The following is a 71,848-nucleotide window of genomic DNA, read 5'->3' on the forward strand; positions in this document are numbered from 1 at the left end:
TCACGGTCTAGCCCTAAGAGATGGAGACCAAGTCAAAACTAAAAAGACAGGTTGATCCAGCTATGCCCCTCAGGGGTGTGAAAAATCCGCACCATTGTATGATGTTGTTAAGCCAGCGTAGCCAGGCCTGGGGGGAAGCATAGTTCAGTGGTTTGAGCATTAGCCTAGTAAACGCCTGGTTGTAAGCTCCAGCCTTGAGGCAGCTATTCCGGGATCTGAGGCAACTAGATTTAAAAACAGGGTGGTGCTTAGCCATGCCTAAAGGGCAGGGGACTAGACTTGAAAACTTCCTCAGGTCCATTCCAGCTCTGTGAGATGTTTACCTCCTTAAGGTCTGTCTACCCAGGCACTGCTCCTCAGTGAGGCAGTAATGGGAGAATGCCTCTGGATACAGTAGTGGGTGAAGCATTCACTGGAAAAATCAGAAGTCAGCCTCTGTGTCCAACTTTAGACCCAGCCACATGAAAGGGTCAGGCTTTCTGTTCTGTCTCACACATTAATACTGAGAGGATTCCTCTTGAGCCCTAAGTTATCACAGCCATTGTGTGTAGTACAGTACATAGGTCAAGACAATTCCTAGGAAAACCAAGGAAAGTTGGTCCAAGTTATCAGAAGTTCACTATCAAACTCATGTACAAGGTACCAGGGGTTAGGTTGGTAAAACTACAGCACTCAAGGTGTGATTTTTTTCACATCCCTAAGAAGATGTGGGGCCTGGGACATCCCCCTCCATTCTGACAGTGCGGGCAGAATCGCGGGTGATAAACCCCCCGCTGACCCCGCACCAGCAGTCCGTCCGGATCCCCACGGGGCCTCAGACGAGGGCAAAGAGGAGACGGCAGGAAGCCCGCTGACTGGCAAAGGACCGCTCCGCTCCTCAGCAAACCGACCCCACCCACCTCCGGCAGGGGGCCTAGAGCGCAGTGCAGTGTAAGTGGGGAGAGACTGGGGAGAAGCTAATCCCTGGTAGGTTAGGAGCTGGCTTGTTTGTTGAGGGCAAGGGTGAGATACGGAGAGGAAGGTTGGATTAAATAATGATTATATTTATTAACAAAAACAGTAACTTATAAACGAACAGCACAATATTTGAACTTGTAACGATATATATATATTAAACTTATCTACTTCTAATTATACTTTAAACACTTACAATAAACAGCAACAAGGGTTCCATGAGGGAAGTCTGTATGAGACTCTCCTTGTAAAACACAAGGACACAAAAATCTAATAAGTTTTTCCTCCGGGTTATAGGGGATAAATTAGTTTGTCACCCCTATGTACCCTGAGTGACTAATAGTGCCACTCTATTGGACACCTTGAGGTCCACCCTACAAGGGTCCTTCCCAACTGATTTTTTCAGTGGGGATTGGAGAGAAGGGAGGAAGGGGAAAAAAGGGAGAAAAGGGGTTATAGAAAAAGAACACAATGATAAACAGTTAATTAGTAAAACTTCTAGTTATGGGCTTGTTAACCAGGTGTGCAGCTTTAAGCCAATGGTTATAGCCCCAAGTAATAATAGTTCCCAGTTAGAGTTACTGGCTTGGTAAGTATCCCCACACAGCCCAAATTAAGCTAGAAAGTTAGTGTTTAGGGCGTAGGGGGTTTTACGTGTCTGATCCGGTGGTCTAATCCGATAAGATGGTCACGTCCGGTGGAGAAAGGCTGAGGCGTTGGCAGCGAGCGCGGTGGTGCTGCGAAGGTGGCAGACCTTAAGCCTCAATTGGAGTGGACGCAGTACCCCACCCTAGGGATGGGGCCAGTTCGACCCACTCCAAATCCGCTCTCAATCTGTTTGTTGGCGGCGAGATCGGAGGTGCCGCAGTGATTTTTGGCAGGCTCTGGGTGATAAGGGGTGAGGGCGCAGTACCCCACCCTAAGGGTGAGGCCAGTTCGTCCCTCACCCAATTTACCTCAGAGCGGAGACTGCCTTAGCTCTTTTAGTATGTGTGATTTCAGCTATGCCTCAGCAGAGCGGACTCTGCTGGGCGGGTGTAGAATTGCAGCTGAGGACCTTCAGGGAACAGGAGCTCTTCACAAAGTCAGGAGCACTTCGCAAAGTCTTCTTTCAGCGCCGGCTGCCGGTGGATAGTGGAACCCCCGAGCGCTGCGGGGCACTGCCTTATATTCCCTGTTTTTATGAATTATTCGTGAGGTCATTTGCATATAAGCGTTCTGAGGGGCCTGTTTTCAACCAGGTCCCTTTCCAGGAGCTACCTCATCTCCGTCCAATGAGGAGCCTGGATTTTGAAATTCATGATTTGAAATGTTTGTGAGTTCAGGTTACCGGTAAAACCAACCGACACAGAGTGACCGTTACGGGGGCTGCTAACTGGCAGCCTATGTACCTTTTAGGGTCTACCTGCCCCTGTAATAATATTAATGGCCCAAGGCTTGTTTCCCCTGGCCCACGGGGACGATTATGCCCAAGGGATGAAAAATCCCTGACACATTCCAGGCCTCCACCTCTTCCTGCCCTGGCTCTGCCCCATCCTCCACTATTCCAGCCCTTCCTTAGCCCACTCCACAAAGAGACACAGCCCAGGGATTAATGTGGGGCCTTGGTCAGCGCCCCCTTACTCACCAGTGGCAATGACAGTGCAGTGATTCAGTGCTTCCTCCGGATCCCAGCCGCTCATCCTTCTGCTGATGAGTGCAGGAGGTGATCACACTCCTTCCTCCAACCCCGCTTCTCCCATGTGATGTGCTTTAAAATCATGTCCCTAAGCAACTAGAGGAGCTAGTGAATCGGAGCCACGGAATTTTGCAAGGAGGTTTAGAGAGGGAACTTGTGGGGGGCTAGGTACACTTAACATTCTTTAAACCTTTTCAACTAAAATCACCTGGTTTACAAGAGCAACCCCTTAAGAAAGGAATAAACTCTAGGAGTAAAAAGAGAATGCAAGCAGAAGACAAGCAACAGAGTTGGGGCTATCCAGTTTATTGCGGCATATTGTTACCTGCATTCAGTGCAAGGCGCTCCTGACCCTCAGACCATGTACAGGCTTTGGAGACCAGCATGGTTGAACTGGAGAAACTAGCAGGACACAGAGGGGTACATAGATGAGACTTTCTGGGACACAACAGAAGGGTCTCATGCCTGATCAGACAACCTCTCTGCTGTTGAGAAGCGTGAAAGTCTCAAGGGAGAAGACCTTGCAGTTGGAGCAAAGGGAAACGATCCCATAGTTGGGGCCCTCCTTATGAAGTTGTGATCTCCTGTTGCACTGAGGATGCCTCTCCAGGGGTATGACCTCCTGTTATCAGAAAGAAACTGGTGAGGGGTATTCAATCATTAGAAACATAGACAGCTGGCTTTGTGATAACCAGAAGAACCACATTGTGACTTGGTCCTGGAGTCCAAATATAGGCTGTTGAATAAGAGATTAAAGTCCAGGATCTCATGGTAGCATTCTCTGAAATGTTTTCAGTTCCACAACCAGGGCCAGACAGACAAGGAGAAAAGCAGCATCTCAATGGGTGGATGAAACTAGGATGTAAGAAAGAGGGGTTTAAATTTATTAGGAACTAGGGGTAGTTTTGGGAAAGGGGCAACCTATACAGGAAGGATGGACTCCATCTAAACCAAAATGGAACCAGATTGCTGGCACTTACAATTAAAAAGGTTGTAGAACAGTTTGTAAACTAAGAACTGCAGAGGAGCACATGGGTCAGACTGAGATATCCCTAAGGGGAAGGTCTACTAATAGAGGTTCTCTAAGCCCCAGTAAAGAAGAGAGGATGCAAGATGATAAAATACAGGAAAGATCTGATCAGAAACAGCCAAATGAACAAGGATCCTGTTCACTTACATCATGTCATGGTGGTTAGTTAACAAGTGGCAATACAGTGACAAAGAGTGAAAGTTAAAAAGCAGCATATCCAATCCCACCTTTTGAAAAACATTTCCATCTGAGACGCGAGAGACAAAAAATCTGTGGGGAAGGATGTTCCCTGTTGCTTTTCTTCGCCTGTTTGAGAGTCCATTGTTTCCCTTTCTGCTTGATGACTCAATTTACTGCTGTAATGCAAATTAAAACAAAGATACAGTCCTTTGTTCAAGATACAGTTTAGAGCTACATGCTTTTTAAAATGTTTTTAAGATTATACAGGGGAATTTTATAACTTGACATGAAATATTTCCACAGAGATTTTATCAGGACAATGCTGATCAGAAAATTGTGAGTTTTCAAATGATACCTTACAAGACATACCTTGTAAAAAGATTATTATAATACAATGTATGGTGTGAAGAAAGGGATGTCTTCCTTCATAGGCCAACATGCATTTTTATCAACATTTCATAAATGGGGGAACTGAGGAACTGAGTGATTGAGTGATTTTCCAGCAGTGACTTTGAACTAAGATCTTCTGATTATAAAGGATGATGATAGACCTTGTAATGACACACAGGATCACAAACATTTTTAACAGGACAAAACAACAACACAGACCCAAAGGAAGAGACTTCCACTCAACTTCCGTCCCCTCGCTGTTTCCTTTGTTTACCAGAGAATACACCGTGTCAGGAACAATATGCAGAACATAGATATCTAGTGGCTGCACAATACAATGACCTGTATGATTAAAGACTGTGCTTAAAGGAAAATAATCAAAGTAAAAGTTAGGATGTCACTCCTGGGGTAATTCTCCATCACTGTGCAATGCCAAATGTTGCAGAAACTAACATTGAGCTTATAGAATTTTCTTTCCACCCATGGAAATGCGTGGCAGGACAGCTAGCCACCCAGTAGGGGCCGCTAGACTCAGCAGAGACCAGCTTGCACATTGAAGACACTGCCATGGGAAGGGAGAGGAGCTAGAAGGTTCCCAGTATGCCCCAAGACAAGAAGAGAGCAGTGTACCAGAAATTTTGTGCAAGCCTGAGACTGAGGGATTGTCTATGCTTAGCACCAGGCTGATTTGCCAGTGATCAATTTTCCGGAGCTTGATTTAGCAGGTCTAGTATGGACCTGCGAAATCGAATGCTGAGGATGCCCTCTTCAACCCCAGCACTCCTCGCAGTTGTGAGGTGTAAGGGATGTTGACACAAGAGTTTCTACCTTCAACCTCATGCTGTGGGGACTGTGGAGAAAATTGACCTAATCTACATTAACTCCAGGCACACTTTTCTCATAGCTGGATTTGGGTATCTTAGGTGGACTTTCTCCTCTAGTGTAGACCACCCTCAGCATCAGGATGTCTCTCCCTCTCAATTCCTGGGCTCTGGGGATTGAGGGCATGGGTGTCTGGTCCCTGGGGGAGGGACAGGGTGCAGAGCTGTCTGGGGAATGTAGTTGGGCTCTGGGGAGGAGGAAGTTCAGGTGTATTGGCTGGGGGACCTGCAGGTGGGCTCTGCAGTGGAAAGGTTATGGGGCAGAGAAGCAGGAACTGGATTGTTATAGGGGGTTCTTTTAACTTTCACTGCCAGGAGAATTTCTGTGTGTGCCTATGTTGTTACAGACAAATGTTACCAAAACAATTGCAACTGGAGTGATTGCTCCAGGGTATGTTAACAAATAAAATCAATGGAATTTTAGAATATGGTGAGCAGAATGGTTAGGTGCAGAATGACCCCCGAAGAGGGATGTGATTCTTTGAGGTTGTGAGCAGCCTCAACTCCCAGCAAGACTGGTGGGATTTGGGGCATATGGCATCTTCCTGGACCAAGCCCCTAACTTGCCAATATCTTGAAATGCCTAGTTTATTCAGGGCATCTTTCAGCACCTATTCCTAAAGCTGTTGCTATTCTAAGTATGTGCACGTCTCCTTTAAGATGATGGAGAAGAAAAGATGCCAGGATGTCTTCTGGTGTGAAGTGCCCCAAATCCCCATTGGTGCATTCTGAGAGAAGACTAAGCAGTGTAGCCAGCTTCTGGGTGTTCTTGATGTCCTGTCTCTGGGATATATGGCTGCTCTGGGAACAAGGAGCTGGGAATAATTGGAGATGCAACATAATAATAGACTGAAGTCAATTGCAGTCTTGGCCAGATGATGGGTAGCTGAAGCCCTTCTCAATTCAGTGTGTAATAAACAAAGACAAAAGATATTTTACCTCCCCCCAAGTTAATCCATTTAAAGAGACAAATATGTTTTAAACAGCAGCTGTTTTTATTCCTATCGATTTGGCGTTCAAAGGAGCAGGTAGGGAAGAAATTAGGAATCTTTATGATAGTGGAGAATCAGGGCTGTAATACAGCAGCTTGTTCCCACGAGAGCAGATCAATTCAGAAAACACACAGTGATGGGACAACAGCAATAAGAGCAGAACAAGAAGAGGCGGAAAGATTGTAGAAGGGAATCTAGAGGCAAAAGGAACCATGATTAGAGCAGGATGAATGTTTTTGGACAAACGGGTTTATCACCAAAGATGCAGTGTCATATCATACTCAAACTCTTTGGAATTTGCTGAATTGATTCCATCAGAAAAAATAAACAAGAGCAAGGGAGGGGAAGGTGCCCACCTGAGTTTTAGACCACTGGCCTGGCAGGTGGCAGACCTAGATTTGAGTTCCTACTCCTAAAGGTAAGTACTTATACAAAGAGGATCAGCTGCAAGGGACAGAGTGAGCCATGCTAGACTACTCCAGCAATTAAGACACAGACTAGTTGAGGGGAAGACTTAGCTTCAAATCCCTGTTCAAAACAGGGGAACTGAACATGTTTCCTCTTTGCTGTATTTAGTGGTGGGGCACTGCCTTCTCTTCTTCTTTCTGTTATTTTGTGAGGCTGCCCCTTTAAAAATGCCACAATACAAAATATTTTGGTTCAAATATGATGTTTCATGTGCCATAAAATGGATGTGCTGATTTGCCTAAAGTTTTCAGAATTTTCTGCTTTGGATTGTGGCATAAAAACTTTTTCAGAGGGGTAGCTGGGTGAGTCTGTAGCTTCACAAAAAACAAGCTGTCCTGTAGCACCTTCAAGACTAAAAATCTGATTTATTAGGTAATGCGCTGTCATGGGTAAGACCCACTTGATCAGATTTGGAACAAAAATAAGAATCCAGGGTTTATATAAAGTGTGGGAAGGAAGTAGAAGGTGAAGAAGAAAAAGGGGAAAAAAGGGGGATGGGGAAGTCACCTATCATTCATAGGGCCTCTGGATGATGGACCTCAGGTGCTCAGATGCAACTCTGATTGGGAGAGAGAGAGAGTGGCTGGACCTAGCTGACTCAGTTTTGTTCAACAGCTTCATTAATGACCTGGACGAGAGGATGGATTGCTCCCTTAGCAAGTTGACAATAAGCAAGGTGGAGCGGTAGATACACTGGACATTAGGGATAGGTTCCAGAGTCACCTTAGATAAATAGGAGGATTGCACCAAGAGAAATCTGATGAAGTTTAGCAAGAAGTGCAGAGTCCTGAACTTGGGATGGAAGGCCCTCAAATTCTGCTACAGGCTGGGGACTGACTGGCTAAGTAGCAGTTCAGCAGACAAGGCCCTGGGCATTACAATGGATGAGAGGCTGGTTATGAGTAAACCGTGTGACCTTGTAGCCAAAAAGGATAAAGGAGTATTGGGGTTCATTAGGAGGAGCATTTCCAGCAGATCTAGAGAAGTTATTATTCCCCTCTATTCGGCACTGTTGAGGCCACATCTGAAATATTGTGTCCAACTCTGGAACCTCCATTACAAAAAGGATGTGGACACATTAAAGAGAGTCCAGCAGAGGGTAACAAAAATGATGTGAGGGTTGGAGCATATGACTTATGAGGAGAAACTGAGTGATTTAGCTTTATTTAGTCTACAGAAGAGAAGAGTGAAGGAGGATTTGATAGTGGCCTTCAACCACCTGAAAGGGGGCTCTAAAAAGGATGGAGAGAGGCTGTTTTCAGTGGTGGCAGACGATAGAATGAGGAGCAACGGTTTCAAGTTGCAGTGGGGGAGGTCTAGAATGGATAGTAGGAAGAACTTTTTCAAATCATCAGGAGAGTGGTCAAGTACTGGAATAGATTACCTAGACAGTGGTGGAATCTCCAGCCCTAGAGGTCAAGTCTTGGCTTAACGAAGCCCAGAGTGGGATCATTTAGCTGGGATTGGTCCTGCTTTAAGCAGGGAGTTGGGCTTGATGACCTTTTGAGGTCTCTTCCAACTCTAGGATTCTATGACTCTTTGACTCACAGGGAGCAGGCGGTAGGGGCAGTTAGCATACAGTGATTTCCCCAGGCATGTCAGTCCTTGCAAAGCTCAATCATTCAATGGCAGGGCCAGTTATCCCCATTTATGGATGAAGATTTTTGATTGTTACAGCGGATAGTAAAGACTGTAGAGCTGAGGCACAGAGAAGAATTGAGAACAAGTCTTGTGGCACCTTTTCGACTAACAGATATTTTGGAGCATAAGCTAAAATATCTGTTAGTCTATAAGGTGCCACAAGACTTCTTGTTGTTCTCGAAGCTACAGACTAACACGGTGACCCCCTCTGCTACTTGTCACCATGCAAGAGAAAAATTGGAATGCCAGCTACTCAGCAGCCATCCAGGCACTATGTTGGCTGCTGCATGGAACCTAGAGCCTCCTCCGTCCTATTTGACCTTATGGGTTTTTCCTGCCCTTCAGCTCAGCTACAGAAAAAAAGTCCCATTTTCCCACAGGAGCACAGAGGCTCCTATTGTCCAGGGGCCTCTGTCTAGTTTCTCATGTAAGGCCAACAGACCCAGGTTACCAGCCCCAGGCATTGAACCTGTGCTCATAGGGCCTAAAACCCTGTGCTCACCCACATGAGCTAAAGGCCAACTGGCTCCCACATGAAACTGCAGAGCAGAGACTTCATTCATTCTAGTATGCGGTCTCAGTGCCTCTGGGTACTACAATTGGGTCTGATCGTTCTGTTGTACAAAGCAATGATTAAACCTCTCACCCCACAGAGCTATTCCTTACTTGACTGAGTAATACAGAGTATAGGGGATAAAAAGGCTACACATGGAGACATCCCTTGGCCTGTGTCCCCCAGGAATTTTCTCGTAGCTACAGCCCTGCAGACCATTGTTCCTCGTAAGCTGGGCACTTGTGCAACTACTCAGGAGAGATTCAAATGCCACTCGGCTGATTAGCAGAGCGCCCACAGCTAGGTTTCTGAGACACCGGGGAAGGCTACACTTCAGGGCAAAGTGAACCTAATTTACAAAACTCCAGCTATGTGAATACCAAAGCAGGAGTGGCTGCCCTGTAGGTTGAGTTACTGTGGAGTCTCCACTGTGGGACGTCAACAGAAGAAACTGTCCTGTCAATTTCTCTTACACTTCTTCTTGCAGTAGAGTATTGGAGTGGCAAGAGAGTGATGAGCAGTCAATTTATAGGGTCTTTACTAGACCTACTAAATTGACTGCAGAGGGATGGATCACTGCCGCACTGACCACCCAGTACGTGTTGCTCTGCCCTTAGTTTCAGTATGCCTTAATTCCTCCTCTTTGAAAGAAGAATCTCATAACACTCCTCTGAGGAGAAATACACATAGGAATGGCCATACCAGGTTTGACCAAAGGTCCATCTGGTCCAGCTACAGTCAGGTGAGGTAGATCTAAGCTCAGGAGAAGCTGCAGGGGTCAACGCCAGATGCTCCCAGGAAGCAGGTCTGGAGAAAGGGGTAGGGCTTTTTCTCTATCTCCCCTTACTTCTCACGTGTTGGCCGGTGAAACTGAAGAGGCAAGCAAACTGGGGAGCGTGCCGTCCCCTGGACCCTCTCTGAGCCCTGCCATGCTCTGCCCCTCACTCACATCTGAATAGAAATGCACTCTGTGGCTATAAGTACGTTAAAACAACCAGCAAATCAGTCGCCAGAGGTGCAAAATGGGAAACAGTTGTTTCTATGAACAGTGAACACACTCAAGTGCAATTAGGCTCAAGTGTTGTTCATCTCCGTGTTAGATTAAAGAGCACATTAAGTGTCGTGAGAAGCTGCACTTAAGCTTGTACGTAATGTCTGTGCCCTCCGACACTCTCAAGGCAGCACATGTGGACTGAAGAACAAACATGGCATTGGGGTAAAATCGAGCTTTGTAAATGAGGGAGGGGCTGTTAAGGATGTTGGGATTCCACTGTAGCCCACTTAGGGCTTGATCCAAGTCAACAGAACTTATGTCAATCAGATCCTCAGGCTTCAATTCTGCAAGCCTGCTGTACGCCATGTTGTCATATGTCAGCCGTGGGTGCGTGTTCTTGCTATATGCCGCACTGGCCCTAGCTGGAGAGCCCGCATGACTGGCTTTGACTGAGCTTTCCAATGACAGCACAGGGCTTGGCTTAGCAACGAAGGCACATGGCCAGGTTTATTGCCCTTGTAGCATAGTCCCAGCAGCCTGGAACAATGTATACAGTTACATCTCTCTCTCTTTGTCTTCTCTCTTCGAGATAATGAGTAGGACATCTTCATGTTACCCTCCTATTTGTGAGTCTGTTGATGGCTGACCAGCCTGATTCTGGAGCCGCAGATCTAACACAGAAGACGCAAGTGTTGGTAGCTGTTGGAGGGGAGCAGGGCAGTTTTTACTGCTCTTTTCTTCTTCTCCACCTCTCCTCATCTGCACTGTATTGGGTCCTCTCAAACTGTGCCATCCCTGCATGGATTACCACTCTCCACTGAGAACGGTCCTGGGCAAGGTTCTCCCAAGTGTCGACGCCAATGCTGCACTTTTTCATGTGTACCTTCAGCACGTCCTTATATCACTTCTGCTGACCCCCAACTCTCCCCTGTCCTTCCTCCAACTCCAAAAACAGAATCTGTTTTGGGAGATGCTGATAGTCATCCAAACCACATGACCAATCCAACAAGGTTGTTGGGGAAAGACAATGGCTTCAATGCTGGTCATGTTGGACTCTTCCAGGCTGTTAGTGTTCATGCGCCTATCCTCCCAAGAGATATTTAGGATTCTCCTGTGGCAGCACTGAAGACATTGTTAAGTGCCTTCAGATGATGCTTGTATGTTACCCAGGTTTCACATGCATATGTTGGAACAACCACCTCGCAGTATACAACTAGCACGTGAACGTAGGCCTGTGACAATGGACCAGCCCAGTCAGCAGCAGGTCTGCTGACCATTGCTCCTCATAAGCTGGGCACTTGTGCATCTACTCAAGAGAGATTCAAATGCCACTCATCTGATTAGCAGAGTGCCCACAGCTAGGTTTCTGAGACACCGGGGAAGGCTACACTTCAGGGCAAAGTAAACCTAATTTACAAAGGTCCAGCTATATGAATACCATAGTGGGAGTTGATGCACTATAAGTCGAGTTACTGTGGAGTCTCCACTGTGGGACGTCAACAGGAAAAACTCTCCTGCCAACTTCTCTTACAGTTGCAGTAGAGTATTGGAGTGGCAAGAGAGTGATGAGCAGTCAATTTATAGGGTCTTTACTAGACCTACTAAATTGACTGCAGGGCGATGGATCACTGCAGCACTGACCACCCAGTACACAAAATCACAGAATCCTAGGGCTGGAAGGGACCTCAAGATGTCATCTAGTCCAGCCCCCTGCTTCAAGCAGGATCAACCCCCTCTAAGTCATCCCAGCCAGGACCTTGTCCAGCTGGGACTTAAAAACCTTGAGGGATGGAGAATCCACCACCTCTCTAGTATGTGTAGATCTGCCTTTAGTCTCAGTATGCCTTAATTCCTCCTCTTTGAAAAAAGAATAATAGCATCTCACAACACTCCTCTGAGGAGAAATACACCTAAGAATGGCCGTACCAGGTTTGACCAAAGGTCTATCTAGTCCAGAGTCCTGTCTTTCAGCAGTGGCCAATACCAGGTAGCCCAGAAGAAATGTACAGAACAGGCAATCACTGAGTGAGCCATCCCCTGGTGCCCTCTCCAAGCCTCTGGGAAACAGAGGCTTGGGACCCCATCCCTGCCTATCTTGGCTAATAGCCATTGATAAATGTCTCCTCTGTGAAGCTCTACATCAAAAAGTAGAACCTCCTGCCACCAAGATACTCACATTGCATTGAGGCTGAAAGAGAACATTGCAATCTTTCTCAAAATGAAACATTTTACTTGTTGATGAAAACCTTAATAGAGAACACCAACTGAGATTAATGGGTAGCAGGTTCAAAACTAATAAAAGTAAGTTTTTCTTCACATAGCACACAGTCAACCTGTGGAACTCCTTGCCAGAGGATGCTGTGAAGGCCAGGACTCTAACAGAGTTTGAAAAAGAGCTTGATAAATGTTTGGAGGTTAGGTCCATAGATGGCTATTAGCAAGGGGTAAGGTATGGTGCCTCGCCTTTTGTTGAAGGTGGGAGATGGATAGCAGGAGACAAACCACTTGATCATTGTCTTGGGTTCACCTCCTCTGGGGCACCTGGCATTGGCTACTGTCGGCAGACAGGATACTGGGCTAGATGGACCTTTGGTCTGACCCAGTATGGCCGTTCTTATGTTAATGCAACCAACATAATTCGAGTGAATCAAATCAGCATTTCCCACTAGGAAATTTTCCCATTGGAATTTTAACTGGCTCTATCGAAAGGATTGTGAGGGGCTCAGATACTAAAGTGGTGAGGTTCATGCATAGGTAGTGACAGTCACTGTTCAGGCTTCTCTGGAGCTCCAATTCTTGCTGGGGAGTGGCTTCCTTGGGGTTTTGCCTATGAGTACAGGATGAGTGTGAATGAATATTTACCTTCTAATAATTGCACCATATTAATTCTCAACGTCTCTGCCTCAGGTTCTTGAGTTAATTTCTGCAGTTGCCTGCCAGCCTGTGGTGATTTAGAAATTATCTCTGAAGCTGCGGCATCATTCAGCAATTAATTGCCAAGAAGCGTTTCTGAATGTACTTAGGAAATGGTAAAACAACTATCCCAGGGCACACCTGGAGCAGAATAGGCTATGGAGATGGGAACAAAACTCAGATGAAAGGGAAAGAACCCAACCTTTGTGTTACCCCCCTTCCAGTTTGTTTTTCAAACTAGTCGACTAATCTATTCCACCCACAGACACAGGGAGTTCTCACTTGCCTAAGATGTTTTGAAGTGTGATTTGAAATGTATTAATGCTGTGAATAGGCCCACAGGGGACTGCTACAGAACCAGGTTTGCTATTGAATTAGGCCATCTCAGATGCTACTACAGAGCCAGGTTTAGTATTCAATTAGTGTCAGATACTACAGGGCAGGTTATTTCAGGATAGTTCAGTTATTAGCAATGGGATGAAAGTTGCTAGTGAATATTCATACAGAAGATGAAAATGATGCTGGCAATCACTCATTGCCGAGCATGATCATCTTTCATGGGAGCTGTGGATCATCAGGTGGCTGATAAGGCCTATCCTTGAACCACAAGTTCTATTACAGTGAGGACTGGTGTTTCCAGCTACGGCAGGAAGTTGTTGACCGTGACTGGAAGCCAGTCTCTCCTTCCTCCTGTGCCTCATGTCCTCCTACTGAACATCGGATGAGGAAGATGTACAGAATTTAAGGCCAGCAGGGATCATTTTGATTATCTCATGTGAGCTCCAGTACAGCACGGGCCAGAAAAACACACCCAGCAACTTCTGTGTCAAACTCCCTTCCCGCTGGACCATGGATGTTGCTATATCAGAGTGCGTTGGTTTTAGGAGGTACATGCTTGTGATGTAAACAAGGCTGTAGAATTGTGCAATGTATTTCTACAACCAGTGTCTCCCACATCAGCTTCAGCTGACCACTGGGCCTTTTTCTGCTAGACTAAAAAGATATCTGGCATCTGAAATCTCTTCCCCATGGAGGTGCCTGTGGACTGTGATCGAGTCTCATCTTAATGTTCTCTTAGACAAAATTAGTAGGTTGAGTTTCTTCAGCCTTTCACTGTACACTATACTTTCCAGATCTCGAACCCTTTCCAATTTGTCAATCTCCTTTTTGAAGACTGGTCATCAGAGCTAGATACAATAGTATAAAAATGGTCTTGCTGATGCTGTTTGAGAGAGATAATGCTACCTCCTGCCTCCTTACTCATAATCAATATTCCACTTCTTGTATATCCAATATCATGTTCTGCCTCTTTGCTACAGTATCACACAGGGAACTCAGGTTCTGTTTGCTGCCTCTCATGACCCATATTGTAGACTTCAAAGGAAAGACATGGCAACCACATTGTTTAGGTTGTTTGTAAACCAACTGGCCAAACCATTGGAGAATATGCTGGTTCAATGGGGGTGTAGGAAAGAGCTACTTTCTGGCTACAAATGCCCCATAGCATTCTCCTGGTGCTGGGGGAACATCCTGTTGTCTTGTCTCCACCACAGTTTGGCCTTGTAACCTCTGGCAACCCCTTCTCCTGGGAAAGGAGGTGTGCAGGTGGCAGAAGGCATTCTGGGCATGGAGAGGGGTCATGACTGTGTCCGTTTAAGAACCCCGTAAGTCAGAGGCAGAATTTCAGGTTGCCTATCAGCAACTTTGAGTCTCATCAGAGGTTTCCTGGCAGGATGAGGCATCTATTGAGTATAGAAGACAGTAGAGCTCTCTGAACAACTAAGCTGGAGGAATAGGAGAGGGGAGTAATTATGCATGAGTTATGGGTTGGACTATATTTTATGATTAAACACAGAGTTAAAGACCACACAGGCCATCTGGTCCAGCCTTCAGGGAGGTCTACTGGGTCATTTCATTTGACCTCCAGCCAATGAAGAACTGTTCCATCCTTCTTGACTATTTCTATTGCCCCATCACTGAAATATCTGAGCACTGTCCAATGAAATTTGATCTATATAGAATCATCCTTAGTGCATTTAAGTCCAAAGCTGCCTGCAAAGAGAGCCCCACTTTGGTGTGATGCTGACAAAGGGATCTCACAACACGGGAAAAGTGGATACCAAAATGACAGATGAAATTCATTGTTGATAAGTGCAATGTAACACTCAGTGGAAAAAATAATCCCAGCTAGACATACAAGTTGATGGGGTCTAAATTAGCTGTTACCCTTCAAGAAAGTGACCTCGGAGTCATTACGCATAATTATCTGAAAACCTCCACTCACTGCATCGCAGCAGTCAAAAAAGCAAGCAGAATGTTAGGAGCCATTAGGAAAGGAATAGATAATAGGACAAAAAGTATCACAATGCTGCTATATAAATCCATGGTACACCCACACCTTGAATACCGTGTTCAGTTCTGGTTGCCATCTCAAAACAGGTATCTTAGAAATGAACAACGTACAGAGAAAGGCAACAAAAATGATGACAGGTATGAACAAGGTGAAACTAAAGAGAAGTAAATTGTCCCACTTGGAAGAAGAGCTGAGTAGGAGGAGCTCTCGTAGAAGATTATAAGCTCATGAACGGTGTGGAGAAAGTGAATGGGGGAGTGCTATTTGCTTTTAACATAAGACAAGATCTGGGGGTTACTCATTCTGGCCCCTTGCATGGACCTCCCCTGTTAAAGCAAATTCTCTTGTTCAGGGCTGGTTAGGTCCCAGCCATGACAGACCAGGGAGGTTCAACCTGTACAGACTTTGTAGATAAATCACTCAGGCTGTGTCTACTCAACAGCCTAACCTTGAAATAAGCTACATGATTTGCGCTTCACAAATTGCCTAGCTCATTTTGAGGCGATTTTGAAATAGGCTATTTTGGCATGTGGTGCTGTCTAAATGACGTCTCCTCCCGCCAGGAGGAGTACAGGGATGCCAGAATAGTGTGCTTCTTATCCTGAAAACTCTTTCAAGACAACTGGCATGTTTTTTTTGATGCCAGCAGCTATTTCGGTGTACCGCCATATCACAAAATAGCACCCATCGTGTAGACATAGCCTCAATGACATTCATAGGTAGCAGGATTAAAACAAACATAAAAATTTATTTCTCACAGTGCACAGTCAACCTGCGGAACTCCTTGCCTGTGAATGTTGTGAAGGCCAAAAATATAACTGGCTTCAAAAAGGAGTTGGATATGTTCATGGAGAAAAGGTTAATGACTGTTAGCCAAGATGGTCAGGATACTGGGCTAGATGAAGTATACAACTGACCCGTTTTGATGATATCATGAGGCCTCTCCTCTTCTTCTCCCTTCCCTTGAACAGGAGGATCTGTTTGGGGTAGGTCTCTGCTTACTTTTTGTCTCTTAATCAGCGGCGCATGTCAATGCAGTGAGCTACGAAGAAACACACCAGTAGCTGACTGCATGCCAGGAAGCAGAAGTGAGATTTTGGCAGATGGAATACACCCATTGAGCTATGACTAGTGGAGGGTTAGTGGAAGCCCATAGTGTAAATGAAACAGGGCTTTTGGGAAGGGTTAGTGATTCAAGAGTTGATCCAAAGCCCACCGATTGCAACAGGAAAGCCCCTATTGACATTAATCAGCCACAGGTCTGACCTTTAGATAGAAATTCACATTGAGAATAATTAGTGCGAGACTCGGAGCAAATTTCAGGAAATATTTAGGAAGGCAGTGTGTTACCAGCCTCTGGAATTCATGGCCCTATGGGGCAATTCATGCTGCTCAGACAGTAGAGAGAGAGAGGGGAGGAATGTGAGATGAAGCTGGATTTCCACATCAATATCGACTTTAGTGGGAAGATGACTTCCAAGGTATGGGAGGTGCTCCACATTTTCCAGCAGTTCTCCATTGACTTCAATAGGAGGTGCATGAGAATGTCCTGTCAGCAAAGGCTGGTGGAGCACCTTGGCCTTTTTGATGTTCAGTGTGAGGCCAAGATTCTTGTATGCTTCAGCAAAAGGCACTTAAGATGGTCTGAAGTGCTGTTGGAGAAAGAGCAACAACCACATTATCACCCGTGTACTGCAGCTCCACTGCTGAGGTTGTGGAAGTCTTGCTTTTAGCCTTCAGTCTCTTGAGATTGAAAAGCTTCCCATTCATTTGCTCTTTGGGAGAGCACAAGTGAATCCAGAACCTATTGGTAAATAGCCTTTTTTTCCCCCTTCGCTATTGTCAATTTTCCTTTGGGGGTGAGGGTGGGGGTGGAACAGATCAACTAACAGAAATTTTATATACCAAATTTTCTCAAAAAACCTTTTTTTTGTTAAAAAAAAGAATGAACATTTTTCTAGTAAATGCATAAGAACCTAAGAACAGCCATACTGAGTTAGAGCAATAATCCATCTAGGCCAGTATCCTGTCTGCTGACAGTGGCCGATGCCAGATGTCTAGAAGGGATGAATAAAACGGGTGCTCATAAAACGATAAATCATAAAATACCCATCCCCTATTGCTCATTCCCAGTGACTGGCAAACAGAGGCTGGGGAAACTTCAGAAACAACCTTCCTGTGCTTCCTATCTGAGGGGCACGGGTAGCGTAACCATGCTGCTTACCATTCAGAGGGGATGAGCACATGGAGATGTTCTTGAAATCAAGGCAGAGACATGCAGAGTAGCACAACTAAGGGTTAGCTGCAGGCTTGCCAAAGGGATGATGGGGGGCAAAAGGGACAATTGCCATGCTGTGGGGTGTCAGTGATGTGGGCTGGACAGCACGGAGGGGTGAATGCCTTAGGCCCCACCCTTCCAACTCACCTCCACCTCTTCCAGGGTACAGAAGTGGGCCCCCCTCCTACTGTGCCCTGGGACCCTCAGAGGCTGTTCGTGCTGCTGGGTAGCTGCTTTGTGTGTTGAATATAATTTCCATTTCCAAACCTCCTTTGCACTCGGGAAGCCTCTGGTGCTCACTGAACCAACCTTTAACTATCAGCTGGAATTTTATAATTGCCATTTAAAAACGTGCTGCTTCAGATTAGAGGAGACTTCAGTAGGGTGAATATTAAAGCTGTTCCAGCACAATGCAATAATAAAAGGCCAGTAAGCAAGCTGCCCCGTCACAGAAGCATAAGATGTAAAATTATTTTTTAAAGGACGGTTTCCATGGAAATGGTCCTTCGTGGAGAGGTTTTACACCATAGTGAGCAGTGTAAAGGGTTAAGATGGTGATCACGGTGGCTCTGATACAGATCCCATGGCTAGTTAAAAATTGTAACTGCTAAAAGTTTTATAGCTAGAGTGCAGGGAATGTTTTGGAGCTGTTCATCATTTGCTCAGCAAAACGGAGCACTAAAACGCACCTAGTAAATTGGGATCCTTTCATGCGTTACCTGAGTAGTTTGGAAAGACAGGGAAATATGTCTCCCAGTTATAGGTACTGAAAGTGTGTACAGCCTAATTCCATTCAAGGAAGGATCTCAAAGCATTTCCTCATATGAATTAACCTTCCCACTATAAAATACAATAAAAGCCATGTTATTCGGTGCTTGGCTAACCAGCAAGATCTGTTATCTGGTACTGCTGCCCATGGGGCCACTTGCCTGGCGGCTACAGGGTGGCTGCCCTGCCAGAAGCAGCAGGCCCAGTGTCCAGGCAAGGTTCAGCATCCCAGCCAAGACCAAGCCGGGGTAACCAGCACTCAAGTAACCAGAAAATGTGAGCATCTGGCCATCTTCATTCCCTGGGGGTGCCAGCTGATCAAGCTTATACTGTATGCATCTTGCCTGCAATCTGCTAATCATCCCCATAGCTGGATGTTATTTATTATCTCCACTCTGTGATGTACATACACGCCAAGATCAAGGTGTGGAACTTCTCTACAGGTAATTCCCAGCTCAAGGAGATGTACCCCTGCTAGTTCTGACAAAGCTAGCAAGTGTGAAGTGGTAGGGTACCTACCACTGTGGGAGAGGAGGGAGAGACTAAACACCAAACATCTCTGATGAGTATATATGTGGGTTAGGTAGTTGCTTGTGCTGCTGTGGCTTCAACTATTTTTAATGGGCCAGCTCTATCGGACCTGCTGTAACTGGCCCTAGGTGGGCTAGAACCTGTGACCACTGGAGTTCAGTGCAGGAGCCTCTCATTTGAGTTAAAAAGCTCCTCCCACTCACAGCTAAGAGTGCACAAGAGACTCATTCTTTCTCTGTGTAGGTGGCCTTGGTGTCAGTAAGTGGGATAATGAACCACACCTGGTAGGTGTGTGGGTTACACAAGCGAGGCAGAAATGACACCTCCAGCTCAAAGAGTAGTCATGCTCTTAGGAAGAGACAGTCCATGCCCCAAAGATCTTACAGTCTACATAGAGAAGACAAAGGTCAGGAGAAGACATAGGGGTACAGATGGAAGGTGATGTACCTGGTCTACATGAATGACCTAGCTCTGACACGCAAGCATAAGGAAAAAGTTATCTACCAGAAACCCCTAGGCAATCAGCTATTGGCTTGGCTTGGGAGGTTCAGACTGGGTCTCAGGGAATTAACTCTGGCCAGGCATTGCACCCACTTCTGGCATTGTCTCTCCCCCATCCTCTTGTCCTGTGGACACTTTTCACTCCAGGAACTGCAGCATTAAGGTTATCGTATGATGTATCTGTATCAGTATCAGTATCCATCAACTCACGTATGAATGTGTTATATAATACATAGGCTACAATTCCACTCCCACTACTGTATCTTTTGGAGAAGGTACAACTCCTTATTTGGTCCTGGTGGGGAAAATTTCTCTCTCTCTTCAGGGACCCTTCAGCTTTGTTCTGACGCAGGGAAATGGATGGCCCTTTGTGTTTTTCCCTCTCAAGAGCTTTAACCGCTGTGCTTCCTATGTACCCTATAATCCATATGACACAATTGAGGCTGTTTTAAATAATGCTGTTATAAAAATAGGCCGATTTAAATAATATTTTAGGGAGGTAAGGAAGGAGGCATGATTACGCATTTGGTGGAGATCTGAGGAGTGCAGCAGTGTTATACAACCTACCTACCGTCAGAAACATAGCTCTAAATATAGCCCCAACTATGTGTATTACAGGAACCTCCTGGGAACTATAAGTAATTAGATGGAATCTTAGCATTCACTGGCACTTGTTGGCTGTTTAAGAGGAAGCTGGTGTGCCAGCAATGTTGGCCTAAAGTAGGTTTTATGTAAGAAAAGAGGATACCACTTGTTTACTTGTTCCCATAATATAAGAACTAGAGGACACCAAATGAAATTAATGGGCAGCAGGTTTAAAATGAAAAAAAAGAATTCTTCTTCACACAGCACACAGTCAAAATGTGGAACTCCTTGCCAGAGGAGGCTGTAAAGGCTAGCACTATAACAGGGTTTTAAAAAGAGCTAGATAAATTCTTAGAGGTTATGTCAGTGGCTGTTGGCCAGGATGGGTAAGTAATGGTGTCCCTAGCCTCTGTCAGAAGCTGGAGGTGGATGGCAGGAGACAGATAGTTACCTGTCAGTTCACTCCCTCTGGGGCACCTGGTATTGGCCACTGTCAGAAGACAGGATACTGGGCTGGATGGACCTTTGATCTGACTCAGTATGGTTGTTCTTATGTTCTTATTTCTGCTGAAAGGGGAGAATAAAGAAAGCTTTGCTATTACCTTGGATTTAAAATGTTCTCAGAAGTGGTGGCAACCCAAACCATTCAATGTTCTTCCACTGGAGGTGACTTACTTGACGTTAACTGTTGTACTCCGAGCGGAGCATCAGTCATCTACAAATCTCCTCCACTTCACTTTGCCTCAGGACAAAACTTCTAGATGGTCCCAGGGGTACCCTAGTTGTCCTTCAATCTCAGTAGATCTTCTCCACATTGCTCGAGGTCTTCCTCTCTTGAGATTTCCTTGCGGGTTCCATGTGGGAGCTTGACGCACTATGCTGGATGATGGTTTTCTGAGAGTGTGTTCTAGCCATCCCCACCTTCTTCTCTTGATTTGAACATCAAGTGGTTCTTGTCCTGCTCTGCTCCAAAGCTACTCATTTGTGACCAAATCTTGCCATTTGGTGTGAAGGCTGGGCCTCAGGCATCTGTTTATGAATGTAGCTTGTGATCTGAAGACTTTTTACTATGCCAAGTCTCACATCCATACAAGAGCACATTCTGCACGTTTGTGTTGAAGATCCGCGGTTTTGTCTTCGCAGATATCATTTGTAAACTCCATATGGGACAAAGAGTCTTGAATCCAGCTGTTGCTTTCCCTGTCCTGGCATCAATATCCTTGTCTGTTCCTCTGTCTCTGCCCATGATATTCCCCAAGAAGGTGAACTGCTCCACATCTTGCAGGTTGTCCCCTCCCAGTGCGATGGTGTTGTTGCTGGACTGGTTGATCCTCATTGCCTTGGTCTTTCTCTCCTTATTGCTCAGTACTGGAGTGAAACTGACTCGATTACTGCACCAATCTGGGTGAAGTGCAAAAAGAAAAGTTGCAGCTTGGATACAGCTGTTGATTGGTAGTAACCTGCACTGGGCTCAGTTCGCGGCTCTGCAGCAGACTTCCTGGGTAATTTTAGCCAAATCACTTTAATCTCTCTGTGCCTTTGTTGCCTGTGTGGAAAATGGGCAGGGAATGGGGGCAGGGGTGCTAATTCTGGCCCCAGTTGAGATATTTCTAGGTGCTCATGGAAGTTCACTTTTGTGTACCCCATCCCAGACTGTATCTGTTTTATCTTCTGGAACCCTTTGAGGGCAGGGACTGTCCTTTTATTCTCTGTACAACACCTAGCATCATGGCTAGCCACGATTAAATCTCCTATGTTGTAATACAGGTGTAGTACCCAGAGGCACTGACACTTCATCTGGGGTGAGTGAAGTCTCTGCTCTACAACATTGGCTGAGAGCCAGCTGCCCTTTAGCTTGTGTGGTAGAGTACATGGCTTTAGACCCTAGGCTTGTAGGTTCTATCACTGGTGCTGGCAATGATCAGCCTTACATAGGTAATACATACTATCAATAAATGGTGCAAAATCAAACAAATTCAGTTGCAATCACTCATTGTAAGGTGTTGCTAGGGACTTAGGTGAGGGATTTAAAAACATCTTATGAATTTTCAGCCTGTTACTGGGCCAGATTGCATGAGTGCTTCATCACCTGAGGAGCCCTTACTTAGTGAGCATCCCCATTGATTTCAGCAGGACTCCTCTGATGAAAAGGGTCTACCAGCAGGGCCAGGTGTTGCTTTAGTCAGTTTGTGATCAGTTTACTGTTTGTGTTCCTTGTACAGAGAATGACAGTTGGAAGAATGGAGGGAGAAGCAATGCTAATTAACCTTGTCTGCAATGGAGAATTACAGCAGTTACTTCACAATATGACTCCCTATGATCTGTCCATAACATGTCCCGGTTCTTATGTTACTGGGTCCCCTCCTGCTGTGCCACTTGCTGCATGGTGCTGGTTCTCTTACGTCAGGCATGGGCTATGTTCAGGAAGAAAACCAGAGGCTCCCATAGTGTGTGTGAAAAGCATTCCAGCAGGGATAGCAGAATACAAATTTTCTTGACAAGCAGCCTGTATTTTTAGCCAGCAACTCCCAACAAGCAGCCAGGAGCTGTTCTCCAGGGAGGAGTCGGGTAGGCAAATGCAAAACAAGCTGTTACATTGACCCCCAGGCAGAAGTTGAAAAGTTGAGCGTCAGGAGGCTGTATTCCTCGGTGGGAGGCCGGGAATAGGCTGGGATCTGGAGGTTGCGCTCGTTTCGCTGGCTTCTTTCCTTCCCAGTCAAATAAGCCAGAGGACAAATGACAAATGGGAGATTCAGCTCCTTATTGTACATGAACAAGGGAATTCTGCAGGGTGAGCACTGGCTGCTTCACCCTCTATAAGCGTGAGAACAAGCTAAGGGCTTGAGTTCATGTTGACTGATGGGGCTTGGCAGGAATATTCTCAATCCACAGGGCAAACTGTGGATTGAAGCAAACTGTGTAATAGAGGCCCAACCACTGGCTCCTGGTACTGGGGAAAGTGGGAGGGGTTCCAGATGTTTTGACTGGCTCCATGACCAGGGAGGCAGCAATGTATGTGTGCGTCTCCTCCTTTTCTACTGTTTTCATCTCCCATGTGCCTGAGGCAGGGCCAGGCCTGGAGCCGAGGCAGTTGTCATTGGGGGTGTGATAGCTCATTGGTTTGAGCATTGGCCTGCTCAACCCAGTGTTGTGAGGCCAGTCCCTGAGAGGGCCATTTAGGGATCTGGGGCAAATAGATTAATTAATAAAAAGGGGTGGGGGTGATGCCTGGGTGCTACAAGAGGGCAGGGGACTGGATGTGATGACCCCCCAAGGTCCGTTCCAGCTCTATGAGATACGATGCATCTGAGCATGGCAGAATGCTGCCCTAACAATTAAAAGACAGGAAGGCTCAGATCAGCAAATGCATGGAGGCCCCTATGAGGAGGTGGGCCTAGGCCAAGGGTGGCCAACCTGTGGCTCTCAAGCTGCATGAGGCTCTTTGAGCAAAGAAATGCAGCTTCTGCTGGGAGCATTGGGTTGCGGGGGGTGGTTGGGGGTTTCTGACAGTGGGGGGGGAGGGGAGAGGGATTGGGTTAGAGCAGGGAGGCTGAGGGTGCCTGGATCTAGGGGAGGGGGATGGCATAGAGCCACATATCGTATATTTACTTGTACCTATCTAGATATATAAGAAGTGAAGAGCCAGGCTCCCCCTGCCACTTTGTTAAGGGTCCGGCAAGTCTATCGGCTCCCCTGAGTGTGGTCACAGCAGAGGGAGAAAAATCCGTGGGGCTCAGTCAATGCAAAGAGTGAGTGGCTAACTTAGGGGATGGGTAATGGGCTGGGGATGGCTCGAGCTTCTCCCCTGACAGTCAAATCCAGCCCACAGCTTGCGTGAGCTAGAGGTATAGATTGCAGTACCCTGACAAGCCCCCATCTGATGAAACCTCGACCCCTACTTAGCTGGCTCGCTGACCTGGCTCTCTCAGCCCTAGGTGCGGTGTTAGTGTTTGGGTGGAAGCGTGCTGATGAGAAAGGGTGCGGCTGTATTGCCAGTGCACCTGTTCTGTAAACAATCACAGGACTTCGGTTTCTAAGCTGGGCCTGTGTTTATGGAATCCTAGAACACTTGAACTGGAAGGGACCTCGAGCGGTCATGAGTCCAGTCCCCTGCCCTCATGGCAGAACCAAGCACCATCTGGACCACCCCCAATAGATGTCTATCTTACCTGTTCTTAAATATCTCCAGTGATGGATCCTTCACTTTCACAGACCTTGGCAGGCAGGCCTGTCCTCACCTACAGACAGCCTGCCAACCTTAAGCAACTCCTCACTAGCAACTACAGACCACAACACAGTAACTCTAAACCTGGAACCAATCCCTGCAACAAAACTCGCTGCCAATTCTGCTCACGTAACTACACCAGTGATATCATCACAGGACCTGACATCAACCACATCATCAGGGGCTCCTTTACCTGCATATCTACTAATATAATAGATGTCATCATGTGCCAGCAATGCCCCACTACAATTTACATTGGCCAAACTTGACAGTCTCTATGTAAAAGAATAAATGGACATAAATCAGACATCAAGAATGGTAACATACAAAAACCTGTAGAAGAACACTTCAATCTCCCTGGACGCTCAGTAACAGATTTAAAAGAAGCCGTCCTACAACAAAAAAAACTTCAAAAATAAACTGCAAAGAGAAATGTCACAGCTACAATTCATTTGCAAATTTGGCTCTATCAATCAAGGATTGAACAGAGACTGGGAGTGGCTGGCCCATTCCAAAAGCAGTTTCTCCACTCTTGGGGTGCGTCTACACTAGACGGCTACTTTGAAGTAGCTGGCACGTCAAAATGGTACGCATCGTGTCTACACGTGCCGTGAGCTATTTCAATGTTGAAATCGACGTTAGGCGGTGAGACATTGAAATTGTTATTCCTAGCTGAAGATGGTCATTTAAAAAAAAAAAAAAAAAGTCAAGTACCATTTAGAGACTATGAGACCCAGTGGCCTAATGGATAAGGCATCAGCCTCCAGAGCTGGGGATTGTGGGTTCAAGTCCCACCTGGGTTAGGGGTGAGCTTTCATAGGATGAACCAACTTCTTCAGATCAGGGGTCTGTCCCACAAAAGCTTCTCACCTAATAAATTATTTAGTCTTTAAAGTGCTACTTGACTGCTTTTTGTTTTGATGGTGTATAGACTAGCACGGCTTCCTCTCTGTTACTATTGAAGATGGGAATAGCGCCCTACTTCGACGTTGAATGTCGAAGTAGGGTGTGTGTAGATGATCCACATCCCACTACGTTGAAACATCAGGGTCCTCCATGGCACCATCAGCTGAGGGGTTGAGAGACACTCTGTCCAGCCCCTGCAGGGCTCTATGGTTGCTGCATGCAGCAGCCCTTAGCCCAGGGCTTCTCGCTGCTGTTGCAGCTGGGGGTCCATGCTGCATGCATGGGGTCTGCAACTGGTTCTGGATCTTGTGCTGTGCAGGGCGAGTGTGTCTGGGAGGGGCCCTTTAAGGGAGTGGCTTGGGGCTTTGCTGGCCCCTTATTTCGACAGGCAGCGCTTGTGTGTGTGGATGCTCGGCATTTCCTTCCGGGGCGGCTCCTTTCAACGTTCCCCGTTGCTACTTCGACATTGAACATCGACGGCACCAGCCCTGGAGTATGTGTAGACGATATGTGTTGAAGTAGCCTATTTCAATGTCCTTACGTTGAAATAGGCTACTTCGACGTAGTGTGCTAGTGTAGACGTAGCCTTAGTGTTGACACCTTCACATTAGCTACTGATAATGGGCCACATCCCCTCTGGCTGAACTGACTTGATTTCTCCTCTCTTGATGAAGTCTTGTGGCACCTTATAGACTAACAGATGTTTTGGAGCATGAGCTTTCGTGGGCAAAGACCCGCTGCATGAGAGGAGGGGTGGTTACAGAGGGGTATTTAAAGAGGGGGGTCCCAGTAAGAGTGAGGGCCAGAGCTGACAAGGTCTATTCAGCAAGGTGGAAATGGCCCAGTATCGACAGTACTTATCAAAAGAGGAAAAAACAAGTCAGATCAGACAGGGGGATGTGAGCCATTGTCAGAGTCTAATGGGGAGATATTCACACCCAGAGCAGAGAAACTGCCTTTGTAAACTGCGAGCCACTCCCAGTCTCTGTTTAACCCATGGTTAATGGAGTCAAATTTGCAAATAATTCAACTCCATTAACCATGGATTAAACAGACTGGGAGAGGCTTGCAGTTTACAAAGGCAGTTTCTGATGCCTCTCTTGATGTTCACAACTCCACATTAAATGCTGATAATAGGCCACATCCTCCGTAGCTGAATAGACCTTGTCAACTCTGACCCTCCCCTTGACTGAGACTCCCTCTTTAAATCTTCCTCTGAAACCCTACCACTCATGCATCTGACAAAGGGGGTCTTTGCCCACAAAAACTTATGCTCCAAAATAGCTGTTAGTCTATAAGGTGCCACAGGACTTCTTGTTGTTTTTGAAGGTACAGACTAACTCGGCTACCTCTCTGATTCCAGTGAAGGAGATTCCACAATCTCCCTAAGTAACTTATTCCAGTGTTTAACCAGTTAGAAGTTTTTCCTAACACCCAACCTAAAACTCCCTTGCTGCAGTTTAAACCTATTGCTCCTTGTCCTTTCCTCAGAGACCAGGGAGAATAATTTTTCTCCCTCCTCTTTGTAACCCTCTGTAAGGTACTTGAAAGCTGCTGTCATGTCCCCTCTCAGTCTTCTCTTTTCTAAACTAAACTTGATCTACCTGGATGAAGAAACTGGTTTCAATCCATTTAATTATCAATTAAAAAATAAAGCTGGAAGACTTTCTGAGGTCAAGCTCCTCAGGTCTTCACAGGCACCAGTAAAATATTCTGGTTTTACAGACAAAGGGGAGAATGGGGGGAATTTCCTCCTGGACTGCACCAGTGGGTATCAGCAATCCAGGAAAGTCCTGTAATTTTCACTGGCTAGGGACAAACTAAGTAGGCACACAGGCAGTAGATCCATTTCCAGAGATGAGTCAAAATCTGTTCTCTCTTTAGGTCCTGGATTTCCTTATGCACTCTTAGTTCCCACCCTCCCCAGCAGTTGTCCCCAGCTGTGCAGCAATTTATACAGCCACCCTCCAACTTTAAAGATACCTAAATACCAGAGCGTTCCACCAAGCCACCTCCCAACGCAGTCCCTTCATGGCCTGGTTTACAGAGTTAAGAGACAAATGCTGTGTTCTGTAATCTACTTAGCTCATTCTGTCTTGTAGTTTAAATTCCAAATGAGCTCGTGTGTAGCAGATGGCTCCCCCAAATGTCTTCTCTCAGAAGTTTGAAGGAGAGCCTCCCTCAACCCTGCCACTTTTCCATCCCCAGCAACACAAACAGTTTGGAAGACCGAAACTGCTGGAGTTGAAGACACCTGCTCTGCAAAGTCATAGATAAGGACAGTCCTGGGGTTAGCAGGGAAGTCTCAGGGCTGCTTTCTGCTACGCTTTTCCTGGCTTTGTCTCTTTCTGTTTTACACTGAAACACAACGACTTATTTTCCAGAAGACTGGGGCAGTTGACACAGGGTTGTAGTCAACTGGGCCATCTGGTGAGACTCAAATAACAAAGCCCCGGGAAGGAAAGTTCTTGTTGTGAGTTCTCTTGTGCTGTTATGGCCCCGTCACCCAAGAGCCTCCCAACTGCATGGTGAGCTAGATGTTCTCACCATTTCACCGTGGGGGCAGCAGGGAACTGAACATAAGGACAGCCACACAGGTCAGGCTGAAGGTCCATCTAGCCCAAGCTCCTGTCTTCTGATTGGCCAACGCTGGGTATTTCATGGGAAATGAGCACAGCAGGGAATCATGGAGTGATTCATCCCACCTCACCAGGCCTGCCAAGGGGGGCAGCTGCTCCGGCATTCTGCCCAACTCAAAAAGCTGGGGGGAGGTGGCTAGTGCTGTGGTCTGAGAAGCACGACAGGCTGACTGCCCTAGGCCTCACCTCTCCCACCATGCCCCAGCGCCTGCGGTGGCTGTCATCCCCCTGCCCTCCCCCACTCCCAACTTCTGGTTGTTGGAACAAAGGCTGGACACCATGCACGAAGCAAGCAGGAGGGTTTATTACACACAGCGCTGGTGGAGGGCCACTTCGCCCATCAGGACTCAGTGGATTGTACAGACTATTGATGGGCGGGGGGAGGAAACTACAGCATGGGTGTTACCCAAGCCTGGATAGGTCCTAGCAGCAAATTGAGATGAGCACAATAAGCCAAGAATCTAAAAAGGTTACAGAGTATCCCCGCCCATCGCTTACAGAACATCTTATCTCTAGTACAAGTGGTTTTCCTTAAGAAGTGACTTAAACAAAGCATCGGAGGGGTAGCCGTGTTAGTCTGAATCTGTAACAGCAATGGAGGGTCCTGTGGCACCTTATAGACTAACAGAAAAGTTTTGAGCATGAGCTTTCGTGAGCACAGACTCACTTCATCAGATGCTGATCTTGGAAATCTGCAGGGCCACGTAGCCCTGCAGATTTCCAAGATCAGCATCTGATGAAGTGAGTCTGTGCTCACAAAAGCTCATGCTCAAAACTTTTCCCTTAGTCTATAAGGTGCCACAGGACCTTTCGTTGCTTAAACAAAGCAGACATTTAATAATATCTATGCATCTGATTGGATTAATGAGGCTTCTACAGGAGTGACGATGACTCCTTCACAGGGGCATATCTGGGGGTGCGTTAGATTAAAGCAAAAGACAGTAACAGCACAGACCAATAACACTTTGTTTTGAGTACCAGCCTGGGATAGTGCTATATCCTGGCTCACACATGCATGGCTTCTTCTTGGAATGTAGTTGCCGGGGCAACTATCCCTCCCTCCAACCTCCCAGGCCCTATTGGCCCAGTTGGGATGACCTTCCCTGGGTTGCCTGAGTGAGAAGGGGGGGCCCAGCGGGGTAGCTTTCCACTCATGCCGACTGGATTTCTGCACTGTAGGATTATAGGCCTGCTCCAGACGTTAGGATTCGAATGGGGGGCCTTTAGCACAAATCATGGCCTGCCTCAGAAATTTTCACCCTACCCTGGGAAATAGAGGCTGGGGATATTCAGAGCATGGGGTTGCATTCCTGCTGACCCTGGCTAATAAACATTGATGGGTCTATCCTCCAGGAATGTATCTAGCTCTCTTTTGTAACCTTGTTAAAGTCTTACTCTTCACAGCATCCTCCGGCTGAAAGTTCCACAGACCGACCGTGTGTTGTGTGAATAAATACTTCCTGAGGCCCAGAGGGACGAAGGCCCAGATTTTCAAAGGCATTTAGGCATCAGTGGGCTCAGAGTGATTGCACCTAATGGACCTAAGAGCCTAAATCTCTTTTTTAAAAAGGGATTGAGGCACATAGCAACCAAACCCCTTCCACTCTCCTAAATACTGTTCAGCATCCGTGGCGTGTCCCAGATCACTGTGGTACAGTACAATGGGCAATTGAGCAGCTGTAGACTGTCACCTTAGCGCCTGGGACAGCCTTCCTCTAAAGCAGGAGCCTAAGGGAGTTAGGCACCCAACTCCTATTGAAAGTCAAGGGCATCCAGAGATCCATCTGATCCCTCAATGTAATTCAGCATAGGGTGCAAAGCACCTGGGGAAAGGACAAAGCTTTGAATGCATGGCCCAGGGCCACTTTCTGATTGGCAAGGGGAGGCATCTGCCCCTTTCTGCGGGTGCCTCTTGGGATTCCCTGGCTTTATTTCACAAAACTAAGCTTCAGTGGGAATTGCACTGGGGTAGCTGTGAGAGGAGTTTGGCTTACTCAGTCCATTCACAAATGCACAAGGAGCCAGCCTGTCAGTGCCTGTGACCTGTGTGTGTGTGTGTGGTGTGTGGTGTGTGTACGCTTGCACGGACTCCTGTGTGCTGGATGGAAGCGGAAGGGATCATTGTGTGTGTCATAGGCACCATATTGCCAAAAGCTAAAAGTGATTCTCCAATGTTAAAACCAATACTTTCAGGAAAAGAGGGTGCAAATGCTCTTTGTGGCATTCCCATGGTCTGCAGCATAGTTAGGAAATCCTAGGTGCTCACGGATTTTAAGTCTGTAGCCAGCATAACCCATCCGTCCCATATAACCACTAAATTCCGGCCTGGCACATGCAGATGGCCTGCCTGCTTATGGAAACACAATCTACATGCCCAGAGCAGACCTAAATTGTGCTCTTGTATGTTAAATGTGCTCATTTCTGACAGGCCTAATTTGCATAGCACTCAGCAGGCTTGGCCTTGTGCCATACAGCTGAACTCCTGTCTTTCCCCCCGTTCATAGTTTTTTTATAGAGAATAAAAAAGAGCAAATCATGGATAGTCATTGCCATTCTGTGTGGAGCAAAGATGCATGTTGCAGGATGCAGCAAAATTCTAGGAGATTGAATGCTTCCACTCTAGAAAACATCCCTGATGCAAAAACAGCTGTGTGTTTCAAGTATGTAAGGGGGCCAGTGCATATGGGAACTAAAGCTGTGTACAAAAATGTGGACAAGTTTGCCTCCTTGATCCAGAAAGGGAACAAAGGGGAAAGTTAGGACTTTTTGTGCCACTTTGCAGCCACATGTAGTGTTCCCTGTAAGCTTAGTGCTTGGGCAGCTGCCCAGGAGAGATTCAGGTACCACCCACCCCACAGCCATCCACATTGGGCAACATGTGCTTCTACTGGCAGTGAACATCTACACAGGCCCTGGTGCACAGAACAAAATTTATTCTGCCTGTGGATGGAAAAAAATAGCAGGAACGCTGGCCGGATGCCTGGCTTTAACGCGTGGCTTTACAAAGATGCATTGTCTCTGTGACCGATGAAGCTTTCTGGACCCAGGGACACAGGGAGCTGCAGCTCCCACATTCAGTGAGTTTATCTTGCTTATGATTCCATGCATCCAATTTCTGCTCCATTTGTTTGCCGGAGTCAGTTGGCATCCTTACAGTATCTGTTGTTACTTCCCTGTTAGCTGTCAGAATTAATTTCCCAGGAGAGCTTTCTCTGAAGGCTCATGCACTGCACGTTCCTACCTCAACTCCTTCTGTAAACCGGGGCAGGTCACTCTGATCAGCCCGTGCCTCAGTTTCCCATTGGTCAACTGAGGGAGAGTTTGACTTACTTTCTCTCTTTGTCATTTCTACTGAGTCTGTGCACTCTTTGGGCAGGGACTGTGTAGGTATCGTGCCCAGCTAGGGCCCTGGGCTCAGATGGAACACTGGATGCTTCTGTGATGCAGGAGAGGTACATTGCTGGTTAGTATAGAGCTGAAGGACAAAATCATTGGAAGTTTCAGCTACCCTCTTGCTGCTATTTTGCTGCTCACTCACTCCACCCAGCTGTAGCGTGCCTTTCCTGTATTAGCATTTGCAACAGTTTAGGCATATTTTACATTTGATGCCATTCAAGTAATCAGCCCGTCAATGAAACTGGTGAATGGATTGCGGCAGGGGGACCCTATTGGAAATTTAATGTGCCTGTAGATTTCAGAGCAGAGTGAAAAGTTGCCTCAGAGCAGCTAATTAGCCAAGCTGATGACAAAGGGAAAATGAAAAGAAGGTACATTTTAAAGGCAGCTCTTGAACCAAGGTACTGAAACAGCTATTTCCATCTGCCTGAGATGAGCAGCTAGGCAAGAATTAGGCTCATGTGCCTCATGCTTGTTTCCATCTTTATCCTCCTTGCAAAGCTACTTGAAGACAGAATGCCAAGGGTTGCCAGATTAGAGATCGGACAAGATAACAGCAGGGGGAAAAAAACCCCTCTGTCTAATTGTTTCTGGAATGGAGTTAGCATAATTTGTCCCCGCAATAGATGTTTGAGTGACAAATGCAGAAATGAAAGGAGGCAGGCGATAATTAATGGCTAATAGTCACTTAAAAGAGTTAAATAAAATAAGCTTTCAAAGTCATTATGATTGGAAACCAAGACAGAAATGATTGCAACCTTTCTTCCTCCTTGCTGCTGCATGGAGAGGCCCTGTGGTATGCTTGCAGCCAGGACTGGCAGAGGGAACAAGCAGTTACACATCTCTTTGGAAAGGTATATAAAAGCAACAGCAGGCCAATGCAGTGAATTCTGTACATCTAGCAATAGCCCAATCAAAAAGGTTCATGGCCTCTGCTCTTGGGAGAGCTTAGGGTCAAAGTTGATGGCCATGTTTTGAGATAGATATGTGCTCAAAGGACTAAGAAATGCCACCCTGCAATTTTTCAGGGTGACTTCTGTGCTGCTGTAAAGCTCCAGGTTGGCTGTCGGAGGGGCAGATGTCACTGCCATGCAATGATAGTGTGGTTAAATAGGATTCTTTAGCAGAGAAGAGCAGAAGCAGCGCAGAGGCAGACAGGATCCAGGTCAGACACATGGTGCAATTCCAACTCCGTGAGAAATTCACCCTCCCCCAAGCAGGTGAGCTCATGGCTTCTCCTACTTTGCTCCTACATCAGCCCGAGAGGGGGTTGGGGAAAGTTTACCCTACCAGCAGCATACACCATCGTTACACTACTGTGGGTTGTCTTGCATCTTCTTTGAAGGCTTTGCTGCTGGCCACTGTCCAAGAGGAGATCCTGGAGGAGATAGACCCCAGATCTCATCTAATATGACAAACCCCATGTTCCAATGTCTATTATCTAGTACTGTCCATCCCAGGCACCACAGTCAGCAGAGATCCTGTAGAAAAGGAGCATGGGATCATGTAATTCAGGGCTATCATAATGCATGTGTGCAGGAGGGGCATAAGAACATAACGGCCATACTGGGTTGGACCAAAGTTCCTCCTAGCCCAATATCCTGTCTTCCGACAGTGGCCAATGCCAAGTGCTGGGAGACAGAATAAACACAGAGGCTTAAGGCACCATCCCTGCCTGTCCTTGCTAATAAGCATTGGTGGACCTGTCCTCCATGAACTCATCTCATACTAGGGTCAAAGTAAAGATGCTCAGGAAACCCTTTTCCTGGTGTCTCCTTTTAAGATTTTGACTTTGCAAAGTTGGAGGTTTAACATAGTTTTGAGCATCGGTGATGCACAGGAAGAGGCACGTGCCCCAAAACACCGTGAAAGGGACTAGCAAGGCAGGGGTCATGGTTGCTGGAACAATTTTTCCAGTGAGGGTGTTGAGAGCCACTGAACTAAACTGGAAACCCTGGATATAATGGGAACCTTTTCAAGCCAGTGGGTGCTCCAGCATCCCCTGCACCCCTAGTTTCAGCACCTAGGGTGTCTGGGGCCCACAGAAGGGGTCTGAGCCCACCTCACTCACCTGCAGTGGTGGGGCAAGTGGGACAATGAGGCTCCAGCTTGCTACACTCCTCTGGCTTAGGGTGGTGGGAGGTGGGACTGTCCCTCAGCTGCCCGGCAGGAAGTGGAGCGACGCAGCCAGAGGAACAAAGCAAGCTGGGGCCATATTGCTCCGCTGCCCCCGCTGCTGCCAGTGAGTGCAGGGGAGCCAGACCCCCCTCCTGGCACTGGATATCCCAGCCCCACTAGCCCCTTGGGGAAGGGAAGGAAGAAGAGGCGAGGCAGGGACAGAGCGAAGGAAGAAAGGGGGCAGAGCAAGGTCCGGAAGAGGCGGGGCCTTGGCACAGGGGAGTTCTCCCAGCTTTTCCTTGGGCTGCGTGGGGGTCATCTGGCCAGTGCCCCCCCCGACCCCATTTACCAGTTCTCTGGTTTTGAGTGTGCAGCATATGTATATCTGGGTCTCTATGACTTAAACCCTTGTACTCCGAGTGGAGCACAAGTCTCCTCCACGTCACTTTGTCTCAGGGCAAAACTTCTCGCTGACTCCAGTCGTCGTCCTTCAGTCTCATTAGATCTTCTCCACATGTCCGAGGTCTTCCTCTTCTGTGTTTTCCATGTGGGTTCCATGTGACAGCTTGATGGACTGTGCTGGAGGATGGTTTTCTGAGAGCACGGCCTGGCCATCCCCACTTTCTTCTCTTGATTTGAATGTCAGGCGGTCCTCATCCTGCTCTGTTCCAAAGCTCCTTGTTCAGGACAACCTCTCGCCATGTGATGTGAAGGATGTGCCTTAGGTATCTGTTTATGAACATCTGTAGCTTGTGATTTGAAGACTTTTTAGTACGCCAGGTCTCACATCCAAACAAGAGCACACTTTGTAGTGATGGATGCATTAAAAGAACTCACAGATAGAGTTTGGAGGAATCAGAGATAAAGGTGCTATAAGCTTGAAGATTTTGATTCAGTTTCCTCTCTATTTCCTGTGCAGTACATTTTTGGTGCATGGTGTAAAATAATGAAAGCCCATGGGTTGGTGTAAATTAGACAGATCATCTGTCAGCTAGCACAGGGCATATGGAAGCAAATTTCTGCTTTCTATGCAGCATAAATAGCAGAGGCACTGAGAATTAAAAGAGCTATAAACGGGTTCGTAAGATTTATTGCCCAAAGAGGCATCTTCTTTCTTGCAATAGAGCATCCGGGGAGCTCATTAGGCAGAGGAAGGCTGGATGGCTGTGATGGACTGAAGGCTTCTACTTCTAGAAGAACCATTCTTGGGTGGATAGTTACCCAAAACTGTTACCTTCTGGAGGCTGTGAAGTGGAAAATGAAGTCTTTCTGTTTCTAGAGACAGGAGGGTTACAATGCAGCTGGTACCAGCTTTCTGCTTATGGGTGATTACAGCCAAGAAAACACAAATTAGAGAGGTTATGGAGCTTGGATTACTTTCAGCCCATGGAGAAGGCTTGTCCAGCTTGCAGTGGGACCATGGGAAAATGCAAACAGATTCTTTCATGGCCTGTGAATACATATGGAACCTCAGTGTCTAGTTCCATGCAGGCACCGCTCATGTCTGTGATAACCTAGGAAGGGGCACCATTTCTGAGGGGGAGGACATTGTGTCAGGGAAGAGGTCTGGGGTTAGTATAAGACCCTGTTCTGATGTGGGCTGAATGAGGGATGAGGCTGAATCTTGGGGTCTCCATCCAGTCAATCTCAGGGGCTCTGGAAAGCCAGGCAACCTGGGAAATGTCTCGTAGTGCAAGCAAGGCCTGCTGGCATATAGGAGGTGTACAAGAACAGCATCATTGCCAGTGAACAGTGAGAAAATTATCAGTGCTAACTGTGTTCAGGAGATCTGTCCTGCAAGAAATAGGCAAGTACACCAGCATCCCTGATGTTCAGTTCCGCACTCATGTCTTTTGATAGGCTTTGAGGCCGACATCTTGTCAAAGTTTGAGGTTGCGAATGTCAATGCTGCCACCTCAAGAGAAGAAAAGTCCTGGGTCAGAGGCCCAAAAATCGTAAACTCGGCCCCAGATTCATGTGTTTTCTTTAAAATACACTGTTGTGCTTTTTTCCATCCTATTTTTGATTGCTGATCCTCTGCTTACTGAATGTATGTGTTAATGGATTAACACGTGGTTTGAACCGGGATGGGAATTTTCTGAGTCACTACAGGGGCTCATCTGCATACCTGGCTTAATCTAATTCTTGACCTTCCCCCCCCCCCCCCCCCAACTCCTCCACTCTCTGATTCTCACCTTGATCACTTTTTTCTAATTTGTCCTCCTTGCTTACTGCTTTTGGTCTCTGTGCCTTAAATATTGAGTCTGTTCTGGTCTGAAGAAGTGGGTCTGTCCCACGAAAGCTCACCTAATAAATTATTTTGCTAGTCTTTAAAGTGCTACTTGACTGCTTTTTGTTTTGACAGCATATAGACTAGCACAGCTCCGTCTCTGTTACTGAATATGTGTGTGTGCGCGCGCATGTGTGCAGAGGGGACACGTGTGTCTGGCAATTAGTGTTGTACGCTTTCCCAAATTGGTTGTGTAAGGGGATTTTTCCCCTCCCCACAGCAGACGCACTCACTCCTGTCTCTGCCCCTCCCTTCTCCAGCAATGAATCCAGTCCCTCAAAGCTCAGAGTCAACCTTGTCTCCATATTAATTCAATCCCCACCCAGCTGCCACACCATCAGGGCAGCCCAAGCTCCCCAGACTCCTTTCTGCTCCTCTTTAGCCCCTCTCCCAGCCCTGCAGGGCAGATGTAGACTTTCTTGCCTTATAGGCTTGGGCGGGGACTTCTAGGTGTCTCCCATCCCTGTCTCAGGCTCATGAGGAGCTCCAGGGGTGCTTACCTCCATCCTCAGCCCTCCTCAGACCAGGTGCTTCAGGAGGGACTGCACTGCTCGCAGCTGCTGGTGTTTTGAGGTCTTTTCTCCCTGCGCTTCCTACGAGAACAATAAGAACATAAGAACGGCCATACTGGGTCAGACCAAAGGTCCATCGAGCCCAGCATCCCATCTGCCGACAGTGGCCAATGCCAGGTGCCCCAGAGAAGGAGAACAGAAGACAATGATCAAGTGATTTATCTCCTGCCATCCATCTCCTGCCCTTGTTCTGAAGGCTAGGGCACCATACTTTATCCCTGGCTAATAGCCATTTATGGACCTAACCTGCAAAAATTTATCAAGCTCTTTTTTAAACCCTAATAGAGTCCTGGCCTTCACAGCCTCCTCGGGCAAGGAGTTCCACAGGTTGACTGTGCGCTGTGTGAAGAAAAATTTCCTTTTATTAGTTTTGAACCTACTACCCATCAATTTCATTTGGTGTCCCCTAGTTCTTGTATTATGGGAAAAGGTAAATAATTTTTCTATATTCACTTTCTCCACACCATTCATGATTTTATATACCTCTATCATATCGCCCCTCAATCGCCTTTTTTCCAAACTGAAAAGTCCCAGTCTCTCTAGCCTCTCCCCATATGGGACCCTTTCCAAGCCCCTAATCATCTTAGTCGCCCTTTTCTGAACCTTTTCTAATGCCAATATATCTTTTTTTGAGGTGAGGAGACCACATCTGCACGCAGTACTCGAGATGTGGGCGTACCATAGTTTTATATAGGGGAAGTATGATATCTTTTGTCTTATTATCGATCCCTTTTTTAATAATTCCTAACATCCTATTTGCCTTACTAACTGCCGCTGCACACTGCGTGGATGTCTTCAGAGAACTATCCACTATAACTCCAAGATCCCTTTCCTGATCTGTCGTAGCTAAATTTGACCCCATCATGTAGTACGTGTAATTTGGGTTATTTTTTCCAACATGCATTACCTTACACTTACCCACATTAAATTTCATTTGCCATTTTGCTGCCCAATCACTCAGTTTGCTGAGATCTTTGTAGTTCTTCACAATCCCTTTTGCTTTTGACTGTCCTGAACAACTTGGTGTCATCTGCAAACTTGGCCACCTCACTGCTGACCTCATTTTCTAGATCATTGATGAACAAGTTGAACAGGATCGGTCCCAGGACTGACCCCTGGGGAACACCACTAGTTACCCTCCTCCATTGTGAAAATTTACCATTTATTCCCACCCTTTGTTTTCTGTCTTTTAACCAATTCCCGATCCATGAAAGGACCTTTCCTCCTATCCCATGACCACCTAATTTACATAAAAGCCTTTGGTGTGGGACCGTGTCAAAGGCTTTCTGGAAATCTAGGTATATTATGTCCACTGGGTGCCCCTTGTCCGCATGTTTAACCCCTTCAAAGAATTCTAATAGATTAGTTAGACACGACTTCCCTCTGCAGAAACCATGCTGACTTTTGCCCAACAATTCATGCTCTTCTATGTGCCTTGCAATTTTACTGTTTACTAGTGTTTCTACCAATTTGCCTGATACTGATGTTAAACTTATCGGTCTATAATTGCCAGGATCTCCTCTAGAGCCTTTTTTAAATATTGGTGTTATATTGGCCGTCTTCCAGTCATTTGGTACCAAAGTGGATTTAAAGGATAGGTTACAAACCAGTTAATAACGCCGCAATTTCACATTTGAGTTCTTTCAGAACCCTTGGGTGAATGCCGTCTGGTCCTGGAGACTTGTTACTATTCAGCTTATCAATTAATTCCAAAACCTCCTCTAATGTCACTTCAATCTGAGTGAGTTCCTCAGATTTGTCACCTAAAAAGGCTGGCTCAGATTTAGGAACCTCTGTAACATCTTCAGCCGTGAAGACTGAAGCAAAGAAATCATTTAATCGCTCCGCAATGGCACTGTCTTCCTTGATCGCTCCTTTTATATCTATCATCCAAGGGCCCCACTGCTTTTTTAGCGGGCTTCCTGCTTCTAATGTATTTAAAAAACATTTTACTATCGTTTTTTGAATTTTTGGCTAGCTGTTCCTCAAACTCTTTTTTGGCTTTTCTTACTACACTATGACACTTAATTTGGGAGTGTTTATGTTCCTTTCTATTTTCCTCACTAGGATTTGACTTCCACTTTTTAAAAGCTGCCCTTTTCTCTCTCACTGCCTTTTTAACATGGCTGTTTAGCCATGGTGGTTCTTTGTTAGGTCTCTTACTGTGTTTTTTTATTTGGGGTATACATTTAAGTTGGGCCTCTAGTATGGTGTCTTTAAACAGTTTCCATGCAGCTTCCAGGGATTTTAGTTTAATTACTCTACCTTTTAGATTCTGTTTAACTAGCTTCCTCATTTTAGTGTAATTCCCCTTTTTGAAATTAAATGCCAGAGTGTTTGACCGCTGCAGTGTTCTTCCCAACACAGGAATATTAAAAGTTATTATATTGTGGTCACTATTTCCAAGCGGTCCAGTAACAGTCACCTCTTGGACTAGATCCTGCGTTCCAGTCAAGACTAGATCGAGAATCGACTCTCCCCTTGTGGGTTCCTGTACTAGCTGCTCCAAGAAGCAGTCATTTAAGGCATCAAGAAATTTAATCTCTGAATTCCGTCCTGAGGTGACATGCACCCAATCAATATGGGGATAATTGAAATCTCCTATTATTACTGTGTTTTTTATTTTGATAGCCTCTCTAATCTCCCTTATCATTTCAGCATCACTATCACTGTCCTGGTTAGGTGGTCGGTAATATATTCCTAATGCCATATTCATATTAGAGGAATGAATTGTTATCCATAATGATTCTATGGAACATTTTGATTCCTTTAGGATTTTTACTTCATTTGATTCTATATTATCCTTCACATATAGTACCACTCCGCCACCCGCACGACCTGTTCTGTCTTTCCAATATAATTTATATCCCGGTATGATAGTGTCCCACTGATCTCCCTCATTCCACCATGTTTCTGAGATGCCTATTATGTCAACTTCCTCCTTTGATATGAGGTACTCCAGTTCACCCATCTTATTAGACAGACTCCTAGCATTAGTGTAAAAGCATGTTAGAAAACCACCATTTATATGTCCGCCTTTCACAGACGCATTGGATTTTTTTATGCACGATTGTTTCACATCTGATCTTGCACATATATTATTTCCCACCTTCCCTATCTGACTAACTTCTAGGGCATCCCTATCTATGGAACCTCGTGTAAGAGAAGTCTCCGTCCGATCCAGGTGCTCCCCCGCACCAATCGGCTTTCCCCCACCTCTTAGTTTAAAAACTGCTCTACGACCTTTTTAATGTTTAATGCCAGCAGTCTGGATCCACCTTGATTTAGGTGGAGCCCATCATTCCTGTATAGGCTCCCCCTACCCCAAAAGTGTCCCCAGTTCCTAATAAATCTAAACCCCTCTTCCCTACACCATCGTCTCATCCACGCATTGAGACTCTGAAGTTCTGCCTGTCTATCTGGCCCTGCGTGTGGAACTGGAAGCATTTCAGAGAATGCCACCAAAGATGTTCTGGATTTCAGTCTCTTTCCTAGTAACCTAAATTTGGCCTCCAGAACATCTCTTCTACCCTTCCCTATGTCATTGGTACCAACATGTACCACGACGACCGGCTCCTCCCCAGCACTGCCCATAAGTCTGTCTAGATGCCTCGAGAGATCCGCAACCTTCGCACCAGGCAGGCAAGTCACCATACGGTTCTCCCGGTCATCACAAACCCAACTATCTATATTTCTAATGATCGAATCCCCCACTACTAAAACCTGCTTCTTCCTAACAGCTGGCGCTCCCTCCCCCGGAGAAGTATCCTCGGCATGAGAGGATACAACATCACCCTCTGGAAGGAGGGTCCCAACTATGGGATGGTTTCCCTCTGCTCCCATTGACTGCTCTCCTTCCCTGAGCCTTTCATCCTCTGTAACAGCATCAGGACTGTCAGATTGGAGGTGGGACAGCCCTACTATGTCCCGGAAAGTCTCATCCACAAACACCTCTGCCTTCCTTAGCTCCTCCAGTTCAGCCACCCTGGCCTCCAAAGCACGCACTCGGTCTCTGAAGGCCAGGAGCTCCTTGCATCGAGCGCACACATACGCCACCCGCCCACAGGGTAGGTAGTCATACATACTGCACTCGACACAATAAACAGGATAGCCCCCACTCTGCTGCTGGGCTTCTGCCTCCATTTCCTACTCTAGTTATATATGAGGGTTAATTAAATGTTTCAGATAGAGGTTGTTATAAAGGATTTAGTTTAAGGGCAATAGAAGTCACTGGCTCCCTCCAAGCTCCCCCTCTAAACTCCCCTCTCAAAACTCCCTCCTGTTAGCACGCACCCTTTTTGCAAGCACCCTTTTTGCAAGCACCCTGGTCGCTTACTAGCAGGGTTTAAGTGCTCGGCCTCCCTGATAGCTCCTCCCTCTGCCTCCAGCTCAGCCAATCAGCACACGGTGTTTCAATTCCAACCTAATCAGCTTCCAACTGCCTCCCTGCCTGAGCACAGAGCCTTTCAAAACAAACAAACTCAGCTCAGCACTCCAAACAAACTCCAAACTCCAAACAAACAAACACACAAGCCCAAAACCTCCAAATATAAGCAGCCACTTACCCCAAGGTGCTTTAGTTTGCTCCTTCCTTCTCCTCCTCCAGGAGAGCCTCTCAAAACTCCCTCCTGTTAGCACGCACCCTGTTTGCGAGCACCCGGTCGCAAAGCTCCCTAGTCACTTACTAGCAGGGTTTAAGTGCTCGGCCTCACTGATAGCTCCTCCCTCTGCCTACAGCTCAGCCAATCAGCACACGGTGTTTCAATTCCAACCTAATCAGCTTCCAACTGCCTGCCTGCCTGAGCACACGGCCTTTCAAACAAACCAACACTCAGCTCAGCACTCCAAACTCCAAACAAACGAACTCCAAACTCCAAACAAACAAACACACAAGCCCAAAACCTCCAAATATAGCAGCCACTTACCCCAAGGTGCTTTAGTTTGCTCCTTCCTTCTCCTCCTCCAGGAGAGCCTCTCAAAACTCCCTCCTGTTAGCACGCACCCCGGTCGCAAACCTCCCTGGTCGCTTACTAGCAGGGTTTAAGTGCTCGGCCTCCCTGATAGCTCCTCCCTCTGCCTCCAGCTCAGCCAATCAGTACACGGTGTTTCAATTCCAACCTAATCAGCTTCCAACTGCCTGCCTGCCTGAGCACACGGCCTTTCAAACAAACCAACACTCAGCTCAGCACTCCAAACTAGCAAACAAACTCCAAACAAACTCCAAACTCCAAACAAACAAACACACAAGCCCAAAACCTCCAAATATAGCAGCCACTTACCCCAAGGTGCTTTAGTTTGCTCCTTCCTTCTCCTCCTCCAGGAGAGCCTCTCAAAACTCCCTCCTGTTAGCACGCACCCTGGTCACAAGCACCCGGTCGCAAAGCAATGGGGAGAGACTTACCAGGTCCTAGCAGAACTGCTCCACACCAAGGGGCTGGAGAGTTTCTCATGTCATTCCCCCAGAGAGGCTCTGTCTGCCTCTGAAATCCCATCACCTGAGGTAAAAATAGCATATGCTAGGAATGCCAGGGGAGCCTCTCTGGTCTGGCATGCCCTGGGCTGGCCATATCTGGGGCCTGGCATGAATTCCGTGAGCTTGATGACCACGTATCACAGGCGTGGCCAAGTTTGCCACTGTTCATTTCCAACCACCAGTCCTGGCTCAGTGTTCTGTGCTGTTAGTTAGCGGTACGTCACCCCTCAAGGTGTGCTGAGAGCCGAGCAAGCCACGGAAGGGCCGGTCCTGCTGCTGAGCACCACCATGGCTTTTATGCTTTTGCGGCTAGTGCTGGTGGAGAAAAATGGTGAAAGGACATGGATGCTCTCTTAGGAAGAGAGCTGGCAAGCCATGGCAGGGTGCAGGCTTACACAAGGACCAGAGGTGAACGGTGCAGGGATTGCAGAGGGGGCGCTGGCCACCTGCCCTGGATTTGCCCATTCCAAATCCCATCCCTTCCCTGCTCATGCCCCTCCCCCACCCATTCATGCTCTGCCTGTCCTTGCCCTTCCCCTGCTGCCTCTGGTGTGTGCAGGGCTGATGTCCCCCTGCCCTCCTGGAGCAGTGTGGCCTGGGAGCGCTCTTCCATTGCACCACTCCAGGGAAGGGCCCCTGAACCCCTCAGTAGCAGCATGCTCAAGGGTGTGGATTCTTTCACACCCCTGGGCCATATAGTTCTACTACTAAAGATTTCTAGTCTGGACTCAAGAGACTTCAGCAGGTCATCAAGTTCAGCCCCGTCTGGAGTAGGCTCAAAAGGACATTGGAGATGCTGGGAACGGACCCCAAGGCCTCTTACATGCCAAGAAAGCACTCTACCACTGAGCTACATCCCCTCAGCCTCTACCTATTTGCTCTTAGCCTCTGCTGACAACAAACAGCCCCCTTCCCCAGGATAATACAATTTACACAGGAATCTGCGGCACACATAAGTATCATAAAAATGTTACAAACATTCCCACTTCTTCGCAATACCTCCCTTCCTTTGGCAGTTTGTTCAGATGGGTGAAGTTCCCTGTATCAATCACACTTTTAGTTTCTCCAAAGAATGAAATCTGGGTGGTATGATGAGATCTAATTTCCATAACACCGTATTGATTGGCACTCCTTTTATTCTGATCCTCTAATTCAAAATCGATTGAATCCCAGGTCAGCTTGTCTATTCTTTTTCACATGATAAATATCAGGCTATCCGTGACTTGATAGTGTCATCTCATCTGTCCCTTAGCAACTGAGGCCATCTCTGGTATTTCCCCTCCACTTACTTGAAATGTACATGACAAACCTTAGAAGCTACAAGAAATGCACTGAAAGTGTTGCAGACACCCTGACATGATCAGCCAATGTAGGTTATAATCTTCACTAAGGTTATGTTCACACTGTGGCCCTAACTCAAAATAAGAAAGAAAATTTGCATTACGCAAACTGTGTATCTTACTTTGGGTTAATCTCAAAATAGGGTATTTCAGGTTTTGGTGCCGTCTACACAGCGCCAAATTTCAAAATACAGTGTTATTTTGAGGCGTCTCTTCCCCCTCCTGCAACGAGGGGTAGAGGGATGCCAAAATAGCATGCCTGGTATTTTGAAAAATATTTTGAAATACCAGGCACATATCCTAGATGTGGAGTTACAATTTTGGGATACCTCAGTATCCCAAAATAGATCTGCAGTGTAAACATAGGCTAATTGAGCTCTTATTGCCAAGGGTGACCCAAAGGGAAAATGGGACACTGGGCTGGCCTGAGGCTCTGGCCCCCCCACCGGTGTTCTCTCTAATTTTTTTCTATCCATGGGCAGAATAAATTTTGTTATGTGCACGAAGGCATGTGCTGATGTGCACCGCCAGTAGAAACATACGCTGCCTAGTGTGGGTGGGCTAGGGGCTCTCGGCTAACCAGCTGGGCAGCCCTTGAATCTCTCCTGGGTGCCCGCCCAAGTGCTCAGCTCACAGGGAGCACTGCTCCCCACTGTGTGAGCCCACACGCTCCCCACCCCACCCACAGCCCTACTGTGTGGGGCTGTCCTTGGATTTCCTCTCCGCCTGCATAAACAGCAAGCTTGAGACCTGCTGCCCCCTGCTTATACAGGGCCACTCTCCTGAGCCCCCTCCCCAAGCAGGGCTAGCATTTCCACTGCCCCGTCCTTCTGCAGGTTCCTTCATGCCACGCGAGAGGTTGCCGCCCAGGCCTTTGTCCAGTTTGCACTTGCCCACTGAAGATCAGTCAGTACCAGCACATAGGACAAATGCCCAAAAAGAAAAGGGTCTGTCCCAACCTAAGCAGGATGTCCGGTCCCCACTCCGAAACATCCCCGGGAATCGAGGCCAGCAGATGAGTTATGCGTCTTGTCACTGCCTCTTTCCGCAGGGTACAGTTGACACAATTCCCAATGGTAAAAAAAAAAGAAAGAAAATACAAGAATATCAAATATCAAAAACCAAATAACAAAAAAAAACCCACCAACGCAGGGTACTTAACCATCCAGGCTGTGGCCACACTAGCAGCTCATTTCGAAAATTATTTCGAAGCGAGAGGCAGTTTCAAAACGAGCAGGAGAGCGACTACATGGCAATCGCTCTTTTCAAAATTAATTTCGACATTAAAAGGCGTTCATCTCAAAGTTGTTGTTCCGCTCCTGTCTCAGGAATAACACCTCCTTTTGATGTTGATTTCGAAATGAAACGTGCGTAGCCACTCCCCAGCCGCCATTTCGAAATGAAAAGTCCTCCCCAGAGCCGGTCCCTCCCACCAGCAGCCAGAGCTCTACGGCTGTCAGCTGCGCGTGACTTAGAGCTGCAGGCACACAGAAACCCCGTGCAGGAGGCTGAGTGTGTGCTGGCAGAAGTAGGGGCATGAGATGGCCAGACGACACTCCCGAGCACCCCCAGAAAGTGACACCCCTCCGTGGCCGGACAGATGGCCAGCAGCCAAGACCACCAGGATCCCCGTGGAGCCAAGAGGTCCTGGTGGCAGGGGTCCCAGGGCTCTGGGCAGCCCCCAAAGAGGAGGGGGGCCCTCTGCCTGGAAGTTGAAGTCTGGGACCTGCTGGCTGTCTGGGGGGATGAGGACATCCTGCTCAAGATGGAGGGATGGAAGAGAAATGCGAACTCCTTCACTCGCCTCAGCAGCAACCTCGCTGCAAGGTGCCACCCCCTCTCGAGCCCCGACGAGGTCTGCTCCAAAGTGAAGGAGCTGCAGCAGGGCTATGCCCGAGCAAGGGACTCCGCCAGGCAATCAGGGGCAGCGCCGGCCACCTGCCCCTACTTCAGGGAGCTCCACCAGCTGCTGGAACCCAGGGAGGCTGCACCACCTGAGGAGATCCTGGACACAGTGCAGCTGGAGAGGCAGGGTGAGGAGCCCCAGCCAGGCCCCTCGATGCCCCCCCCCCCACCGCAGGCCCCAAAGTACCTGCTGGCACCGGGGACAGTGACAGCGGGAGCGAGGGACCACTGTGCATGGCCGAGCCCTCCGAGGGCCCTAGCTGGGCTACCTCCACCTGGGCCTCCCCTGAACCACCCGAGGAAACCTCAAGTAGGACTGGGCATGAGGTGCCCTGGTCATGCAGAGGAGGGGACGGTCCCCGATGCAGCCAGTACAGGTCTGGGCACACAGCCATGGGCCAGGGACCCAGGGATGGCCGTCATCACTGCCGGGGGGGGCCTGCATGGGGCTAAGGGCTGCCATGAGGGTCAGAAGCCTGGGAGGGCTGGGGCAGCCACTCTAACGGCCCCGCATTGATGGAGCCCACAGCAGACAGGCCACCCCAGAGCCCCTCACCACAAGCAGGGTGGGATGGTGGTGGAGACAAGGCCACTGGCCCACAGTACCTGGGCTCATGACTGAGGGGGCACCACCTCATGTCTCGCCTTATGTCTTCACAGCCTCAGAATCTGCCAGCCACCCCAGGCCCCTGGACGTGCCCCAGAGCCCCACAGCAGCAGAGGAGGGCGAGGGGGCGACACCTGCCCGGACTGGGTGCTGTGGTGGGAGGAGCCGCCATTGCAACTGGGCAGATGATCTGGTGGCAGCTTACCTGGCTGCATGGTGGGAGCAGAGCCTCTTGCTGCGGGAATGGCTCTCCATGGAGCGGGAGGCTGGGACTGGGTGGCCAAGTATCTCGATGCCCTGACTCAGGCCGTCGCCAACTGCCTGGCCCGGCCTCCCGCCCCATGGATGGCTTTTTCTGCAGCACCCTCCTCTGCCCCAGCCCCAGGCCCCACTTCCTCCACATCCCCTCCTCTTCCCTGCCACCCCCCTCTTCCTCAGCTCCCCACCGCTTCCCGAGGCCCCCCCCACCCTTTCTGCCTCCCTGCCCCTGCAGCTCTGCTCCCAGCCGTCATGACCCCGGCTGAGCAGTGGAAGCTGGCGAGCTGGCTGTGGCTGGGCGAGCCCTGCCCATCCGTGGCTCTCCCCGTTCCACCCCGCAAGTCTGAGCCTCTACATATCCCAGTCCAGCCCTACCTCCCTGTTCCACCTGCACCATCCCGGCCCCACTGTAGTTCCCGGACCTGGGGCGGTCACAGCTCCAGGGGCTGTTGTGGCTCCCACCCAGCCACTCTGATGGAGGATTGAGGCCCCTCCCCTCCCCATGTATATAGTTCACCCCCGCCCCGCCCCCGTAAATAGTCACAAGTTCTTTGTGTTCCAAAAATAGCAGTTGAATCTATTTAACGGTGCTATGTGTCCTGCCTTGGGTGGGGCTGGCAAGGGGTTGCTGGTGGGGCAGGGGTGAGAACAGGGGGGTGAGTTGTGTGGAGTGAGCTGGGCCAGGTTATGGGGGCCACCAGGCAAAGGTCTCCCAGAGAGCCTCCTGCACACGCACCCAGTCCCGGTGCACCTGATGACATGGGACCGCACCTGGCTGCTCATTGTGTGACACGGCCTCGGCTGCCTAGTGTGCCACAAAGAGCTCCTGCTTGCTCTCCATGAGGTTGTGGAGTGCACAGCAGGTGTCCATGACAGCGGGCATGCTGGGCAGACCTACCTCCAGGCGCATCAGGAGGTACCTGAAACGCACCTTTCAACAGCCAGATGCCTGCTCCGTGGTGTTCCTGGCCTGGTTGAGGTGGGCATTGGAGAGGTCCTGGTTCTCATTGGTGTGTCCCATGTAGGGGTGCATTAACCAGGCATGGATTGGGTAGGCAGCATTGGCAATGATGCATGGGGGCATGGTCACGTCCTCCTCCGGCAGCTCCTGTGGGGGGATGTAGGTGCTCTCTGCCATCCTATGGCTGAGCCATGAGTTCCACAGGATGTGGGCATCATGGGTCCTGCCCAGCCAGCCCAAACAGATGTCTGTGAAATCTCCTCGGGCATCCATGAGGGCTTGGAGGACGACGGAGTGGCAGCCCTTTCGATTGATGTACCGTCCCTGGCTATGTGGTGGGGCCCGGATGGCGATGTGGGTGCTGTCCAATGCACCAATGCAGTTGGGGAATCCCAGCAGTTGGAGGCCAGCCATGGCAGCGTTCATGTCTCCAAGGTGGATCAGGAAGCATGGGAGGATCCTGTTGATGGCGGTGACAACCAGTAGGGTAGAGGGCACAGGCAAGCCTTACCTCAAGGAGGATGACCCCGAAGGTGGCCTTCCACACACCAAATTGATGGGCAACCGAGTGGTTGCCGTCCGGGGTGGCCAGCTCCCACAGGGCAATGGCTACTCGTTTCTCCAGGGGGGAGCGTGGGCCGCGTGCAGGTTTCCTGGTGGCCAAGTGCTGGTGCCAGCCAATGGCACAGCTCCATGAATGTGGCCCGAGTCATCCAGAAGTTGCGGAGCCGCTGGTTGTCATTCCACTCTCTGAGGATGATGTCGTCCCACCATTCTCTGCTGGTGGGGTACTGCCAGAGGTGGCGGCAGGGCTGGAACAGGGGCTGCTCCGGATGCAGCATGGGGGGAGCCTGCAGGAGGCTGGCCACGTGTCGGGCAGCACATAGCCTCATATGGCATGTTGTCAGGATGGCCATCAGGCTGGCCATGGTGTCCAAGGTGTCCCCGTCAGTGAAGTGCTGCGGGTCCGTGGCAGGCAGTGGAGTGGTGGCTAGCCAAGGCTCCGCCGAGTGCTGTGCTGAAGGTTGCGTGTTGCAAGCAGCCCAGGTCCTCAGCATGCGCATGGGGGATATGTTTGGGAGGAGCCCTTTAAGGGGTCGGCTGGCCTGTGCTCCAGGAAGGGCTTGTTGGCCATTCGACCCTGCCCTCCCCATTTCCTGCCTCGTTATTTCGAAATGAAGCCGTGGCTGTGTCGCCGCTCCATTTCGAAACGTCTGGGAGTCTTTTCGATGTTGCGGATCGCCATATTGGTCCATGTTTCATGTGCAGTCACTTCCATAGCACTTATTTCAAAAGAGCTTCTTTTGGAAGAAGAAAACCAGTGCAGACACTGCTCTTTTGAAAGCAAACCCCATCTTCGAAAGAACCCTTCCTCCCGGGACTTAAAAACCTCTAGGGATGGAGATTCCAACACCTCTCTTGATAACGCATTCCAATGTTTCTCCACCCTTCTGGGGAAATAGATTTTCCTAATGCACTCAGCCCTTGCCTATAAGCAGAAATCGGGGAACGTTCTCTGCTCCCCTTCTCTCTGCTCCTTGTGCAGTGGGAAGAAAAGACCACTGTTGCCCCTCTCACCCTGCCAGCAGGAGCAAAGGAGCATGGGGTGGGGGCAGCAGGGGTCTTTTCTTCCTGCTGCTGCTTCTGAAGGTGGGCAGCAGCCTCCTTGCGACCACTGCTTTGGGGAGGCAGCTTGGGTTATTGGCTGGAGCCAAGGGTTATCCCATGTCTTGTGAGGTAAGACATAGCACAGGGATAGGGCTGGGGGTGAAGCCCTGGGATACCCCACGTTCTTGAGGAGGTGAGGCCATGATAGGAGGTTAGGACTAAGGGCCAGAGCCACAGGACACCCCATGTTTCATAGGGGTGGGGCAATGGTAGGAGGTTAGGAATAAGGGGAGCAGCCATTGGATTCCCTGTGGCATGTTGGAGGAGGGTTCAAGCACAGTACTAGGGCTGTGGGGCAGAGCTTTGGGATACCCTAAATCCTGGTGACCCTGAGTGCTAGATTGCCTTAATCTGTCTCTGCTGAAAAGGAATAAACCCCACCCCCCGACACACTGGGGTGTCTTTCGTGGCCAGTGTCCAGCAGTGAGCCAGCCCTGGCCCTGGCAGGTTTCTCTCCTCTCAGGCTTCTCCCCGCTTGCCCCACTACTGTTGTGACAAGCAGCTCCGGGTGCTCTCCCGAGCCAAGGACAACCCACCAAAGCGGAAGTGGGACCATTTTCATCTCACCCACCTAGCCCCGCACTGTTGGGAATGGAGGAATGGTGAAAGGCCTATTATTATTGTACGAGGCTCTGAGTGCAAACACACAGGCAGGCCAAGTCCAAAGCAGGGAATAAGACAGTCAGAGGGTTCTGGAAGTGGGAGGGAAGGATCAGAACCCTTCCAAGGGGGATGTGGGAATGGAAGGAAATGATTGTAAAGAAACCTTATCTCATTCTTGCCTGTCCCCTATTGCCATTGGGATTATGCAAATGAACCATTCAAGTAGATTTCCTTGGTAATTAAAAACTCGGCTCTTTTTAATTAAACTTTCCCTCCAGCCGGAGCATGTTTTCTTTCTTTCTTTTTTCCTGAGGGAGACTAATCCTTACTAGCCACCCCTCTTTCCCCTTCAAGGCTGCCAAGGCCCATTAACGCTGAGTTAAATTGGAACTTGCCACATAACGCCGGGTGTGTAAAATTTAAATCAAGGCTTGACAGGCAAGTAGGAACTCCAGAGATGGGGTCCGGAGAGGGGGGGCAGGGTTGGCTGTGTGGGGAGAAACCAGGGGTGGGGGTGGGAATCTGGGGGGTTACGAGACAAGAGCAGGTTAAGGAAAAAGTAAGAGGAAGAGACAATAGAAAAACACACAGGCCACTTCTGTGCTACAACATTAAGGTGAACTAATTTACGTCAGCATTCAGGTGCCCCCGTTGCTGCCTCACTTGTGTGTGTCTACACTTGGTTGCTTGTGTCAGCAGTGTGCGTTCTCACCCGAAGCGCTTGCGCTGGTCGCTCAGTCAGTGAGGAGCATTACGGAAATGTTCCTGAAAGCCAGTAACAGTCAACATGAGTGATTCTGTATCTGCACCGACACTGCATTGACCTAATTACATCATCCTCGACTTTACTCTACTCGTGGAGGTGGAATTAATTACGTTGGTGTTCATAGTAATTAATAGTAACACGACAATTAAGTGGGACAGTTACATCGGCAGGAGTGAAGCTGAAGTGTAAATATTTATTTAATTAGGTCATTGGAAGTCCAGGCCTTAAGTGGGTATTTCCAGCTGCTGGAATCAGGCTGCTGGAAGGAATTTGCTAAGCAGGTGTGAGCAGCAAAGGGTTGATTGAAAGACGTTAATCTTAGGAGACCCTAAACGTGCACAGGCTTGACCGCCTGGGGCAAGGGATAGCTCAGTGGTTTGAGCACTAAGCTGTTAAACCTGGGCTTGGGAGCCCAAACCTTAAGGGGGCTGTCAAGGGCAAATGGATTTAAAAGGAGGTGATGTCTGGTCCTGCCAAGAGGGCAGGGGACCAGACTCAGTGAAGGTCCCTTCCAGCTCTATGAGATGTGTATGTCCACCTTATTCCATTATATAACCATAGTGCTGGTCCATTAAGTACTGGATCGAACTTTCCAACATCTATGGTGGAATACCTCGTTCTGGCCATTTTTAAATCAAGCTGGATGATCTTCTAAGCAAACTGCTCTAGTTCTAGCAAGAAGTCCTGTGGCCTACATTACGCAAGTCAGACTAGCTCGTCACAATGGCCTCCTCTGCCCCTACAATCAAAGGTTTTATGGTGGGGCAGAGAGCTGAGCAACAACAGAAGAACCAGCACTCTGGTCACAACAGCTCCAATTAATTATTACAGGACAGACAGACTGTTAAGAAGAGCCGTGCCTCGGTGTTGGGCATTCAGCACTGGATACAAAGAGTCACAGGAAGAAAGGAAGGGGGCAGAAACGGATAGAGAGAAATGGTTCTTCTTTGCAAGTGTAGAGGCAGGCTGAATGTCCGTAGTCTGGCATCTTTGGGACCTGAAAGGTGCTGAACCAGCAGGTAATGTGGAGGTCTGAATACCAAGAGAGGAGAAACTGCTTTAAGCACATCCTCCCTGACTGAACTGACCTCGTCAACTCTGGCCTTCCTCTCGACTGTGACGCCCTCCTTTTCATGAGCTTGTATAATTAGACCCTCCTGGAATCTCCACTACTTGCATCTGATGAAGTGGGTCTTTGCCCATGGAAGCTTATGCTCCAAAATTTGTTGGTCTATAAGGTGCCTCAGGACTTCTCGTTTTGTGGGTACAGACTAACATGGCTACCCCTCTGATAAATGACATCACTGAAGTCCTAGGAGGGTACAAACATTTTACAATAATGTCACCCCTTTGTGACCAGCGTGGACAGCCAAAATTTGATGCCCGTGTGGTTTGTTTTAGTTAGGAGGCCAGATGGGTGCCAGAGCCAGACCTCTTGGATGGAATGAGGAGAGATTGGACAGCAGCCCTCATCTTCCTGAATGGGGGGATTCCAAAGAGGATGGAGAGAGGCTGTTCTCAGTAGTGAGGGATGGCAGAACAAGGAGCAATGGTCTCAAGTTATGGTGTGGGGGGGGGTCTAGGTCCTAGGTTGGATATTAGGGTATTTCCCCAGGAGGGCGGTGAAGCACTGGAATGCATTGCCTAGAGAGGTGGTGGAATCTCCATCCCTAGAGGGTTCTAAGTCTTGGCTTGACAAAGCTGTGGCTTTCCACTAAGACTGTGCAAAGTCCTGTTTCTCTGAGCACAGCAGGAGAGTTTCTTTGCTTCACGCTCCAAAACCCTCACAAACAGCTCTGTGCCCCAAAACGCTCTCCTGCTTAGCCTTCCCACAGCACCGTGCTGCCAGCGCTTCTGACGCTGGCACTTCTGCAAGGCCTTCTCTTGCAGCCTCCCTGCTCCTTCAGCTGTTCCTCTCACAGACGCAGAACCCTTCATGAAACAATAGCCAGAGAAACGCCTCCCCAAGGAAGTGCCTATGTTTCATTCAGCAACAGGTGTCTCTTTCTCTCTCAGGTGCCTGGCTGCTGTTGTTTCAGCGGCTGAGTTACATAAATGCAGGACAGAGGTTCCCCCCTACCCCCATCCTCCAAGTGATTCAACCCAGCCGCGATACCTTCCTTCCGTGCAGTTAACTGGTCTGGATGACTGCATTCTCTGCAAAGCCGTGCTCTCTGTCTCACAGCCAGTAACCAGCACAGAAGGAAGACATGTCAGTAACCAATTATAGGATAAAATTCTGAAGTAGGCCATGATATTTGCTAAGAACGACTGTTCCAAAAGGGAGTCTGGTAAGACTCCCCCACCCCAGCCGTCTGGGGAGGGCATCCCAGCTGGTGTAATTAAATCCCTAGGCAGCCATTTTCCAGGAAGGAACCCTGCAGGGAAGGGAATTGGGCTACAGTTAAGGGTGATTGACATGATTCTTTCACTGACTTCAGCTTTGATCTTGCATTGCCCGCTTGCTTTGATTCTGCAGAGATAACACGAATGGTCATGTCCATGTGACGATGCCAGATGAGACATCGGTGTAGTACAGACGAGATATCACTGCTTTACACATCGATGTGGGCGACTCACTCTTCAAAGGACTTGTTGTTTATAGATAAAATGTTCTGTGAACTGCGCACGGAAAGTCTTTGTAACTCCCAGATTGTTCGTTAGGTCATCTGGATTGCTCATTGATTGTTCATTGATTATGCTCATTTCCTTACTGCCTGCTCCTATTCTTTCTTCTGCCTACCAGCTCTCAAGATAACCGCTCATAACTTGATGCCTGTCAGTGCATTCTGAAACTCAACCAAGTTCAGAATCGCTCCGCCAGCTGGTTGTAATAAACCTTTGTTGCTTCACATAGAGTACCCAGACTTTATTCCAACACCAATGAAAGCTGAGCATTCCCTAAAGGACAGTCATTATTTTACATATTGTCTCCTTGCATCTGCATTGTGTTCCCTTAAGGGGGTATTTTTAGTTGCTGCTTCCGCCTTTGCAAAGGTGTGTTTCTTTGCAAAACAGAGGATCCTGTTTTAAATACTACACATTCCTCAGGTTTTTTTTAACCCACTGACTGTCGAAAGCCACATCTCATCTCTTACGTAGTTCTGTGTACGTGTGCGCTCATCTATACATGCATGCAGCCATATACATACAATTGTAATGTACAACGTTAGACTAAGCCCAGAGGAGATGGATAATTATGCAGATAATGATTCAGTCCTAGGCACGTCTTTGGTGTATTTATTTCCTCTTTGTACAGTGTATCATTTGCCTTAACTACCTGAAGAGAGGTTCCAGAGAGGATGGAGATAGGCCCTTCTCAGTGGTGATGAAAGGCAGCACAAGGGACAATGGTCTCAAGTTGTAGTGTGGGAGGTCTAGGACAGTTGTTAGGAAAAACATATTGCCAGGAGCGTGGTGAAGCACTAGAATGCATTACCGAGAGAGGTGAAGGAATCTCCATCCCAGTTAAGACCCGGCTTGACAGAGCCCTGGCTGGGATGCTTTAGTTATGGTTGGTCCTGCTCTGAGCAGGGGGCTGGACTCAATGACCTCCTGAGGTCCCTTCCAGCCCTGGGATTCTATGATTCTAATGCTAACGTGCAAACTGAAGTAGTGCACCTTAAACAAACTGCTCGCGGAGGGCACACTCACACAGTGGCTGGAAGGCATGCTTCATGGCTTGGGTAGACAGAAACAAAGGTTTTGCTGGAACTGGTGCATTAAGAAGAGCAGCCTGGCCACGGTCGAACACCCAGTGTCCGGTGTTCCCTTTAATTTTTTCCTGGCAGTGTCTTAGGCTAGAAAGCTGACTACTGCCTCACCTGTTCTTCTAGGCATGTACTGGGGTGGCTAGTCTGAGCCACCACTGTAGCCACCCTGCTGTGTTTAATGTCCTAGTACCTATGTCTACTGTACAATCACACTCCCGAGTTGCTAGAAACAGCCAGAGGGTCAAGTTACTAGTTCTTCCTTTCTCTCTGCCTTGCTTATTCCAGCTCCAGTGAGCTCCACCTCTCAAGCAATACGGAAGAGCAAACACAACACCTCCTTGCAACCTAACATTGCCCTTGGCCTTGCTGCATCCCTGGTTGCTGTATTCTGTTCCTACAGTCCAAACCTCTGGCCTCCTCCAAGAGGAGATTTTAGCAGCAGATGTGAAACTCGCCTGCAAAAATCAGAGCAGCAATGGGTAGGATTCAGCATCCTGGTTGTGGGATTTCTCCCATGACAGTTACGTATGCATACACCATGAGCATGGGAGCCAGAGTCTGGACAGGGGAGGATCCATTTCTGACTGTTTGGGGGGCAGGCAGCTGGGCTGGCAAGCCCGATGGCATTGTAAACAGAAGATCTGGGTTCTGCTAATGACTTGGAAAGTCATTTCGCTTCTTTGTGCTTGAGGCCTTGTGCTGCGTATTGAGGGGAAGGGGTGAATTTCACTCTCAGAGCAGAATTTAATCTGACCTCTCTCACAGAACCAAGTTAAAATACTCCCTTGTGTTCCTAGTTTTTTCTCCTCTCTTGATTCAATCCCACATCCTCTGTCCCCCGACTCGGATCTGCTTCCGCCTCTGTGAGAAAATAAATGGCAAAAATCATTTGTTTACAGTCAGACATCGCACTGTGGAGGTCAGGGGGTGGTGAAGGGCCCTTCCTCCTCCGCTGAACTCCGAACAGCAGCAGGCAAAGATCAAGTGAGTCAATTTTAACTCTGGATGAGCCTTCATGTGTGAGTCTGCCTCAAGATGAACAGAAACACATTTGCAGTTGCTTTAAAATCTCCCTGTACCATTAATAAACTAAAATCAATGCAGAGCACTCTGAGACTGTTTTCTCCACTTCTCTGCCAAGCACTGAAGGCAGGGTATCCCCTTGTACAGGCGGATGTATCTCCAGCACCTGGAGCGGGCAACATAATCATGTTTTCTTTAGCGAGGTCATCTCCTATTGCTCAGGATTATGGAAACCTGACCTCAGCTGTGACGAGGAGTGCAAAGGAAGGACTGGTTTAGCGCATCAGCTTGTTTTGCTTTCAAATCAGCCTTTACCTTTTAGGAATGGGTCAGGATCCTCGGCTTCTTTTTTGAACCTCACTCTCCCTTTTAGACAGGACAAACACTGAGGAACTAGTTGCAGGATTAACTGGAAAGCAAATCAAAGGCTTTGCTCTCGGGAAAAAATATTCTTTTATAGTCATGTCACTCAGCCCCTCCTGCAGGGAGATTTAGAACACAGCTTCTTGCATCTTTTCCGTGACAGCAATGCAGGAGACTGCCTGGATGCCCTCTCCCATGTGGGGGAGGGATGGGGGAGAGCCCTGCGTGGGTATCCATGGATATGCAGTGGATATCCGCAGCTATGCCGGGCTCTACAGATATAACTTCTTGGCTTGCTAGCTTCCTAGTAGATGGGCAGCTATGGAAGAGTGTGGATGTTACACACTGTAGTCTTTATGGACATATACTCACGGACCAGAATGTGCCTACCTCGAATGTGATTTATGCAAAATATTTCACGTAAGCTTGTAATCCACTGGATGTGTCTGTTCTTTGGTGTGCATGTGAAATCCACACACGTCCTGGGTGTGGCTCACCGGCCTACCTGGACCACTTACAGAAGAAAGGACTGTGTCTCCTCGGCAGCTGGGGGCTTTTAGTTCAACTGGCAGAGGTTCCTGCACTAAGCATCCCAGGTTCAAGCCCCTCTGTGGGCAGTTACACATATTCCATTCCTGTATCGGGAATTAGGACTCCTGACTCTAGGTTGATGTTGGGAAAAGCTTATTTCCAGTGCACTGGGAACACCCACACAGAAGCCAGATACAAAGCTGAATAGCCCACTAGCAAGAGACGATTGAGCTGCGGGTGGAGCTGTTTCCCTGCAGACATGGTACCAAAACATGTACATGTGTCAGTTGCTGCTGGAATCTTGAACTTAAATTTTGTACTTTTCAATGGAGATATTAGGGGCTCAAACAAAGCTTCCCACCCTAGGGAAACATAAGGCAATAGAAATAAACAGTGCAGGCCTTCAGCTGGCTTTACAGGTGGCCTCCCCACCCCAAGATACATGAAAACACCTAGAAGCAAAAGGACTGTAATAACAGAGGTGGAGAAATGCTAGACCCCATCAGCAAGGACATCCCTGGCTTGAGACGGACTTTACCCATAGTAAGAACTAGGGTGAGAAATTATGTTTTGTAATAAATTCTCCTCGTTCCTTGGACTTGTCTGGTGTGTTTTGTTATGTTTTGCTTAGTAACTTTGCCCTGTCTGCTGTCATTTGCAACCACTTACATCTCCTCTTTTATACTTACTAAAGTCACTTTTGTTTATTATTAAACCCGTGTAAGTAATTGTTACCTGGGTGGGGGACAACAGCTGTACATATTACTGTTTCATTGATAAAGGGGGTGAACATGTCATGAGCTTGTGCTGCGTAAAACTTTTATGTGGAGTAAGATGGATTTATCTGGAGTTTGGTCCCACTGGGGCAGTACCAAGTCCCTGTGACTGAGCCCTCCCAGGGCTGAAATGTTCTCAGACTCTGTGCTGTGGGCTGTGATCCCAACTCTGGGATTTTACTGGGTACTGAGTGTTTGGCTCAGCAGGACAAGGTGGGTTGCCCCAGAGAGCAGGTAGGAGGGTTCAGAGATATTTTCAGCACATCGAGGGAGTGTCAGGGGGATCCCTGTGACTGAGCCATCACATGGGGCACCCTGAGAGCTACACATACTGGGAGCTGGCTGTCTTGGGAGTCCTGGGAGAAAGATGGCTAAACCACCTGCCTAGAGAGTCAGTCACGCAGAAGCTGGCCACCCAGCTCCTTGAGTTGGGGCCAGCTGGGGTGCCAGTAGCCAGGGACCCTAGCTGGGTGGGGAGCCAGAGAGCCTGCCAGCCCACTTAGTAGGCAGCTGATTGGCTGGCAGAAAACGAGCTAGCCTGTGCCCTTGCCTGGCTTGTGTTGAAATTCTTGACAGAACTGACACATTCCCACAGAACATTTAACTTCATTCATCAGGAGTTTCACTGGGCCAGAGAGCGAGACAGAGAGAGGTCCTGCTCCAATGAATATTTACATATGTCATGCAAAACAGGCCAGCTTTAAGAGGGGCCACTGAAAGAGAGAGGAGGGAATTCACCTAGGGGGCTGGAGAGCCAGGTTTAAATCCAGGTTCTGCACCAAGCAGAGAAGGAAGTTGCTGAGTCAGAGTCCTAGCTACAGTAAACCCTCAACATAAGCAGCTTCAAATTGCGCATAGCTGTTCTCCTGTGATTTAAGCACAACTTGGCGCTGCTCTGCGGTTTTTAGCCTGCCTAGATGCCCACAGCTGCAGGCAACTAAGCAAGCTACGAATCCCTTCTCCCTGCCTCCCTCCAGCTGTGCGGCTGTCAGCCTAACAGCTGTGTGGCTGGGGGAAGGGAGGGAGAAGCAGCCAGGAAACTGACCATCTCAGGTGGGCTGGTCAGTTTCCCAGCTCCTGCAAGTCCAGGGGAGCCAGGAACCAGGCTGGATCCTGGTTTCTGTCTCCTGCCACCCTGCATGAAAATTTGAGTTATGAGGGGGTTGCGTTGCATAAATCAAGGGTTTACTGTATTGGGCTGCTGTGGGTTGAGGGACATGGCAGCCACCTCCTGCTGCTTTGTAAGAAAGAGTTGGCCTGGCTTAGCCACCTCTGCTGTCCTAGTCATAAGAGGAGAGGGTCCACAACTGGGAATCCCAAGAGGAGTTGGGTGCCAGAGATGCTGAGGAGGACAGGGCTTAGGGCCTGCACTCATCCTGCCAGCCTTTTGACATTGCCTCATTTAGGTGGGTCCCCAATGAGCAGGTTAACTTTTGCAAATCTCTTTCTTCTGTGCCATCCTCTGCTCAATCACTGTGTAAGGAATTTCAGCAGCAAATACAGGGGTGTGGATCCTGGAAACTGACAGGGTACTTATGCTATATCTAAATTATGTCATTATTTTGCAATAACTCTGTAGTGTAGACATAGCTTTAGACTGCAAGGTTTAGCCTAAATCCCAGTTGTGACTCCAGCTTAGCTGAAAGAGAGTAAGTGACTTGACCGAGGCCACTCAAGAAACCTGTGACAAAGCTGGGAATAGCTCTGAGGTTTCCCAATTACCAAGCCAGCACCCTAACCACTGGGCCATGCTTTCTCAAGAATGCTCCTTCTTTTTCTTCTAATAGTTTAGAAAACTGTTTCTGCTGTAACTTTGGTTTTGTGGGTGAACATGTGTTCTTGTTAAACAACAAGAGACCTGTGGCACCTTATAGACTAACAGATATTTTAGAGCATAAGCTTTCATGGGCAAAGACCCGCTTTGTCAGATGTATGAATGGGGGTCCCAGAGGAGGGTCTAAGATCTCATCAGCTGGATGTTTTTCATCCTATTCAGCTGAATTGCCATTATTTCAATTTCATCCAGTTACTCCAGGTTATACATTTTTTCTCAAAAAATAGAAATGGAAAGAATTTCTACTAATGACTCTTTTCTTGTTCCCCAGGGGAAAAAACAAACAGATGGGATTTATTTTTAATCATTAAAATGCTATTGAATTGTCATAACAAATAAAAGCATTGTATCTACACACTGTAGCAACAAAATGCAGAAATTACATCTCCCAAGTGAAACAGCAGCATATCAAGCCCTGACGTGTTGGGTTATAATGCAACCACATTTCCTAAATTACGGAGTATTAAAGGGGCTTTTAAGAGTCTGGACTGGACTGGATATTTGAGTCTGTAAAAAGAGCAAGGAAAGGGGGGAGAATCAAGAATCCTTGTGATAGTCAATGCTAAATAATGATGTTACAGTAGAAATTGACGAGTTTTGCCTCATGTCACATAGAAATTGACGAGTTTTGCCCTTTCTGCAGGTGGCAAAGGTGAGGCATAGACTAAAACCGAAAATTTGCTGCCATTTATATCAGTGGTAAAATTCACATAGAACCGAGCAAGATCAGATCCTCAAGTGACTTGCCCATGCTCAGAGTGGACTAGACATGACGAGGGAAGTGGGGGTGTTTCAGTTCAAGGACTAAGCTGAAAAATCTGTGAGGAAAAATTGAGTTGATTCACATCAAGAGATTTTTTTTTTGTATTAAAAGTATGTCAGAGGATGGAAAAAAAGCCTGAAGAAATTAAATTGGTTTGATTTGACAAAAACATTTTTGGTCAATCCAAAAAGAAATGTTTTCTGTGTTTGGGTATGGTTGTTTTCAGGGTCTTTTTTTCCACCTTAAAAATTTTGTCCACATTTGGAAATGGAATCCAATTTCAAAAGTAAAAGCCACGGTGAAATCTTTTAAAAATTCTGTACAGCCAGCATCTCAAAATGGAAAAGGTGAAATGAAAAAAAAAAAAAAGGGGAGGGTTTTTTTTTTTAAAGGTCAAAATTAGTCATTGAAATTAACCTAAATGTGCAAGTAGTTTCAGAGTCCCTCCAAATGTGTTTTTTGGGAAAATATCCTATTTCCTGCAGGAAAAAAAGATACACTTAGTTTTCCAAAGCTGGGGCTAGAACCAAGAGTATTTCATCCTCCAAAGCAGAGAGGGCTCTTGAGAAGCAGATGACTGGTGCCACCATACACCTGCTTTTTTTGCTCTCTTGGTCCTATCAAGCTCACTGATTATGTCTACACTAGAGATCCGCCAGCCAGGGCACTTTGGAAGGAACGAGGAGGAAGAAGGAAATAATGACCAGAATATCAGCTGATAGGAATAAGGAGATTTCGATGTTTGCAGGGTCCTTTTGAAAAGAACCCCTGGGTAGACAAGCCACACGCGAGCAAAATGTGGCACATTTGAAGTTCTGCATCTGGTGGCATGCTAATGAGGCGCTGAATATTCATTTCAGCGCCTCAGTAGTATTCTTTGAGTTGACCATTAACATGGCTATTTTGAAGTTTTTCCTGAGTGTAGACATGGCCTATATCATCTCCCCAGTCTCTGTGGGGTCTACCTCTCCTGTTCAAACCATCCATTATGCTGAATACCAGGGTCTTGATTTTCCATTCGCCACTCATGCTGCAGATATGCCTGAATAGCTGTAACTTGCATTGTATAACCTGCTGCAGCAGGTTCTTTCGGCTGTATCTTCCTATATAATTCCTCACTGGTGCCCTTCTGCATCCACCCTATTCTCAGGCTCTTTCTGTAATAACTCCTCTTGAATGCCAATATTCGTCTCTACAGATTCCCCACTCTGAGCAATTGCCAGTCTGCCTGTTGTCCATTCTAGTGTTGCCTTCACCCAATTCCCAGAGATTCATCATAAGGCAGTGATGTAGGAGCCTAATGGGACTCCTCTGACTGCACTGTACCTACGCTGGCACTAAACCAGTTCTGCTTGAACCCGTGCTCAGAGTTGCCAATAGCAAGTCTAACTCGCACTGCTCGTGGAACAGAGATATGCTGTTTGCAATACTTTTCTGCGTGTCACTGGTACACCTCCTGGTGTGGAACTCTGTCCACTGAGCCTACCCCATGATTAATGACCCTACTACAGGTTGAATCTGTCTCAGACAGAACCCTGGGGACCTGAGTGGTGCCAGATGAGAGTTTGTTGCACCACAGGAGGCCAATATTGTTTAGCAGCATTTCCTGCGCGTCCGCTGCTCACTGGGCTCTTAGAAGACATTTGGGGGTAAATTACAGCTAAATAACAGCACAGGACACTGACAGCCAGCACTGGAGGCTGGAAACAAACTTTATGGGACCGCAGTAAACTTGGCCACACCCATTTTAAGTGTTCATCTGGCAAATAAAATCAAATTGGACCATGGATGTTGCCAGACGAGAGAGGTTCGACCTGTATAACAGGCGCTAGACACCCCCTGACTTTTAGCTCATGCAGCAGAAGCTCACACACGATGCTCCAAAGGTTGTAGGGCCGAGCGTCCCCTGCTGAGGACTGGGGTCTGTCAGTGTTACATCTGGAACTAAGGTGCTTGTGGTGGCCAGTATTTATGTTCTGCTTTGAGCCTCATGAGCCCTGATTTTCTGAGTGGCCGAGTGCTCACACAAATCCAATGGAAGTCATTATGAGCTGTGACTGCACCATGTCACTGTGCCCCAGCGGGTGGGTGTGGGACTTACCTGGTGCGCAGTCCTGCATGCTAAACCTTTGCCCAGCATGAAACTCACCTGCCAAGGACAGGGCCCCTTCCTTGCTTTCACTGTGTTCAGGCCATTTCTATGTGTGGCTCCGCTCTGAAATGCAAATATAGAAGCCTAATGCAAGGACAACTGGGCTGCAGTGGATTGTCTGGCTGGGATTTATGTGCTGCTGGGATGTGGCCTTTGGAGCAGTGACAGAAGCTTTTTGAGAAACTGGCAGGGGTTTGCGTTTCCTCCCGAACGCTGGGGTCTGGGTCATTTACCTACAAACCCCGTCCCCGGCATACAGCAGGAGGTGATGTGTCCTCACTTCACTTTATCCCGTAGTTGCTACCAGCATTCTATTTTTTACCATCCACTTGTGGAATAAATTTTGTTATGGGCACCGAAGCATGTGTAGATGTGCACCACCCAGATAAACTCCTGCCGCCAGCTGTGGATGCTCTGCTAACCAGCTGGGCAGCACCTGAGTTCTTCCTGCGTGGCCGCCCAAGTGCTCAGCTTACAGGTTGCTGCTGGTTATTGGACTGCACACATCAGACAATGTCAATTTGGTGCAGCCCTTCACCAGGATAACACCTGGATCAGCACAAATGAGAATGAATCATTCTTTCTTCCTGCTGGCCCTTTAAGAGCAACCCTGGGTCCGGCACATTGTCGGTTACCGAGGGCAGCAATGCACTCTGGGAAGAAGGGGCAGGGATATAAGCTGGCCTATACCCAGGAATATTTTTAAGTATGGACCACCCCTCCCCACAGCAGGCCCTGTCATTCTCCACCCACCCTTGGTTCTCCACCTGGCTCCGCCTCCCTGCCCCCCTCCAGCCCCCTCTCCATACTTGCTAGGCCCAAACACCCCACCTCCCACTCAGCCCAAGGACCCGCCCCCCCGACTGACCACCCTATGTCCCCAACATCCCCCCCACCCGAACACCCCACCCACCCCTGCTCGGCCTGAACACCCTTGCCTCACACCCCACTCAGACTCCTCCCCCACAAGGCCCCAACATATCCCGCCCAAACACAGCCCCCCCCATCAACCCAACCCTCCCCAGCTGCTTAGCCCAGGAGGGGGAAGCAGCAACCTCAGGGGTTCTCCTCCATCTGACCTCCCATGCCCCCTCCAGCACTCAGCATAGAGCTCTCTGCCTCTGCCTCAACAGGAGGCTGGTGAATTGCTTTTCCACATGCTTTGGTGCCCCTCTCCTGTGCAAAGAGTGATGCCTCAAAGCAAACCTATCAACCTCCTCCTCCTCTCGGGGGAGCCATGCGACTCACCGAGAAGGCGAGGCTGGGAATCCGTACCCCTGGGGGTTCCCTCTGCTGTAGGAATTCAGATGCAGTATCCACAGGGTACAGTTGGTGGCAGCAAAGTCTAAACCCAGAGACCCAGGAAAATATTGATTCTACCGTGAGGATCAGGCCCTTTAAATTATCAGAATGCTGCTGCTGCAGGCGGCAAGCTGTGGCAAGGGGAACACCACAGCAGTGTCTGCCTGTGTGACGGCCCCTTTCCCTATCTCCCAGCAGCAGACTCTATTTAGTTTAACAATGGGAAGGCTAGGAGGTGACGTGAGGAACAGCTTTTTAATAGCTGGCTCTTCAGCCTAGCAGGGAAAGGTCTGATGTGCTCAGGTCTGGAAGCTGCAACTGGAGAGTTGCTGTACGTTTGTAATAGTGACAGTAACTAACAACGTGCCACGGGTGAGGGTTGATCCTCCAACACCTCTAGCATCCTCGTGTTTCAAAAAGAGCTGAGCTGGGAATTATCCGGGGGCTGTTCTCGGGCCTGCGTCGCACAGGAGTCAGGTTAGACGGCCGCGGTGGTTCCCGCTGGCCTTGCCATCTGGGAAGGGGTGCAAGAGCATGAGACCCACCAACAGTAAAGTCAGGTGCACGCAGGCCTGTGGGTGGCAGCTGGTAGTGGCCAGGGCTGGTTGTCACAGGCCGAAAAACAAGTGCCCCCATGTTCGAATGCGCCTCGTCAGTTAACCTCCCTGCCCCAGCTCATCATCTTCATACAAAACACTTATGTCTTTCTCTGTGGGGTGGGAGGTTAGACAAGATGACCCCTGCGGTCCCTTTGAACCCCAGGGTTCTATGGATGACTACCAAGGCTGCCAATGGGCCGGTGGTGGGAGGTCAAGGGGGAAATTGCCCCAGGGATCTCTAGTGTCAAAGGGTGTGCGGTTCCAAAGTGCTACTGCTTCTACTGAGGCAGCTGCAATGGTGGGAGACCGGGACCCCTCAAACAGCTGCCAGAGCACTATGTGCTGTGGCCCAGACAGTGCTGAGGCTTGCTGGGGGAGGGGCATCGTGATCTGGATATGAGTAAGCAATGCGCCCTTGTAGCTATCGAGGATGTGAGTGACGTATGAATAAATTTGAATATTGATTAGGCCAAGTCAATCACACCAGAGCAATGGACTGGACTAAAACTGAGTCCTTACCAATGCTCCCAGGATTTTACCCCGCGACCCTGCTCCCCGTCTACGGTGGGTCTAATCACAACAGGGTTTCAGGGTGTGTGAACTGCGCTGCTGCAGTGTTTACCCAAGGAAGAAAATACAAACAAGATGTCCAGTTCAAACAGGGAGACAGGGTTTATTTTATAACTCAAAAGTATGAATTTTGGTAAGCTAAGTCGCACAAAAGATGTAAGCCCTTGTTTTTGTGGAATAGGCACAGGATTTGAATACCATGGCTTGTGGCCTTAAACAATAGGTAACTACTGTAACAGCACTGCTATCTAATCCCTCAGCTACTTACTGTGCTTCCGGGACGGACCGTGCAGCCTTCGATGCGTGCTGTAAAATGGAAAGATTAACTTCAGAGCTGAATTGTATTTATTTACTCCTGGATCTTCCTGAGTATAACCAGGTCGCTCAACCCTTGGCCGACTACCGCAGGGAGCAGATCTTATAAGAATAAGAATTTGCCTGCACTAAGCTAGGTCAATTCTCTAGTTAAGTGGGTTGCCCTGCTGGCCAAGCAGGGGAGAGCCCAGTATTTGCGGGGTTTCCTTCTGAGAGATTTTCCCCTTAGTTAAGTGGAGGGGTTTTCCTAGTTAAAGGTTATCCCCTCAAAAAATGGTACTGCCTATTTCGACCACCTTCTTATGGTAGCCCTTTATTGCAGACCTTCATTACCCTTAAAGGGTTACTAAGAATACCAGGGTTTTCCCTTTATAGGGTTATCCCTGACCACTCTACCCTCCTAAATAGTGGGGAGCTTATACCTCTGGATTATAATAACAAAGCAGTTTACCTAACTACCCTCCTGTGTGCATACAATAGTTTTAAGCTAGACCAATAGCATTGGCCTCCTGTGCCTTTACAGAAAGACAAGGAGTACAAAACATAAGGTGCAGATTATGGACTTGGGGAAGTCCCAATCCACCCTCTATTACAAAGCTATATAAAAACATTAACTGCTCACCTAATTATTTAACCTTAAACCCAGACCATAAATACCTCCTTATTCCTGCTCTGTGATCCAGGCGCTGGGCCTGTAGTTCTCTTCGAGCTAGGAAGTTATGACCCTCACGGCGCGCTTGTACGGCAGCCGCGTCAGGTCAGATAGTAAAGGAGGAAGAAAAAGAGAGCCAGGAGGAAAAACCGGCTTGGTTAACAAAAACCTCCTGTGTTTTTAGGAACGACCGTGATATTTCAGACACCGGCCTGAGCTAGGGTCGGTGACTGGAAGGGCAGGGTCGCTGCTGCGGTTTCCCTGTGCAGGGCACCGTTGTTTGAGCGGTGCGGTCTGCCAGGCAAACCCTCCGGATAAAAGAACCGGAGCCTTACTAGTGATTTAGCTCTATGGAGACTGGAGCTCTTCTGGTCTTCAGGCTGGAGCTCTTCTGGTCTTCGACGGCCCACGGCGGCTAGAGAGCGATGACTGACACGCAGGTCAGCTTCGGCTCTTCTGCCAGCGATGTTCGGCTACAGGCTCAGTCCAGCTCTTAGCTCAGTCCTTCTTCATAGTCTTCTTTCTTCTTCTGCTCTCCTCCGAGGTCTGGTCCGGAATGCCCCAAGCAGGGCACCGTTGTTTGGGCGGTGCGGTCTGCCAGGCAAACCCTCCGGATAAAAGAACCGGAGCCTTACTAGTGATTTAGCTCTATGGAGACTGGAGCTCTTCTGGTCTTCAGGCTGGAGCTCTTCTGTTCTTCGACGGCCCACGGCGGCTAGAGAGCGATGACTGACACGCAGGTCAGCTTCGGCTCTTCTGCCAGCGATGTTCGGCTACAGGCTCAGTCCTTCTTCTGCTCTCCTCCGAAGTCTGGTCCGGAATGCCCCAAGCAGGGCACCATTGTTTGGGCGGTGCGGTCTGCCACGCAAACTCTCCGGATAAAAGAACCGGAGCCTAACTAGTGATTTAGCTCTATGGAGACTGGAGCTCTTCTGGTCTTCGACGGCCCACGGCGGCTAGAGAGCGATGACTGACACGCAGGTCAGCTTCGGCTCTTCTGCCAGCGATGTTCGGCTACAGGCTCAGTCCAGCTCTTAGCTCAGTCCTTCTTTGTAGTCTTCTTTCTTCTTCTGCTCTCCTCCGAGGTCTGGTCTGGAATGCCCCAAGCAGGCCTGCTCTCCTGAATATATACAGCCTGGGTGGACCTGTTTGAGAACCTCTGCCTGCTAGGTCCTCCTCAGTGCCACAATGTATCAAAGGGGCATTTGACTATTACATATGTATGAGGATTGTAAAGTAACCAATCAGTTTGAAACCTTTCAAACCATAACTTCATACATATTCATAGCCCGCCGAATATTAATTGCAACTGTCATTTTCTAACTGTCATTTTCTGGTGGCCATTTTGTGTTTCTAAAACTCCATTTTAACAGTGAATATGGTTTTCAATTTATCTAATTTTGATGTGGTTTGTGAGGGAAATATGTCACCACTGCTGGTAAAGCTGGTTATAAGTTTAAAATGCTTAGCTTAAGAGCTATTTGGTCAGGATGCAGGGCAACCACACAGACACCACAGCTCATGGACAGGGACATATAAATCACCTCAGAAGAGGATATTTCTACAGTAGCCAAGAAGGCTAACAGGATATTGGGGTGCATTAGGAGGAGCACTGCAAGCAGATCTAGAGAGGTGGTTGTTCCCCTCTGTTTGGCACTGGTGAGGCCACATCTGGAATATTGTGTCCAGTTTTGGGCCCCCCAGTATAGAAAGGATGTGGATGTGCTGGAGCAGGTTCAGCGGAGGGCAACAAAAATGATTAAGGGCTGGAGCAGAAGACCCATGAGGAGAGGCTGAGGGATTTGGGCTTGTTTAGTTTACGGAACAGAAGACTGAGGGGCAATTTAATAGCAGCCTTCAACTTCTGAAGGGGAGCTCTAAAGAAGACGGAGGGAAACTGTTCTCAGTGGTGTCGGATGGCAGAACAAGGAGCAATGGTCTGAAGTTGAAGACGGAGAGGTGTAGGTTGGCTATTAGGAAAAACTACTTCACCAGGAAGGTGAAGCACTGGAATGTGTTGCCTAGATAGGTGATGGATTCTCCATCCCTAGAGGTTTTTCAGTCCTGACTTGACAAGGTCCTGGCTGTGATGACTTAGTTGGGGTTGATCCTGCTTGAAGCAGGGGGCTGGACTCGATGACCTCCTGAGGTCCCTCTAGCCCTATGATTCCATGATTCTATGATCTAGTTGGTGGTGAGGGCTGGCTTGCCTTTAGCTCCCCCGCTTCCCCCCAAGACCATGCCCTTTTGAGGTGGCCTGGAGCTGAGCCTCTCCCCACCACATACTGCCCAGGAAAGTCTGTCGCCAGCCCTGATGACTACAAATGGCCTTGTCCTTTGGGAAGGTTAGTCTGAATAACACATAAATTAGGGCTACATTTTTAGATCTGGGAGTTAACATTTATTCTGCAAAACTATGTGTGTGTCTGCACGATCCCTTAGCTCATGCAGCCCCCCGCGAGTGCATGCCCAATTTTGTTAACTTGCTGGTGCACCTCTCAGCAGGCACTGGGTGGTACACTCCTGGCTCCAGATCTCTGGTCTGGTCTCGTTAACATTCAGCACAGGGGCAGCCTCCATTATGTGCTTCCCATGGCTCTGTGGAGTTTGTTTCTGGAGCCCTGAAGGCAGGAAATACTGGGGCCGGGCACTGCAGAGACACACCTGGCCAGAAGGGGGTACTCAAGTGGTAGTCAGCCCATTATAGAACCTCACTGGGGCAGAACCTCTCTCTTACAATGCATTTGCATCACTTAACACAAGGGGCCCTTGATCTCAATTGAGGCCCCATAGTACAGGTTGAACCTCTCTAGTCCAGCCCCCTTGGGACCTGACCGGTGCCAGACGAGAGAATTTGCAGAACCACAGAAGGTCAATATTGTCTAGCAGCATTACTGACTCTTCCACTGCTTACCGGGCTCTCAGAAGACGTTTAGGGGTAAATTGCAGCTAAAGAACAGCACGAAACACTGAGAGCCGGGACTGGCGGCTGGAAACAGACTTTATGGGACCCCGGGAAACTTGGCCACACCCGTCACATAGGACATCCTGGACCACAGATGTTGCCGGACCAGAGAGTTCCAGACTACAGAGGTTCAACCTGTCCTCCTGTAGTACAAATAATAGCAACTGCCATCCACCAATGCAGCTCAGGGTTGTGGCTTGCATAGAAGTATAAGCAAGAGTTAAAAAGCCCAGATGCTAAAAAAACTGCACGGCTGGTTGGCGTGCATGCGTTCAGCATTGCTAATGCCCCAGGGCTCTTGTATAATCGCACCATCTCTCTGCGCACCCCTGATTTCCATATTCCCCAGGAAGGAGATAAGTGGAGTCCAAATGAATCGTTTTTATCTCAGGCTTTAAAAGCCATTGGCAGATTCATTAAGTGGGGAATGGAGGATTTGAGCAGGGAGGTGAAACTTTGATACGGTTGGCATTTCATTGGTTGCATCTGGGCTCCAGTCATTACTCCTGCAAGTAATCCCATTGACTTCAGCACCGCTCCTGCCACAAGCAAGGGTTGCAGGGTCACTTTCTGTCTGTAGAAGAGCAGGAGGGACAGAACGGGAGAGTTTTCCAAGGCGTTGCCTTGGGATGAGCTGCCCTTCTGCCCTTTATGTCTTCACCAATCACCCCATGAGTTCAGGTTGGTTTCAGTGGAGTCTCCCATGCAGGACAACATGGGGGATGTTTCTAGTATATCCATAGGTAGCACAGGCAGAGAAAACTGGTGCAAAAATGTGGCAGGAACAGTGTGGTAGATCCAACTTCAGTGAAAAGGCTGGTGGGCTACTAAAGCCTGGTCAGATGCCACTGGCAGCCTATGTGGTGGAGTGCCTGGCACTCAGGCTGTCTGTGGTTGGAAATCAGTGTCAAGTCCTAAACTGGGGCAGGAATCACTGTGGATTTTTCCCCTGGATTTATAAGAAGACTCAGATCATCTGAGGAGCAGTTATGACACCTCCAGGGGAGGACTTGTTAGGACGAGACTTGAAGTTTATTTGCTCTGTGCTGCGCGGAGGCCGGCTCACGGTTCGATGCCTGTTTCTGTACTGGAAAACGTGAATAGTCGTATTTTCTGACCCTCATCTATGCTTTTTCAGGAAATCCCCAGCCTGTGATGACACAGGCACAACAGCGTAAGAGACACCTCATTGAGGTCTCTGGGCTCTTCTCACGTGAGCATCCACTACACATACCACAGCCCGGCCCAGCCCCTGGGGACTGTACGGCAGCCGGGAATTTGAATGAGATTGGATCATAAAAGCAGCGTGTAGCTGGAGGAGATGAAAGCCCATTTGGATCATTCCAAACTGCCATGCTTTGGATAACCTTGTGCGGAAATGATTATCTGATTTGTGCATCTGGAGTGATTAAAGCTCATGCTTCAGGAGATGCTGCTGTCCATAGGGGTCAGGAAGGAAACGATCCCTCTCTTTCACATGTTGTATTGTCATATGCCCGCTGTGCCTCCCAACCTTCCTCTGAAAGAGCAGGCATTGGCAACTTGGATGGCAGAACAAGGAGCGATGGTCTGAAGTTACAGAGGGAGAGATGTAGGTTGGCTATTAGGAAAAGCTATTTCACCAGGAGGGCGGTGAAGCACTGGAATGCGTTGCCTAGGGAGGTGGTGGATTCTCCATCCCTAGAGGTTTTTAAATCTCGGCTTGACAAGGTCCTGGCCGGGATGACTTAGATGAGGTTGATCCTGCTTGAAGCCGGGGGCTGGAATAGATGACCATACAGCCCTATGATTCTAACTGCTCAAAGCAAGATGCCAGACATACTGAACTAGGGCAGCGGTTCCCAACCTGGGGTTTGAAGACTCCTGAGTGTTCACAAGGGTATTGCAGGGGGTCCATGCAAAAAAAAAAAAGATCATAGAAAATAAGCTTTCAATAAATTTCAATCATGTTATTAATGGCCATCTGAAAATCTGTGTTGTGGTTTCCTTTTCTATTTAATCGCGTGTACATAGCATCTCGTATTAGCTTTCATGGGGGTCTGCAGCTAAGGGCTCAGCCACATACGAGGAAGCGGGGCCAGCTAAGGGCTCAGTCACATATGCAGAAGTGAGGTCCCTGCCTCACCAAACATTAAAACTCCTGTAAAGGAAAAACTCCTTACTCCTAAAAAGGGCAAAAGGGCACAACACACTGACATTGGCCCCGGGGTTGCTTCCGTGTCCAAACCCTGATAAAAAGTTAACTCCCCCCTCCCACACCAGAGACATGTGTGCCTTGACAAGCCCATTGGCCGGCCCGAGTCGCTTGTTCCTCCCGCCAAAAATCCGGACCCTTTCGGCTAGATGTTGGTGTGGGCTCCGCTCGCCCTCTGCGGTTTGGTAACTGTCCTGTAAGTACAGGCTTTCCCCTGTTCATCACCTGACATCGCGTTGGGGTAGATGGCGAGAGCGTGCTAGGTACTCCCCCTTAATTCCCCTCTTCGCATTGATTAAGCCATTGTTAACAAAGCTGTGTTACGCTTACTGCTTGTCTCGTCTCATCCACCACTTGTCTAGTGAACCCCTTTGGCTCCCGGGACAGTTGGTGTGCTAGGGATTGAGCAGTCTGGATGATCCCCCAGCTCTGGGACAACAGGTGGCACAAAGTCCAGGCCGATGTGCATTAGCAAAGCAGCAGTGGGATTTGCAAAGACACGCCAGGGCAGGCGTGAGGTGAGTTTCAGGTCAGAAGCTGGTTACTCACCTGCTTGCAGAACATCCCTCTCTGAGTGTAGCAAATCACTCCAAATTATGAGCATTCAGTTCACTCTCAATGGTTCTTTCTTTCATTTTTTTTTTAATAAAAAGACAAAGCTGGGAAACCAATATTTCACAGGCGTCTGATTGATCACCAGGCTTTAACCGAGTGTCACGTCCAATAACTCACAGCAAATCGGCGGTGTGTGTTTTTGTAACGCAGGAGAAATTCCTTACCGATTATTGCCCTGCTACGAGATACAAATGACAGGCATTTAAAGCCAATAAAAGCCCTTCATCTGCTCACTCCCTTTCTTTTACTGCCTTCTGTTTTGAGGGGGAAAATACTTAAAGCTGCCCAATGAGATGTTTTATTTCTTTCCTCTGAAGAAGAACCGGGGGGGGAATTATGGTGCAGTGAGGAAAATGAAGCTGTCAAAGCCCTGGGCTGGCATTTGGTGAGCTGGAAATGCAAGCGTCTTTGCCATTTAATACATGCTTGCAGTGTTGCTGCATTTTCACACTGCATTACGGGGTTCATGTGATGGCCCCAGGCCTGCAGCCAGGGCAAGAGCTGCTTTACTTCCGTGACAACTGTTCAGGCATTACAGGAGGTTCACATTGATCCAGGCGCAGAAGCAGTGCTTGGCTTTCTAGCCAAGCATCAGGAACTAGCCACCGATGTTCCCTGCCTATACATATCTGTTCTGTAGTAATACAGTCCTCTGCCACAGGCGTCCCTTGTGATACTGGGCATGTCACTTACACTGAGCTGCAAAGTTATTTAGCACCTACTTCCTACTGATTTTAATGGGACCTAGGATCCTAAATGCCTCTGAGGAGCTGTGCCCGTGTCTGTCTGAACTTTGTCTGCTCATCCGTGCAATGGGGTTTATAGCACTGGGGTGGTGAGCAATAGATGTACTGGTGAAAACCTTTGGATGATGATTATTAAATGGAGCACCACCCTGCCAGTAATGGATTTACCCACACAGTCCTGCATTGAAGCAAGGAAGTAATGCCCCCATTGTACAGATGGGAAACCAAGGCAAGAGAGACTGAGACCCACATCTTCAAAGATATTTAGGCTCCTAACTCCCCTTGAAATCACCGGAAACTAAATGGTTAAGTGTCTTTACCAAGGCTACACAGTGGCAGAGCCAGGAAGTCAGCACTCACAGTTCCTACCCTGCCTTCTAGCCCTTGTCTTCACATCGCCTTAAGTGCTGGCTGAGCCATGTGCCCCAGCTTGGGCAGCGTCTTGTGATTTAAGCATGGTGCTGATGGAATAACAACCATCCTCAGTTCTTGTCCAGCACTTTTCACCACTGGAGCTCCAAACACTTTACAAAAAAGGCCAGTGGCATTATCCCCATTATAAAGATGGGGAAACTGAGGCACGCAGCCTAACTGTGACTTGCCCAAGATCTCCCAGCAGCAGAGAGGAATAGACCCCCAGGCCTTCTGAATCGCCAGCCTGTGAGCTACCTACTAGGTCAGGGGTGAGCAAACTTTTTACGTTGGGCCCCACTTTTCATCCCTGCAATTAGCAGGTTCCCCCAAGCCACCTAATGTAATCCAAACCGATGGAAATTTCAGCTATGTTCAGAAGGAAAACAAACACACAAACAAACAAACAAACAACCTTTTGGCACATGTAAGAAATAAGTCTATAGAATGTAAAAAATGTATTAGTCGGTATAGAAACGTGGATGCTCATACATAAAACCAGTAACATAGTGCAACTTTTTTAATGAGATGGATGAGCCTGAGCCCAGCAGCCAGTCCTCCTGTGCCCCCACCTTATGAAATTTCACACCTGCCCCTCCTTTCCCCATTGTGTGCACTCCTGCACTAGCTAACTTACAAACCCCACCACCCTCTGCTGTATTTCAGTCACAGGAGACCTGCGTTCTCGCCCCAGCTGAGGTGCAGGATGGGTCCAGGTGGTTCCTGAAGAGGAGCAGAATGAGCACTCAGGGACACTATTCTCATTTTCCAATGGCAATAGGATGACTGAATCGGAAAACACGCTGCGGAGGGTAATCAAAGATGCAAGGATGCATTGCCTACGGGCTGTGTCTTCAGACCGGATCCAAACGCTGCACACCCTTGTGCTATTTTGGCTCCTGAACAA

The 71,848-nt window shown here is 48.2% G+C and overlaps 1 long non-coding RNA gene and 1 other non-coding gene across 2 annotated transcripts; one reads left to right on the forward strand and one right to left on the reverse strand.

Annotated features, from left to right (window-relative positions):
* Positions 1-3,936: 3,936 nt before the first annotated feature.
* LOC142008411 (uncharacterized) lies at positions 3,937-40,488 on the reverse strand. The gene is made up of 3 exons (XR_012644133.1): positions 40,402-40,488; positions 35,765-35,857; positions 3,937-4,018 (listed from the first exon to the last, which is right to left on the reverse strand). It is a non-coding gene; the product is annotated as an uncharacterized LOC142008411 (long non-coding RNA).
* Positions 24,646-24,718, forward strand: TRNAW-CCA (transfer RNA tryptophan (anticodon CCA)). The gene has a single exon. It is a non-coding gene; the product is annotated as a tRNA-Trp (tRNA).
* Positions 40,489-71,848: the final 31,360 nt, after the last annotated feature.

The sequence above is a fragment of the Carettochelys insculpta genome, chromosome 2, assembly GCF_033958435.1.
Source record: "Carettochelys insculpta isolate YL-2023 chromosome 2, ASM3395843v1, whole genome shotgun sequence".
Lineage (NCBI taxonomy): Eukaryota > Metazoa > Chordata > Testudines > Carettochelyidae > Carettochelys > Carettochelys insculpta.